The 72,089-nt window shown below is 40.3% G+C and overlaps 2 pseudogenes; one reads left to right on the forward strand and one right to left on the reverse strand.

The window, feature by feature from the left end:
- Nucleotides 1-3,912: 3,912 nt before the first annotated feature.
- On the reverse strand, nucleotides 3,913-8,236 carry LOC145096272 (scarecrow-like protein 6 pseudogene; annotated as a pseudogene).
- A 6,124-nt stretch (nucleotides 8,237-14,360) lies between these two features.
- On the forward strand, nucleotides 14,361-27,645 carry LOC145096273 (protein EARLY-RESPONSIVE TO DEHYDRATION 7, chloroplastic-like; annotated as a pseudogene).
- Nucleotides 27,646-72,089: the final 44,444 nt, after the last annotated feature.

Raw genomic sequence — 72,089 nt, forward strand, 5'->3', positions numbered from 1 at the left:
ATCCAGGCACATCGACAGAAAATACCACTTCATTAGACATCGAATAGAAGAAGGACTCCTCATGGCAAAGAGGGTATCATCAGATGAGAATCCAGCAGATCCCCTCACGAAGGGTCTGAGTAGGGTTAAGCATTTACAGCATGCGAGGCGCATCGGGATGAAGGATGATATTAGTTTTAATGATTAAATATCTTTCGAAACTTGTAATAGTTGAAATGTAATTGACATTTGATGCTTAAATAAAAGGTGATTTTTATTTACTAGTATGGTATTGTCTTCTGTCAATCATTTACTATTGTTTCATTTTGCATGTTTTGACTTCCAGAATAATTATATTATTCAAACTATCCACAGTCGATCATACATTGGAAGTAGGTATTGAATCAAGACTGTCATGATTTGGCTTGTAGATATGTCTGAATTATATTAGACATAGCAATGGTTGCTGCAACATTCATGAGTGCTCATAAGGTCTAAGTATTGGATCCAACCCGCGCTCACTTGTATCACTTCATGGAATTTATCTCGGGTGATCGTGAGACGATAATATCATATAAGTCTTGAAACCAAGAGATATGAGTTGTTGACTATGAGTTGGTTGTTCATTGATAGTACGTAACCGTTTCAGTAACTTGATGTTATAAAACGTGTTGTTGTGTACAATTTGATGAGTAGTTAGTACAAGCATATGAGTCGAAGTTTATCTGTTCCTTTTAATCCTTGGAGGATTAAAAGCGATATCTTGGGCCCCTCAATGATTTTTTTTGACCTATGTATCGGGCCCGGACAGAACTAAATTGATGTGTTCGATTAAGTTCTATGTCAAACAAATCGGAAATCGGGAAACAAACTGATGGACAATAAGTATGACGTTGTTCCATGTATTTGTCCGGCTGATATCTTAAGAATAGGGGATTATATGACCACTTATCTAAAATGGAGTGTCTCATTTCGACAGAGACTTTTAAGAGCTACGATTGCTAGTCGGTGTTTTAGGTCGTACTTGCAGTTATAGTTAATAGACTTATCCAAGTGGGAGACTGTTGGTTTTAGTGTCTAAGCCCATAACTATAATGGGTATGTACTTGACCCGATAGTAGCATGGTTCATTTGGGTTGCATGGCACCGGAACAATTTGTAAGGATGGACTTATGAGGAAAGGATATTTATGATTTATTAATATATTATAAGTTCTCATATATTAATATGAAATCATATTATTTAATTAGTATTGATCAAGAATTAATTTGGAATTAATTTTGTGATCAAAAGAGACTAATTAAATATATGGAGATTGATTGTGTAAATCATTCATTCTTATAAAGTGGGCTTATGATCCATAGTTCCTTTATGTTGGGCTAAACCCATGTGGTGACCCATGGATACTCCATTGAGGTTAAAACCCATGGAGCCTAAGGAATGTGGAAAGTCATGCACATTAGGGTTTACATGGTGTAACCCTAGTTGTGTCACACTATATAAGGAACCTCATGGCTACCAAAATCGATACCTAAGTGAGCTTAGATGAGTGCTAGCCGATTTTTGTGAAGCAAGGAACCCTCTCTAAAGTCCTCCATTGTTGGTGGTGTTGTGTGAAGCATTTGAGGCATCACACTTGGGGTCCTAGGCTCTTAAAGGTCCAAGGAATCAAGCTACAAGAAAAGGTATGTCATTCAACTAGATTTTTGTATTGTATATACTCCATAATATGCTAGTTAGGATGATGCCTTGGAAAATTGACTGTTTGCATGTATAATAAAGAAAACATAGATCCAAGGTATCTAGGGTTACATGTACACCATAGGAGTGTTAGAATGCTCAAAACCCTTCAGGAGGCTGGAATGGGGTGGGGAAATAGGACTTAATGTTCAATGTATAGGGTCCAAACCCTCAAGATTAGGGTTTTCGTCCAGACTGTGTACGAGCAGCGTATGCATTGTATGCCCAGTATACTCCCAAAACGATGTTGTTCCTCTTTAATGCTCCAACGCCCAGCGTACCATGCTGTACGCCTAGCATACGCGAGTCCGCCCCAAAATTACAGCAATGCCACTATGGGCCATTTTGTACTCTTTGTCACACTTAGGGACCAAAATGCAATATTTAATCATACAAAGGATTATGATTGAAAATACATCAACATCGGGATGTTACAATGTCTTATCCTAGACACTACAGTTTAAACGCTGCCCTCTTAGTAGATTGATCATCCTTCACAGTCAATATCAAATCAGTATACCCAATTACAACACCAATCATATCTATAAAACTATACACCATATATCTCATAAATCCTCGGACATACATTTAGAGATGCACACAAAAACCGGTTTCACTATTCAAAACCGGATCCAATCCGAAACCGGATTGGGTCAAAACCGGTTTTGACCAAACCGGATCGGATCGGATTTAAAACCGGATTTTCAATCGGATCCTAATCCTATATCCCAAATCGGATTTGATATCGGATAGTAAACCGGATTCGCTAAAAACCGGATCCAAATCCGCCCCAAAATCTGATTAAAACCCACTAAAATCGGTTTAAACTGGTTTCAAATCGGATTAGAATCGGATTTGGATTTTGGTTGGAACCGGATCGGATTTTGACCAGATTCGGATTGGATTTTGACCGGATCGGATTTTTGATGACGTAAGAGAAACTAGATCGGATTCGGATCCGGATCGGATCGGATCGGATTCGGGTTTTGTGCATCTTTAATCAAAATGACAAGAGGAAGTGTGTCATCGATAACAATCGCTACTTACCTATTGCAGACTTCTCCTAACATCACCAAAATTGATGTCTTGAAACTTTGTAAAACCAAACGAACTCAAAGTATATGGGAAGCTAGCTACCATATCCTTCACGGACGTGTTTTTTGTGAAAATTTAGTTTAAGCATGTTGTTTGCCATTTTTCAAACGACAAGATTATCATCGATAAAGAAATTCGAAAAAATATATGTATTCTCCTCCTTCAACAATCCATCAAACTTCCGAATAAGATTTTTTTATAGTAGCTAAGATATAGCTTCCCTAACATTATCATATAAACAGACGAACGATAAAAAACTATATAGCAAAACTTTGCTATAACATGTTGATACCTTCTCGTCCATTAAAATTAAATACATGTTGTTCAATTCAGATGACCTTAAATAAAATGATATTGTTAATCCATCAAAGTTACTGTCACAGTTCCAACAATTATATCTACAATTGAGAAACTACATGCCTCATTTATATCTACAACTGAGAAACTACATGCCTCATTTATATGGACAACAAACAACACAGGTTACATAGGAAAATAATAAGGAAGCAATTGAACAACTCAACCAACAACAATTCGGCTTGTAGACACAATGAATTCGACAACATGTGAACAACTAAAAACGCCAACCAAAAGATCAAACACTGCCATTTAACAACCAAATATAACCCGTAACCGTAGCCAACCGAAGAGCCGACCCCAATTGAACACCACATTAGAAAACAAAGGCATCACATAGGCTATTATTCCCATTCAAACTCAATTAGGCATGCCAGATGGCCTAGAAATCCTCTCATTGCGACATATAAGTATAAGTACTCTTAAGTTATACTATATGATACATATAACAAATTATCAAAAATCAAAGAAATTGATCATCCAATCGTTATAAATTCAAACAACACTAACACAGCATTAGCTCATACAACAATCTTTTATTACAATTTACAACTTGTTATCATAATATCATCGCCCAAGAGGCCAAGATACACATCTAAATACCCATGGATGGTTTAACCTAAAATTCAAGCAACATAACTTCGAGAAAGCAAACCAATCCTAGAACCGCTATTACAAGCCCAATTTTTAAGATTTTGCAATATTTTTAGAATGCTTGTCAGATTGATGAAAGCTGCTATAAAAAACAGCAAAAAAGACACCATCAACGATAATACATTCATTCACATACTAACATCGTCATCATGCCTAAAATGTCTTGTCCATTTTCTTTCTCAACTTACAACCAAAACTTAAACATTACAAAATGAAGTAAAATGACAAAAAAAAGACTATATACATCTTCAACTAGTCCCTTCGAAGGGTAGTTTCATCAACCTCAGCATCTCCAAGCCGAAACCGAAACGATCTCCCGACGTTGCCAACAAAGAACGAGCTCCGAGTGCCGCTTCTCAATGTGAAATCCCGAAAACGCCCTTTTGATCACATACATCGCTTGATTTTCGGTAAAATTACTAAAACTTATCGGTAAAAATCCAACCGATAAAAATTGCCCCCGCCAATTCTGAGTCTTTTCCGGGAAAGAATAACGACGCGTTACAATTTTTTCGATGCTCGGTTGGATCATGAATAGTTCGATCTTTTGTAACGTGTCTAGATTCATATTGACTGCATCAAGAGACTCAATTAGGTTTGAAAACGATTGAAGGGCGTAGATTAGATGGTTTGGAAAGGGTAAATCCGTCCTTTCACACCCTCGATCGACAGAAACAACGATTTTTGGAGAAAGATTTTTTACAAAACGAAGAACTAACGGAAACGGGATTTGGGAACTTGGAGAAAGATTCACGGCGATTGCTTCTTTATCAGATATACGAAAAGGTAAAAAAAGAACATCAAGGTTGACTATTTCAAATTCAAAATCGATGTTGATTTCTTTAGCGAAATTGACCAAATTGTCCCTGGTTAAGCTGAGTTCAAAATGATCATTCATGGGTGATGTGAAAGCGGTGATTTTTAACGAGGGGACAAGATTGTTATTGGGTTTGAGCGCGAGTTCTTGCATGAATGATGCACATTGATCACCATACCCAATATCGAAATCGACGATATGTATCTGATTGAATCCGTCTAGGGCTTCGAGAATTGATTGGTTGCACGTGAAATTGGTGAATTGAACGAATGGGGAAATTTCCGAGAATGCTTTGTAAGCACCAATTTTGAGAATGAAACTAAATGGTGACGAAATTGGGTTCATATTGTTGATGATTGAATGGAGTAGTAATTGAAGAGCTTCCTTGAAATAAAAGGCAGCCCGTTCGAAAGGCTTACCGATTGGAGAAAGCTGATGATTGAGCCGCGCCAATATCGATTGAGCGAGTATTGGATTGTTCCCGGATTGGATCATGTCTGCCGCTTTGAAAAGCTGATCGATGATCCCTTGATGATGATGGTTATCTGGTTCATCAATGGCGAATATTTTCTTGATTGACGAAGGTTTATGTTGAAGGAATTGAAGAGGGTTTGGTGTTGTGAAGTTCGACAGTGTGCTTCCTGGGTTGTACCTTTTGGGTTGTGATGGGATTAGGGTTTGATGTGCTAATGGTAGAAAAGGAGTTGAATTTTGATGGGATTGAGATGGGTTGATTAAAATTTGAGGTTTTACATCCAATGAGGGTATTTGGGACGGGGTTAATTGCGAAAAAAATGCGAATTGAGGGTCTGAAAGCTTCTTATGAAGGTGGTGGTCGGCGAACATGGCGGGTGCCGCCGGTGGCGGCGTTTGAGGGTTTGCAGATAATTCAATTTTCTCATGAGCGAATTTTTGAAACTGGTGGAAATTACCAACTTGACCAATTGGGTTGTTCGAATCAAACCCTCTATAAGCTTGATCAACAACACCAAACTCGCCGGTGACGGTGAGTTCACCATCCGCCGTACCACCATCACCGTTTAGCATTTTGTTTAGACCCATTGATGGTTCTTCAACATCATCCATGATCCACCGGAGAATAGACTGTTCTTGGCCGGATTCCGACAGCACGCTCTCCCAATCCTCCATTTCACCACATTTTACGCCGTTGATATCCAGAGACTGTTCCGATAACAGGTGATGGTTCTCAAAAACTCCCACATTTGAGCTGCTAGTTTCTTGATTTTCCGGCGGCGACCATTTTATACATGGATTCCCGGAAACCGCCGCCAATTCACCGCCGCCGCCGCCACCCAGTGAAGAAGACAGCGTTGAAGTAGAAGTTGTTGAGCTTGGACTACCGTTTACGTTATCCAGCTCAGATTTCGGTTGCTCGATGTACTTCCTTTTCTTGTTCACCAAATACTGAAAATTTTCAACTTGATTAACACACGGTAGAACAACCAGCTCCGCCGAATTGCCGCCGCTGCAACACCACCAGCCGCTTCCTCTCAAATTTAAAGGGTAAGGGCATCCCCTCCACCCAAAATGAAACCACCCACCGCTTACCGACGGCCGGCACTATTAACTACCGCCTACCGGATATTCAAGAACATGTAACTCCCATTTGAAATTTATGAAAATTAAAAAAAAAACAGATTTTGGAACGAAAATTCCTAAAATCTCGATAAATGTATGGGAAAACGAAAAACCCTTTTCAGCAAATCAAATAAGAAAACAAGTCGTTGATTTCCTTTTGAGGATTTTTGTTCTTGTGGTTTGGTTTCTCTCTGTGATTGTAAATTGTGTTCCTTCTATTTTCTGCAATGGATGCGTGCAACATAAAAAAGTGGTAAAAGTTACCCTTCGACACTCGGGCCCCTCTCTTGCTTCGTTTATTTTTTTACTAAAATTACAAAATGGTCCTCGGACTATAGATCAATACTCGTTTTTTAGTATCTCTACTTCTAGTTTTATATCACAAGAGTCCCTCTAAAAATTACTTTGGAATGTGTCATCCATCCACTGATGTTGTATTTTTATATACCAATTAGATTATGATCTGCGTTAAACATGGGGAACACATAAATAAAATACAAATTTATATAGATATTACAGAATAATTATAAAAAAAACAGGGTTATTGGTATTATTGAAATATGTAAAAATTACACTAAAATAGGTATATATATATATATATATATATATATATATATATATATATATATATATATATATATATATATATATATATAGTGATGAAGGACCTATTTATAGACCATATTTTTTTGTTTTATTAGTTCAATGACCTTGCTTGTCACATATAAGTGTCTTCAAACATTTTTTACTTGTGACACGGAAGACAACTATATACAACCAACCATGCGTGAAAATGGGTCTACACAAGTATAATCCAACATTTGACAATGTATTTTCAAAATATATTGTTATTTTATAGCTATATTGCGAAATATAACTGTTTATTTCAAAAAAATAACAATTTATTTATGTTCTTTCAAAATGAACCACATAAAAACCCCCCCACAAAGAAACTATAACCAATACATCTGCAACGAAGCTAATCATCCCCCTCCACTTCATCTCTAATATCAGGGCTTTTTTTCCTTAATCTGAGTTGTTGTCACAATCATCGACAATGTTAAGATTCATTGATGACTTCTTTTTTATTTTAGGGATAACTATGAGAGAAATCATTTATCAGGTCCATCATTTATGTTTATATCTTCGTTTTTTTTTTTTGTTGATTTTGATATGCCTTCTTCGGTTTACCACCATTTTTTTTTTCAGACTCCTTTTTTTATGAAATAACATTTTTTTTATAAAATTCGTTCTACGGTTTTTAGTATGTGCAGGTACGTTGATTTTTTTGAAGTTGTGACAACCCGAAATTTATTCCGTCATTCTTAACCCCTCCTTCCGTTAATAAGTCTCATTTTATTAAACTGTCCGTTAACTTTTTTGATTGGTTAACATGGAGTTTACGGCCCATGGGCTTATTAACGGACAGTTTAATAAAACGGGGCTTATTAACGGAAGGAGAGGTTAAAAATGACGGAATAAATTTCAGGTTTTCACAACTTCAAAAAAATCAACGTACCTGCACATACCAAAACCGTAGAATGAATTTTACAAAAAAAATGTTATTTCATAAAAAAAGGAGTCTGAAAAAAAAGATGGTGGTAAACCGAAGAAGGCATATCAAAATCAACAAAAAAAAATAAAGATATAAACATAAATGATGGACCTGATAAATGATTTCTCTCATAGTTATCCCTAAAATAAAATAAAAAGTCATCAATGAATCTTAACATTGTCGATGATAGTGACAACAACTCAGATTAAGGAAAAAAAGCCCTGATATTATAGATGAAGTGGAGGGGGATGATTAGCTTCATTGCAGATTTATTGGTTATAGTTTCTTTGTGTGGGGTTTTTATGTGGTTCATTTTGAAGGAACATAAATAAGTTGCTATTTTTTGAAATAAACAGTTATATTTCGCAATATAGCTATAAAATAACAATATATTTTGAAAGTACATTGTCAAATGTTGGATTATATTTGTGTAGACCCATTTTCACGCATGGTTGGTTGTATATAGTTGTTTTCCGTGTCACAAGTAAAAAATGTATGAAGATACTTATATGTGACAAACAAAGTCATTGAACTAATAAAACAAAAAAATATTGTCTATAATTAGGTTCTTCATCACTATATATATATATATATATATATATATATATATATATATATATATATATATATATATATACTTATTTTAATGTAATTTCTACATATTTCAATAATACCAATAATCCTGCTTTTTTATAATTATTCTGTAATATCTATATAAATTTATATTTTATTTATGTGTTCTCCGTATTTAACACGGATGATAAACTAGTATTTTAAAAAGAAAAAATTAAAATTGATTTATTTTTGGTGGCAAAGACCACGGGAGCAACCTAGCTAACCAAAGTTGGTGCCCACTTTCCATATCAATTATTTTTGACATGTGTTCATCTTTGAAGTGGTTATTTAATATATTTTTTTTAGATAAAACATATTATTTTTAAACAAACAAATATTATCTTAATAAAAAATATATAAAAAAAATTAATAAAATATGTAGCCATGTAAACGTATTTCATATCCCATTTCAATTCTTTATATCTAAATCCTTATTATTTAATTTTATATTTAAATTAATTATTTATTTGTTTTGAAATAAAATATTTAGATTTAATATTTCTATTAGTTTTTCGTAAAATAAAAACAAACATAGAGTATATTTATTAAATAAAAAATAGGTTTGGGTTAAGTTGTTTTGACAATGAGTATGAATAGTTGGATTGGATTGGGTTGCATAAATAGAATAGAAAGAAATTAGTTTTTTATAGAAAAATTGGGTTGGATTGTTGTTAATGAGTATAGCCGTAACAACCAAATTGAAATCATTTTTTATTAAATAAATATAAGTTATATTTTTTATTCAAATAAAACTTATTAATATCCTCATTCACAATCCAACACAATGTAATAATTCATTAAAAAACTAATTTCTCTTTCTTCCACTTACACAACCCAACCAAATATAAACTTTCACTCATATTAACAAGTAACAACTTAATGGAAATCATTTTTTTATTAAATAAATATAACGTATATTCCTTTTATATTAAAAAGAACCTTATTATTATCATCATTCACAATCAAATCCGTTATTTCCTTGACTACACCTCCTCGGCTTTGTTACCCAGACATTCATCCTGAGCAACATACCTATTCATTAAAAACTAATTTTTGTTCCCTCCACTTACACAACTCAACCAAATCCAAACTTTCACTCGTATTAACAACCAAACGGAAATCATTTTTTTATTAAATAAATATAACTTATATTTCTTTTTTATTCAAATAAAACTTATTAATATCCTCATTCACAATCCAACCCAACGTAAAAATTCATTAAAAACTAATTTCTCTTTCCTTCACTTACACAACCCAACCAAATCCAAGTTTTCACTCGTATTAACAACCAAAAGGAAATTATTTTTTTATTAAATAAATATAACTAATCCTCCATAACATCATTCAGTACCGCAAAATGCTAAAAATCTAACTAAGTCTCCAGCAGCTGCGGAGCAAGGGATAAAGGAATAACAGGATTACAACATTGCACAGGATCAGAATGTGGGAGCGTAGAGTCTTTAAGAGATAGGGGGTGCGTGAGCATAATGCTTAATACTAAGGACTTATATTTATTTTTTATTCAAATAAACTTTATTGTTATCCTCATTCACAACCCAACTCAACCTAATTATTTGTTAAATAACTAATTTCTTTTCCTTCGTTTACATAACCCAACCAAATCCAAAATTTCACTCCTATTAACAACCATATGAAAATCATTTTTTTATTAATTAAATATAACTTATATTTCTTTTTTATTCAAATAAAACTTATTAAAAGTATTATTATTTTTAGAAACATATAATTTATTTATTTAAGATATAAAAGTATTAAAAAGTAAAAATAAAAATATATAACATTTATCAAACATTCTTAATAAAAATGATCAATCAAATTACAAATATAACATGATAAATAAAATTACATATTTGGAAGGTAGATAATACTATTATTAGTTACTTCCAAATTTTCTCCATATATATTCAGGTAAATCATTTTTTAGAACGATATTGGGTGTGTTTAAAATCCCTTTTTTCTACAAACGGGTCAAGTAAAATAATATCATTCATAGAGTGGTATCATAGTATCATAGTTCCATAGTACTGTTTGCTAGTTCTATAGGGTGCAGAGATGCATCATGGCGATAGAGACTCATGCATCATCTCTGTTTTCACACTTTGCAACACGGTAGTATTATATACCATAAATCCTAGTATTCGAAATAATAAATTCTAAGAGTTATTTAAAATTTTGTTTTATTACATAGTTATGTTGAACTTCTTGTCCATAAGAATGGTTATAAACTAATTTATAAACAACATATAAATTAATTTTTTGATTTTAACAAAACTAAATTCATAATAATCCAATTTAATTTTTTTTTGCCAAACATAACCTTAACAATTGGTTTGTTCTATTTGGCTTTTATATTTAATAACCATTTATTTTATAAGATAGTAATATTTATGTATTAGTTTTTCTATCTTTTCTTTTATTAAATGTTCAGTTTGATTAAACCCTAACTAAACGATCAGACTAACGATAATTAAAAATTGAACATTCATTAAGCTCAAAACAGAAACACATAATAAAAACCAAATTTAATAACTGATCATATGAAAAATATTAGTCTAATACAAAACTGAAAACTAAGATTTTAAACTAATTGATTAATCTTGCCAAATTAAATGTATGAGATGATTCATAACCTTCAGATCTTTAGACGGTGATTAAAAATATTAAAAAAAAAAATGACTTCCGGAGGGTTTTTCATTATGTGGAATCATCTCTACTTCAACTGAGATAGCATCTGGTATTTATATAGCAGTCTAGGCAACAAACAAGAGTTTTGGCAAAAAGCACAACCTGTGCTTGTGGGGCACAACCCGTGCTAGGTCATCGCAACATGAAAATCCAAAAGAAATCAGGAAAAAAAAAGTTGGGGAAGCATAACCCGTGCTTCGGAAGCACGATCCGTGCTTGGGCTTTGCATGTTAAAATACCCAAAATAATGGCACATGGAGGTAGGCACGGCCCCTGCTTCAGGATCAAAGTTTTAAATGCCTAAAAAATCAGAAATCTTCTGGTTATGTTTTGTAAGTGAAAAACAACCAGTTTTTGGTCGGACATAACTAGTATTTGGCATTTTTTAGTGTTTTGGCTGCAGATAAGCTCTGATTATTTTGTAGTTATGCTCCAAAAGACTTTCAAACTACCACTCCATTTCAAAATACCTGAAGCAGACACCAAGACATAAGCAGTACGGGAATTCTTACGGAATACATGAGTTGAACATTATTCAAGCTAATGAACATAAAAAAGCATAAAATATAATGCAAAATACTAATAAAAACTATTATAAAAGATGTATAAAATGGCATCTATCAATGCCACGATCACAGTAGGGAAGGGAATTATGCAAGGGATTGTCGTTATCAGGGTCCACCACCGAGCACCAAGATTTGTTACCACTATAATCAGGTTGGCCACACGAAGGCTAGTTGTCCATTGCTTGTTGCGATGCCGGTGCAGGCACCGGATCCGATCACTCTTCGGATCACAAATGGGCGACAGGGGAGGGATGAGACCCCAAAGTTCAGGGGTTATTCTTTTCAGCTCACAACAGCGACAACGGAGGCCAAGGCAACCACTTGATGTCGTTACCGGTATGTTTTCATTAATTATTCTTTCATGTTATTTCCTGTATGCTTATGATTATATTTTTGCTAGGCACCTTCTTAGTAAATTCCTTTCATGCTCTAGTGCTTTTTAACTTGGGTGCAAGTCAGTCCTCTGTGTCTCAGTCTTTCAGTAGGGATTTCAGTATGATTCTTGGAGAATTGGAGTGTGCGTTACGAGTCTCCATCGCCAACGAACACATGATTTCTTCTTCGAGTATTTTTTTTTGGGTTGTACTTTGGAGATATTCAATATGTGTAACATCCGGATTTCCAGGTATGACAATTTGAGTATTTATTTTTTAGATATGAGGAGTGACTCGACGAGTTGACGGCTCAACTCGTCGAGTAAGGTCGCGACTGATGACTCGGATTAATGAATGGACTCAACGAGTCCGTGTTGTGGACAAAAACCCTAAATATTTGGGCATGTGCCCTATATAAAGGACCTTATCACCTTCATTAGCAGCCACACACACACTTGGGAAACCCTAGCGAGCCAAAGAGCATAGAGAGTGAGAGAGAGAGAGAGAGAGCTATCTTGAGCTTTTTCGTGTGATTTTTGCAAGGAAGGAGAAGAGCTCCAGTAAGAAGGGCCAGAGGAGGTTGTTGTTCTGAGTTATTCAAGCAAGGATCTTCATTATGAGGTACCAAATCGAACCCATTTTCTTCCCTATTGTGTGGATTCCATTTTTGGGATTAGGGCTTGAATCACTTCATTTTTGGGGTTTGGAATGCCTCAAACCCCTCTTGAAAGTTTGTGTTATAGATCTGGACCCTTCTAGGTCCAGAGAGCTCGAAAGTATGAAGTCTTAGTAGAGTAAACCTTGGGGTTTGAAGCTATAAAGCAATAATGGGGTTTCTATGGTATATAATGCAAGATACACCATGCATGAACACCAAGTTCAGACCTTTACGTGATTTTTGGGTGTTAGAAGGCCATATTTATAAGTTAGAGAAACAGATATGACCTCATAAGGTCAAATGATTAATGCCATGGAGGAAACTTGTCGAGTCTATGAGAGAACTCGACGAGTTGGACCGGGTTACCCCGTGATTCGTGACCAGTGGTAGCCCGTTGAGTTGAGAGGTTAACTCGACGAGTTGAGTGAGGCCTTAGGAGGAGTCAGAGCACACGTATGGACTCGCCGAGTCACCCAAGTGAGCTTGGCAAGTCTGGTCAAAGTTGGACCGTTGACTGAGTTGACTCCAGATGACCTTAGGGTTGGTCAAACTGATTTAAGAGAGGTCAGGGAGGGGTAGAATAGTATTCTACCTATTCTTAGAGAGGAAGGATGTAAGGAGTGTATTGATTAGAGATGTTATCATTTTGATAGGCGGAGGCTAGATCGGGGATTCGAGCATGAGATTTTTCTAGACATCTTGTGAGGTGAGTCTTCTCACTATACATTACCTTGAATGGTATCTATGTATAGACCGGAGGGTCTTATGTGTATGTGTATGTTTGAGAATTATGTGCATTGTGTAATATGTATGATATATGTTATATAGACCAGAACAGAGGGTCCAACGACTCATGAGGCTAGAGGGTCCTCGATCAGACCGGACCGAAGGGTCCAACGAGCTAGACCGGACCGGAAGGTCCAAAGAGCTACGGGACTAGAGGGTCCCGCCGAGACACATTGACCGGAGGGTCATACCGTGTTATAGCCTCGAGTGGCTTATGTGTTGTATGTGTATTTTGGGGAACTCACTAAGCATTTATGCATACCGTGTTATGTGATATGTGTTTTAGGTACTAGCAAGGATCGCGGGAAGGCACTAGCATGATTTGTACACACTGACAGAGGATTTTGTATTTGAGATAATGGGATATGTTTTACCGTGATAACATTTAATACACTTGAGTTTTGAGATGATTTGTATGAGACATGTTATGTTTAAAAAATGAAAAATTGTTTTGAAAATTTACGTTATTCCAAGATGTCTTACCAAATCGACTTGATTCGCATCCCTGTGGGGGGATGTGTGTGTGATTGTTGGTATGAATTGGTTAAGCAAATTTAGAGCCATGATCAACTATGAGAGGCAGTTACTGGTAGTTCGAAACCCAAGTAGGGAAGAACTGACCATTTATAGAGAGGGTACCAGGGTTGGTTCTACCATTTGTTCAACTACCAAGGCTCAATAATATCTTCAACATGGGTGTTTGGGTTATGTTGCGTATGTGGTCGATACTCGGGAAGAAGGGAGAGTTTTGGTTACAAATGTGTCTGTGGTCAGAAAGATTCTAGATGTATTTCCGGAGGATTTACCCGGTATGCCTCTTGTGAGGAAGATGGAGTTCAGGATCAATCTGATCACCAGTATGGCCCCGATTGCTAAGGCGTCATATCGCCTTGTACAACCAAAGTTGCAGGAGTTGTCGTCTCAACATCAGGAGCTATTGGGAAAGCAATTTATTAGACCTAGCAGTTTGCCTTGGGTAGGACTGATTCTATTTGTGAAGAAGAATGATGGGTCTCATTGTATGTGCATAGACTACCGCGAGTTTAACAAGTTGATACTAAAGAATCATTACCCACTCCTTAGGATTAATGACCACTTTGATCAGTTGCAGGATGCATCTTGGTTCTCCAAGATTGATATGAGGTCAGGTTACCACCAGATGAGAGTCATGGAGGAGAGTGTGGAGAAGATAGCATTTCCAACTCGTTATGCTCATTAGGAGTTCGTGGTGATGTAGTTCAATCTCACCAACGCACTTGCAATGTTCATGGATTTGATTAAACGGGTATGCAAACCGATGCTTGATCGGCCAACTATTGTTTTCATTGATGATATTCTGGTCTACTCCAAGATATGGAGCAGCATGAGAAGCATCTTAGAGAGATACATGGGGCTCTGAGATAAGAGTGGATTTATGCTAAGTTCTCCAAGTGCGAGTTCTGGTTACGAGAGGTCTAGTTTCTGGGACACCTTGTCAATCAGGACGAGATTTTGGTTGATCTAACAAAGATTATGGCATGTAACATCCTAAATTTTCAATAAAATTTTTCATTTTTAAATTAAGAAATCATTCTCATAAGAGATAATATTTCAACTACATTTGTTTTTCCAAAATCCATAACATTAAATTATGTAACACCGTAAATTTCAAAACAATTTTTCGCATTTTATACAAAACACAATTCATTCATTGTTCATAAAAACATCATTGTTTTAAACTCCAATTCATAGCATATAAAAATCCCAAGATCTCATAACATAAAATCCCGTGTGTGTACTGATCAGGCCGGCGCCTTCCCGTGATCCTCACTAGTACCTGAAACAAATAACACCAAACACTGTAAGCACAAAGCTTAGTGAGTTCCCCAAAATACCACACATAACACATATTAGCCACTTGAGGCTATAACTCTGTGGGTCCGTGGACCCTACTCTGTGAACCCTCTGGTTCTAACTCTGTGAACCTTCCGGTTCTAACTCTATAAACATGCACGACATAAATCACATAGAAATAATACAGTACAACACATATCATATATATAGCATACAAATACTCTGTGACATAACTCTGGTTACCTACTCAAGGTAAAGTATAGTGAGAAGACTCACCTCGCGTATCTCGATAACTTGTAAATCCCTAAAATCACTAGTGCTCGATCTCCCGAGCTATAGTCCTCCTATAACACAATACATCTCTAATTAACACTTTCCCAACTAAGGTTGACTAACCCTATCAAGTCAACACCGGTCAACTCTGGTCAATGGTCAACGGTCAACCCAACTCGCCGAGTCTGGCGTGGACTCGCCGAGTCTCTACGGGGACCCGATTCCTCTGAGTCCCTTCCGACTCATCGAGTCACTCACCCAACTCGGTTACTCAACCCCTGGTTTGAAATCCCTGAACAACCCGCACCAACTCGTCGAGTCTGCCAATGGACTCGGCGAGTGCATTCCATACACAACCCTAAACAACCTTCTGAGGTCAGATATGTTCCACTAACTCATAGATCCAGTCCTTCCAAGCTTATTTATCACGTAAAGTTCATGTCTTGGTGCTCATATCACACCTAATGACTCATAAATGGTGTTTTACCCTCAAGCACAAAGATCCCAAACCAAAACCTCCATGGATTCATAAAAAGCTTGGACAAAGGGACACTCTGGACCTCCAAGGGTCCAGATCCAGAACCTAACTCGCTTAAGGGACCAAGGGAGCACTAGATCTAGCCACAAAAGGACTCAATGTAACACCGTGAATTTCAAAATAATTTTTCACAATTTATAAAAACATTTCTCATTAACTTTTCATAAAACATCAAGTTTAAATCTCAATTCGCATTATACAAAATCCCAAGATCAATGTATATCAAAAATCCCATGCGTGTGTACAGATCAAGCCGGTGCCTTCCCACGGTCATCGCTAGTACCTGAAACAACAACACTAACACTGTAAGCACAAAGCTTAGTGAGTTCCCCAAAATACCACATAAACACATATATATGTTAGCCACTCGAGGCTATAACTCTGTGGGTCCGTGCACCCAAGCTCTGTGAACCCTCAGGTTCTAACTCTGGGAACCTTCCGGTTCCAACTCTACAAACATGCACAGCATAAGTCACATAGACATCATGCAGTACAACACATAGCATACACATAACATACACATACTCTAACACATAACTCTGATTACCTACTCGAGGTAAAGTATAGTGAGAAGACTCACCTTGTGAATATCGATAGCTAGCAAATCCCGAAATCACACGTGCTCGATCCTCCAAGCTACAATCTCCCTATAACATCATATGTCTCTAGTTAACACTTTTAACACTAAGGTTGACTATCCCTCAAAAGTCAACACTGGTCAACTCTGGTCAATGGTCAACGGTCAACGGTCAACTTTGACCGGACTCGGCGAGTGCACTAAGGCGACTCGGCGAGTCTAGACGTTTTCACCAACTCTCTAGGATTCCTTTTTTACACGTCGAGTACCCCCCCTGACTCGACGAGTTCCTCCTGGCAGAATCGCGGGGCCACCCCGACTCAACTCGCCGAATCTCAAGAACCACTCGGCGAGTCCCAGCTCGACTCAGTCCACCTGACCACCCTCTCTAACTCGCCCTAACTCACTAAGTCAACCTATGACTCGACTGGACCACTCACTGGCCGATCTCAGGGCAATCTTCAAGCTACTCGCTGAGTCTGCTCATCGGACTCGGCGAGTCCATGCCATGCAATCACTCAAACTCGCTTCTAAGGTCAGATCTGCTCCAACAATTCATAGATCTGGCCTTCCTAGACTGATTCATCACGTAAAGCCCTTATCTTGGTGTTCACAACACACCCCATGGCTCATAAATAGCATTTTGACCCAAGGCATAAGGATTCCAATCCAAAACCTCCATTGATTCACAAAAAGCTTGGGCAAAGGGACACTCTGGACCTCCAAAGGTCCAGATCTACAACTTGACTCACTCAAGGGACCAAGGAAGCACTAGATCTTATCATAAAAGGGCTCAATAAGCCCTAAATCAACATAAATCTCAACATAGCAGAAATAGCTCGAAGAATATACCTCAAATGCGATGTTCTGGACCTCAAGCCTTCAGGAAGTGGTTCCCCCTTGCTTTCCCTTAGCTAATGCTTCTCTTTCCTTGCAAAAAGATACCTCCAAGGTCAATAATGGCTTCCTACTTTGCTCCAAACGCTCACACTTGCTAGGGTTTCGCTCAAGGGACTGGTGAGCACAAATGACGACCATAAGGCCCTTTAAATAGGTCCCAAACCCGAGAAATTAGGGTTTCATTAAACAGCGCAGACTCGCCGAGTCCATACCCTGGACTCGTCGAGTCCAAGCGCGAACCCGTGCCCAAATCGCGATCCTACTCGGCGAGTCTGAGCTCCAACTCGCCGAGTACCCTCACAAAACAACAAAAAATTGAAAGCATAAAAGATACTTGGAAATCCGGGCTATTACAACTCTCCCCCACTAGAACTAGACTTCGCCCTCGAAGTCTCGCTCTATAAATAGCTCCGGATGCTGCTCACGCATCTCACGCTCCGGCTCCCAGGTCATCTCTGATCCCTTCCGATGTTGCCACCGAACCAACACCAAGGGTACCTCCTTGTTCCTCAGAACCTTGATCTTCCGATCTCTGATGGCCACCGGCCTCTCGGCATAATTCAGGCTCGCATCCACCTGAATATTCTCTAATGGAACCACTGCCGACTCATCGGCTATACACTTTCTCAGCTGCGACACATGAAAAGTGTCGTGAATCTGCCCCAACTCTGCTGGTAAATCCAAACGATAGGCTACCCGGCCTACCTTCGCAACCACACGGAATGGACCAATATACCGGGGCCCCAACTTGCCCTTCTTCCTGAATCGAATCACTCCTTTCCAAGGAGAGACCTTCAGGAGAACGAAGTCGCCGACCTGAAACTCAAGCTCGGACCGGCGTCTATCTGCATAACTCTTCTGTCGGCTCTGAGCGGTCAACAACCTCTGTCTGACCTGCTGAATCTGCTCTGTCGTCTGAAGCACGATCTCTGTACTGCCCATCACTCGCTGCCCAACTTCTCCCCAACAAATGGGGGTACGACACCTCCTCCCATACAACAGCTCAAAGGGTGGCATACCAATGCTCGAATGATGGCTGTTGTTGTAGGAAAACTCTGCCAAGGGTAAATACGCATCCCAGCTACCCCCGAAATCCAACACACATGCCCAGAGCATGTCCTCAAGCGTCTGAATCGTCCACTCACTCTGACCGTCTGTCTGGGGATGATATGCGGTACTAAAATGAAGTCTAGTACCCAACTCCTCATGAAATTTCTTCCAGAACCTGGAAGTGAAACGCACATCACGGTCCGAAACAATCGAGATCGGCACCCCATGCCGAGATACCACTTCCCTCACATACACCTCCGCCAATTTCTCTGCTGAAGAACTCTCACTAATGGCAAGGAAGTGAGCACTCTTCATCAACCTGTCCACAATCACCCAAATCGCATCAACTCCTATGGCAGTCCTCGGCAATTTGGTGATGAAATCCATAGTGATCTGTTCCCACTTCCACTCGGGAACCTCCAATGGCTGCAACTTGCCATGCGGCCTCTGGTGCTCGGCCTTAACCCTACGGCAGGTCAAGCACCTCTCTACAAACCATGCGACGTCCCTCTTCATACAGGGCCACCAATACTCCTTTCTCAAATCCAAATACATCTTAGTGGCCCCCGGATGGATCGAAAATTTCGACCGATGAGCCTCCTCCATCAAAGTGGTACGCGTTCCTCCCACAAACGGTACCCAGATACGCCCCTGAAATGTTATAAGACCCCGACCATCGGTCACGAACTCAGAAACCAAACCAACAACCCGTTCCCTCTTCTGCATCTTAGGTTGCACAGCCTCGGCCTATGCCCCGCGAATGGCGTCCAATACCGGAGCTATCACGGTCAATCTCAAACACACATCCCGCAGTGGAGTGCTCTCCGCCCTGCGGCTCAACACATCGGCTACCACATTAGCCTTGCCTGGGTGGTACAGGATCTCACAATCATAATCCTTGACCACATCCAACCACCTTCTCTGACGCATATTTAGGTTGGGCTGATCCATCAAATACTTCAAACTCTTATGGTCCGTGTATATCGTACACTGAACCCCATACAAGTAGTGACGCCAAATCTTGAGGGCGAACACCACTGCTCCCAACTCTAGATCATGGGTGGGATATCTCGTCTCATGAGGCTTCAGCTGCCTCGATGCATATGCTATCACTTGCCCTCTTTGCATCAGCACCGCTCCCAATCCCACAATCGATGCATCACAGAATACCACAAAGTCCTCCATTCCTTCCGGAAGAGCTAACACCGGGGCTTCGCACAACCTCTGCCGAAGTGTCTCAAAGGAGGCCTGCTGCTCGGGGCCCCCATGAAAAAGCAACACCCTTCCGGGTCAATCTGGTGAGTGGCACTGCGATCTTGGAGAAATCCTTGATAAATCTCCGATAATACCCTGCCAACCCTAGGAAACTCTTGATCTCGGAGGGTGACTTCGGCACCTCCCAACTCATCACTGCCTCCACCTTGGCCGGATCGACCAAAATCCCTTCCTGGTTAACGAGATGTCCTAAGAACTGAACCTCCCGCAACCAGAAATCACACTTGGAGAATTTGGCATAGAGCCTCTCCGATCTCAGAACTCCTAGAACCTCTCTAAGATGCTCCTCATGTTGCTCTCTAGATCTCGAATATACCAGAATGTCGTCGAAAAACACAATCACCGACCGATCCAGCATCGGCCTACACACTCGGTTCATAAGATCCATGAACACTGCCGGGGCATTGGTGAGCCCAAAAGGCATCACCACAAACTCATAATGCCCATAACGCGTCCTGAACGTTGTCTTCTGGACGTCCTCATCCCGCACTCTCACCTGATGATATCCCGACCTCAAATCAATCTTGGAGAACCAAGATGCTCCCTGCAACTGGTCGAATAAATCGTCGATCCTCGGTAACGGGTAACGGTTCTTGATCGTCAGCTTGTTCAACTCCCGGTAGTCAATGCACATCCGGTGTGAACCATCCTTCTTCTTGACAAACAAAATAGGTGCTCCCCACGGCGAGCTGCTCGGCCGAATAAATCCCTTCCCCAGCAACTCCTGGAGCTGCGAGGATAACTCTTGCATCTCTGGAGGTACAAGGCGATAAGGCACCTTAGCGATAGGCGCAGCCCCCGGAACCAAATCGATACTGAACTCCACTTGCCTCACAGGAGGCACACCCGACAACTCCTCGGGAAATACATTCGGGAACTCGCGCACTACCGGAACCTCCTCCACTGAACTCGGCCTCTCGGAAATCACCCGCGTATCCACCACATACGCCACAAAACCCTTACAACCCTGCTGTAGACACTGCCTCGCCCTAGCGGCCGAACAAAACGCTGATCCTGAACATGTACCCTCGCCGTACACCGAAAGAACTCCCCCACTAGGGTCTCGTATCGTCACCAGCTGTCGCTCATAGTCGATGACCGCACCGAATCTGCTCAACCAATCCATGCCCACAATGACACAGATATGACCCATAGCAATAGGAATCAGATCAATCGGGAACTCAACACCGAATATCTCAACTACGCAACCTCGGAGAACCTCCGTGGCATATATCACCCTCTCATCAGCTATGGAAACTCTCAGAGGCCGACTCAACGCCTCACGACTAACACTGATATGCTGACTAAAAGCCAAAGATACAAAAGACCGACTCGCACCCGAGTCAAATAACACCAAGGCAGGTACAGAATTCACAAGAAAAGTACCTACGCATAACATAACATAAGCATAATATCTCAACATCAAAATAAATACATGAAGGAATACATACCAGCCACGACATCGGGCGTTGCGCGGACCTCCTCCGCGGTCAGCTGAAAAGCTCTCCCTCGTGCCCTCGGCGCCTTGGCCTTCACTGGCCGACTCTCTATAGCTCTGATGGCGGCAGGGGCATATCCCTGAGGTGCTCCTTGAGATGACCCTCGCAGCTGCAGACACTCTGCCTTCCGGTGTCCGGTCTGATTGCAGTGGAAGCACACTGCAAACCCCTTGGGGCAATCCTTGGCCATATGCCCTTCCTTGCCACATTTGTAGCAAGATCCCGCTCGGCAGACTCCATCATGACCCTTGCCACACTTCCCACTAGTGCGGCCCTTCAGGCTCCCTGGTTTGGGATCAGCGGGCTTGGCCCGCTTGGCTGCCGGCTGAGACTGTGCCGGTCGCCGATCCCTCCCCTGAGACTCCGTATCCTCCCTAGCCTGAGTCTCCAGCTCAATCTCCCTCTTCCGGGCATTTTCCTGAAGCTTAGCAAATGTCCGGTACGAGGTGTTCGCCGCGAACTCCCGAATATCCCGCCTCAAAACGCTCAAATAACGGCTCATACGTGCCTGCTCAGTGGACACGTGCTCAGGGCAGAACATCGCCCTCTCATGAAACATCCTCGTGATCGCTGTAACCGACTCAGTACCCTGTTTGAGGGTCAGAAACTCCTGTGCCAAACGCTCCCTCTCCACCTGGGGAACGTACTCATCTCGGAACATGAAAGTGAACCTCTCCCAGGTCACTGCCGCAAGCTCAGCAGGCGTATAATGCGCTGTCACAAACTTCCACCAGTCCTTCGCTCCCAAGCGAAGCTGGTTCAGCGCGAACCGGACCTTCAAATGCTCAGGAGATGAGCAAGTGAAGAAACACCCCTCAATATCAGATATCCACCTCATCGCTGCCACCGGATCCTGGGTCCCATCAAACCCTGGTGGTTTTGTGTTGCTGAACTCTCGGAACAGCAACACATCACCACCTTGCGGCCTCGCAGCAGCAATCGCTGCAGAAGCCGCTGCAACAGCAGCCTCGGAAAGAGCGGCATAACGCTCATCAAACGTCTCAATCAGCGTGGTCTTTATAGACCCAAACATCTCCTGTATCTCTGCCCTGGTGGCCGCAGCCACCTCCTCATGAATGATCCGACGGATCTCCTCATCACTGGTACCACTGCTCTCGGGCATCAAGCGTGTCCTCACCATGATCTACATCTGAAATACAACATACGATAAATTAGAACCCTTACGAGCTTACTCACACTTGTCAACTCTCTCCTCCTTGATTCTTGGTATTCCAAAGATTGTTACTTGGGCCGTACACCGCTCCGGTGCTTTCAGTAGTACGGGCCCAATACTATTGTCCACACCGTATCAGAATACACCCCAAGTCCTCCTCTTAAGATCCCAATTTCCAAGTACTCTATCATGCATAGACCTCCTTCTATTAGATCTCTCATAAACCCCTTGCTGCTACCTACTCACTCTCAAGCATCTCATAGCAGCTCACCTCTTCCTAAGCTAAGGCATCACAAATCAGGCCACTCTAGTCCTAATAGGAATACCTAGCCTACTCTAGCATGCGAATACATCATATTAATATCAATATCACATAAGATAAGGGTATTTTGGGAAATCACCGTTCGGGCGCGGACTGATCGTACACACAACTCTGCTCTGCATTTTCAAAATCTTTTATACTTCTCTTTTTTTTTTTTGAAAATATTTCTCAAATCCTCAGTTTGAGTTCAAATACGCCCGAAGGTGTACTCGAATCCCTCAAACCAAGGCTCTGATACCAACTTGTAATACCGTGAATTTCAAAATAATTTTTCACAATTTATAAAAACATTTCTCATTAACTTTTCATAAAACATCAAGTTTAAATCTCAATTCGCATTATACAAAATCCCAAGATCAATGTATATCAAAAATCCCATGCGTGTGTACAGATCAAGCCGGCGCCTTCCCACGGTCATCGCTAGTACCTGAAACAACAACACTAACACTGTAAGCACAAAGCTTAGTGAGTTCCCCAAAATACCACATAAACACATATATATGTTAGCCCTCGAGGCTATAACTTTGTGGGTCCGTGCACCCAAGCTCTGTGAACCCTCAGGTTCTAACTCTGGGAACCTTCCGGTTCCAACTCTACAAACATGCACAGCATAAGTCACATAGACATCATGCAGTACAACACATAGCATACACATAACATACACATACTCTAACACATAACTCTGATTACCTACTCGAGGTAAAGTATAGTGAGAAGACTCGCCTTGTGAATATCGATAGCTAGCAAATCCCGAAATCACACGTGCTCGATCCTCCGAGCTACAATCTCCCTATAACATCATATGTCTCTAGTTAACACTTTTAACACTAAGGTTGACTATCCCTCAAAAGTCAACACTGGTCAACTCTGGTCAATGGTCAACGGTCAACGGTCAACTTTGACCGGACTCGACGATTGCACTAAGGCGACTCGGCGAGTCTAGACGTTTTCACCAACTCTCTAGGATTCCCTTTTTACACGTCGAGTACCCCCCCTGACTCGACGAGTTCCTCCTGGCAGAATCGCGGGGCCACCCCGACTCAACTCGTCGAGTCTCAAGAACCACTCGGCGAGTCCCAGCTCGACTCAGTCCACCTGACCACCCTCTCTAACTCGCCCTGACTCACTGAGTCAACCTATGACTCGACTAGACCACTCACTGGCCAATCTCAGGGCAATCTTCAAGCTACTCGCCGAGTCTGCTCATCGGACTCGGCGAGTCCATGCCATGCAATCACTCAAACTCGCTTCTAAGGTCAGATCTGCTCCAACAATTCATAGATCTGGCCTTCCTAGACTGATTCATCATGTAAAGCCCTTATCTTGGTGTTCACAACACACCCCATGGCTCATAAATAGCATTTTGACCCAATGCATAAGGATTCCAATCCAAAACCTCCATTGATTCACAAAAAGCTTAGGCAAAGGGACACTCTGGACCTCCAAAGGTCCAGATCTACAACTTGACTCACTCAAGGGACCAAGGAAGCACTAGATCTTATCATAAAAGGGCTCAATAAGCCCTAAATCAACATAAATCTCAACATAGCAGAAATAGCTCGAAGAATATACCTCAAATGCGATGTTCTAGACCTCAAGCCTTCAGGAAGTGGTTCCCCCTTGCTTTCCCTTAGCTAATGCTTCTCTTTCCTTGCAAAAAGATACCTCCAAGGTCAATAATGGCTTCCTACTTTGCTCCAAATGCTCACACTTGCTAGGGTTTCGCTCAAGGGACTGGTGAGCACAAATGACGACCATAAGGCCCTTTAAATAGGTCCCAAACCCGAGAAATTAGGGTTTCATTAAACAGCGCAGACTCGCCGAGTCCATACCCTGGACTCGCCGAGTCCAGGTGCAAACCCGTGCCCAAATCGCGATCCTACTCGGCGAGTTTGAGCTCCAACTCGCCGAGTACCCTCACAAAACAACAAAAAATTGAAAGCATAAAAGATACCTGGAAATCCGGGCTGTTACACTCAATAAGCCCTAAATCAACATGAACACCACCTCAACAGAAAAGGGTTCGAAAATAGTACCTCAAACGTGATGTTCTGGACCTCAAATCTTTAGGAAGTTAATCCTCTTGCTTCCTCTTGGCTATAGCTTCCTTTCCGTTGCTAGACAACACCTCCAAGGTCAACAATGGCTCCTTCTCTCACTCCAAACGCTCAAGTTCACTAGGGTTTCGCTCTGGGGACTGGTGAGCACAAATGACGACCATAAGGCCCTTTAAATAGGACCCAAACCCGAGAAATTAGGTGTCATTAAACAGCGAGGACTCGCCGAGTCCACCAATGCGACTTGTCGAGTCCGGTCATTAATCCGGATGAGAAATCGCGTCTCTACTCGGCGAGTCTACGCACCAACTCGCCGAGTCTTCCACAAAACTCAAAATAAAAATGAATAAATATAATACCTGAAATTCCGGATGTTACAAATTATCCAAAAACATCGGAGTGTCCCAACTAAAACGCCAGAGAGTGCATACCGCGCCATCAAGCCAGGACCTTGCCCTTATTTCCTAAAGTACCTGAAATAATCAACGAACTGTAAGCTAACGCTTACTAAGTTCCCCATAACATACCCCCACACAATCCACATGAACATATAAACCATATCAACCATATATGCTACATAAGCCATGCATATAAACATATAAGGAAGCTATGGAAACCCTCCAAGGTCTTACACCGGGTGCCACTAGAACCCCCACGTGGTCTTAACCCACTGCCATGGGAACCCCCACATGGTCTTAACTATCTGCCATGGAAACCCCCACATGGTCTTAACTGCCTGCCATAGGAACGCCCATATGGTCTTCCCTAACACGAAAATATCATACAAACTAAACATGCAAACATACTAGGATGTCATGGAAACCTTCCAAGGTCTTACACTAAATTCCATGGGAACCCCCGCATGGTCTTAGTCAACTGCCATGGGAACCCTCCCAGGGTCTTCCATACTAGTATCACAAGGATAACTATCATATCACATATTACACAACACTACTAGAAAAACAGCCTTTTACGACACGCAAATAACGACACGCACTAATTTACGATACGCATTTTTTGGGCATCCTAAAAATACTGTCAGTTTTCTAAAATTTGAAGGATAGTGGACACGCATTTTTGCGTGCCTGAAATTTGTGTCCAACAAAAAAAACACGGAGGGCACCTCTTATAAAAAATGTGTCGTCTAAAGATGTCGCTTTATATTTTTTTTAGGAAAGCGCGTTCTTAAACGTAGAATGGCGGGAAATGAAATCCCAAAAAGATAAACGCCCCGCCTGATGCATCTCCTTCTAAAATCCTCTACCAAAGAACCCTAAGCCCGTCTTCCTGTACCTCGATCTGCGCTCTCTCTCCCTTCTCTTTTGAAGCCCTAAGCCACCACCACCAGCATCGAACCTCATCTGCTCTAAGAGTTCGGAGTGCATCTGATGACATCAACATTAACACTATTGCGTCTGATTAAACCACACATGGAACCGTTTCACAAATTGAAGATGACAACCCAGACCCGCCACCACTTCTCTCTCCTCGTCCATTTCGTTCTCACACACGTATCTTCTTCCTCTCTCTAACATCCTTTGAAGAAGATAAAGAATCCATGAAATAATCGCAGGTTTTTTTATGTGTGGCGGTGGTTCCTCTGTCCGATAATACCATATAAGAACCCTATTTCTATTTCTTAATGAGCTATATTCATTTGTTGGTGAAGAGATCCAATGGCATTTGGCGAGACACGAGGCTTGCGTTAAGTTAGACCAGTCTCATTATTTCTTCTCGTTACACACTCCAAAGGAGAAAGAACACGAAGCTATGATGTTAAATTACGGACTGACATTTGCTTCAAAAGGACAAGACAAGTTGTTGAAAGAAATGGATGAGTTATTGGAGCATTGCTGTAGTTTCTCGGTGCAAAAAGAGGAGGAGAAGAAGGGCGCTTTGGATTTAACAATGGCGGAACGAATGATTCCCTCAGATCTGAAAATGGAAGCAAATAAGGAATAGATGGAGCAGATTTGTAGAGCTTATTGGACAAAATTAGCCCCAAATGTGGAGGATTACAGTACGAAGGCTACAAAATTAATTGTTGCGGGTTCAGGGCAACTTGTTAAAGGGATTCTCTGGTGTGGAGATATTACAGTGGATAGATTGATCAAGGGTAATGAGATTTTGAAGCTAAAGATCGGACCTGCTAGCAACACAACAATTAATCCTGAACTTCTAAAGGCTATACACAGGTTTTGAAGTTCATGTTGAAACTATTTTCTTATATGCTTTCCAAGATTCTTCTGTGAATATTTGCATTTTGATTCTGTGGGTGATTCTTCTAGGGTTAATAAGGTGACGAAGATGACAGAGACAGTTGTTGGTGGACTTCTTTCTGGCGTTCTGAAGATTACTGGATTCTTTACAAGCTCTGTTGCTAGCTCTAAACTTGGCAAGAAGTTCTTCAAGTTTTTGCCTGGGGAAATTGCACTCGCGACCCTGGATGGATTTAGTAAGTTCTCTCTTACATTATTCTTAATTTGACAAAAACTAAAAACTGCAACTTTTAAATTTAAAAACTATCAACTAATTTGATATAAATGTTTGTGTATAGGTAAAATTTATGATGCTTTTGAAGTTTCTGGAAAGAATATAATGTCAACATCATCTACTGTGACAACAGAACTTGTCAGCCACAAGTAAGTCTATGAAAGGCCTTCCTAAATCTTTTCTCAATCGCTTTACAAAAGTATATGTTGATGACATTATGAATTTTATCTTTGTGTGTGGCTTTTATAAACACAATAAACATTATATCTTACCTTTTTTTCTTGTTGTTGGCCCAACAATTGAGTATACAGGACTTTGGTACTCAAGCAGATGACAATCAACAAGAACTAACTGTGGGATCTGAGTTATGAGTTATGCTTATGTGATTTTGGGAATTGACAGGAGGTTAACTCAACAAGTCAAATTCTAATATTTTTTTCTATGCCTAGGTGAAGGGCAAGTGTGTAAAGATATCAGAAAGCTAGGACAATCATACACTATATTTGCGAAATATTAGCAAAACATGGAAAAAGGAGGAAGTAAGTTTACTCTTTGAGGCATTTTATCAAATAACTTATGTGCAGAGACAAAGAGTTTACTCTTTGAGGCCTTTTATCATCCGTTCAGAGATATGATTGAAATTGTAGCTAATAGGCTGCGATCAATGGTGGTTGCAGAGGTATGTCTTCAAAAACTACTTTCTTTCAACATTATTTATCAAGGGTATATTTGTAATTAACCGAATTAATAGGTGCCAAAGCTTGCTTCAGCAGCTGAGTACTTCTTTAAAATGGGAGTTGAAGGGAAGAGGTTTCGACCCACTTTAATTTCATTTTTATTTCTTTGATTATTGATATCATATTATCATGTTGTTGTTGTAAAATATTGAAAAAAAAATCAGGTTATTTTATTAATGGCAACAACTTTAAATGTTCAAATTTCTAAGCCAGCATCAGAAGGGGTTGTGGATATGTTCTTAACAGCGTTGAGGTTGAGACAATAATCGATTGTTGAAATCATAGAGATGATTCATGTTAGGTTTGTTTTTTTTAATATTAGTTTTAATATTTCTTTTTACAATTGTATTTTATTAGAAAGAAAATATATTTTTTTCAATCTCAGGTTGCTAGTCTCCTTCATGATGATGTATTGGATGATGCTGATACAACACATGAGATTGGATGTCTTAACTTTGTGATGGGAAATAAGGTGTTATATCTTTTTTCAGAAAAAAATAAACAAGGGCAAATTGGTAAATATGAACATTGAAATTTTGACTATAATGATGATGCAGCTTGCAGTATTGGCTGGATATTTCTTGCTTTTTAGAGCTTGTATAACCCTCGCCTCTTTAAAAAACACAGAGGTATCCACCATTCCACTCCATTAATATCTTTATTTTTATTTTTTTAATTTTTAATAACCTCTCATTATATTCTACTTTTTTTTAATAACCTATGTTGCTGGAACAGTTGCTCTGATGATTGTTCCTGTCATAGGTATCTCCCCTGAATCATCATCACATGCATCAAGCATCTTTAATTATGCTCTTAGTCTTGGCATTGGAAATCAGCTCATGAATATCCTTAGAGATGTAGGAGAAGAGTAAGTTTTCCACTTTGATAGTCGATGGCCGATATGTTCATATTTAAATTTCAAATCTCTATTACCCCATGTTAGCAATGTATTGTACTTGTTAAATTAAATATTAAATAAAAACCCCATTTACAAAAAAACAAAAAAAAAATTTTTATTTTTGTGCCATTTACCTGAAAAGTCATTTTCAATTTTTTACAAAAAAAATCCATTGGTTACCTTCCATAGCCTATTAACAGGTCCACCATTTGCATAACCGAAATTTTCACAAAATGCATTAGGTTTTGATCCCCTTTTGTTATTAAAAGTATCATCATTAGTACTATTACTTTTTTATTTTTTATTTTTTGTTTTCTGGTTTTTGGTTTTTTGATTTCAGGTCAAAAACTTTAAACCGTATTAAACCTGTTCAATTAAACTGTTCTTTAAAGTTGTTGAAAATCACAAATCAACCTACTAATTTTGCATTTGTTCAATTTTTGACAGCTCTAATTGAGCATCTTGTTTATTTATTTTTTTCTAATTCAACATTTTGTTAAATTTTTTTTAAGGATATTGAATTAGGAGAATATCCAGGAGTTGATGACAGCTGGATGAACACTATCCATCGTTACAAACACTGAATCATCGCGAACCCTCTTCAGAATTGTGAAATCTGGTGCGACTGCTTTCACATCCTCCCGGTGTTTAGCTCCACTGATTGTGAACTTCTGGAGACGAATCAAGAGCATTTCATATTCTTCATAAGGTATAGTGATTCTCTCTCTCTCTCTCTCTTTCTCTCTCTCTCTCTCTTTTCTGTTTTCATTTTAAACATCATCAAGTGCCTGGAAGTGTATGGAATTCCAGTTCCAAGGTATGCATTAGTAAATAGGGACAAACCATATCAAGATTTGGAGTATTTTGTTGAGGAAGAAGATTTTGTTGAGGTTCATGGGCAGCAATTTTGGAAGCCTTTTGTAGAGAAGCCTGTTTATGGTATGCATATCTCACAATCCTTTTCATACACCTTCTCCAACTTTCCCTGTTTGCTAGTAATGTGCGTTTATTGTCCATAACTAAGTATGGTTGGAATTTGAATTTATTTATTTATTTTCTGTTTTTCCTTGTTTAAAGGTGATGATCACAGCATAATGATATATTACCCAAGTGCAGCAGGGGGTGGTATGAAAGAATTGTTTAGAAAGGTGAATTTTTATAATTGCTATGTGTATTAAGTACATTCAGTCTCTTGGAATTGCATTGGCACAAAGCTTGCATCGGGATCTGTGGATCAAATAGCTTGGGTATGGCATATTGATCCCCATGGCCATGTAAGTTTTCTTCTTCATTTCGTCTCTCGAGTCTTGTTACTCAATTCAAACACCCAATTAGTATTGTTTATATACTCTATTGTGTTGTAGAGCAAGGTTAATGATCTTGAACTAAAGGGGCATACAAATAGTGTAGATCAGTTATGTTGGGATCCTAAACACGCCCACTTGATTTCCACTGCTTCAGGTGACAAGAATGTTTGTCTACGGGATGTCTGCAGTAAGTTGAAATACAAAATAATTTTTTTTAAAAAAAATAATCTTTATTGATCTACATGCGAATAAACAGGTGGAAAATGTTCACAACAAGTAGAACTCAGTGGGGAGAACATTAACATTACCTATAAACCAGATGGGACTCATGTAGCAGTTGGGAACCGGGTACATTCTCCTTTCCTTTTTTTCATTTAACAAAATTTAGGAATCTTATGTTAATTCTACTTTATTATATATATGTTAAATAGGATGATGAACTGACAATACTAGATGTTTGAAAATTTAAACCCATCCATAAACGCAAATTCAACTATGAGGCAAGTATACTCTTATTTGTGGGTTTGAAATTGAAATGGAGTGAAGTTGAATAGATTATTATTAGATTTCTTGAAATAATAATTAATCTTGTTTTTGGCAGGTAAATGAGATTGCATGGAACATGAGTGGGGACATGTTCTTCTTGATTACACTCCCCTCTGGTGCTGGTAACCCTAGCCTTGCACCGTAGTTAAAAATTATAATTAAAACTTTGACTGTGGAGGAAAAGACATAAATGCCCTTTCCAAATGTAATCATCTGGTTCTTTAAAAAAAATGTAATCATCTGGTAATGTAATTCATACCTGTGAATAAATAGATAGTTTTAATTAATTAGTTTTTTAATGTTTATATGCATAGTATTAGTTATTAAATATTAATGCATGACAACAGTTGGCATACAAAGTTCTTTGGTCAAGCTTGCAAAGTCGTGGCCATAGGTACTGTACAGTAATGAGGAAGAAGCAAGCCACTGTATCTAGAAGTTTTGGAGGAAACGAGACTCAAGAAAAAAGTAAACACACGGAGAGTTGTTGGCAGATAGTAAGCTAGATAATGCAATTGTATATAAATTATGCTTCTCTTGAGTTCATTTTTTTATAACATTTACTCACTATTGGAATAGACATATTAGTGAAATGAATTATCTTTGTTATTTATGGTATTTTATTTGTATGACATTAAATTTTATGCAATGGATTGTATTTTTTGTATATGATATTTATATTATGAGACATTAAATACAAATTTAAATTGAAAATTAGTAAATCTATAAATAATTTTTTTTAAACATTTAAAATTATGATACGCAAAAATGTGTGTCATCTTCATTTATGATATGGTTTTTCTTGACAGGGGCTTTCTTGATACGCATTGCGTGTCATTAACACGCGCGTCGTAAGGTTATGACACGCGAATGCGTGTCGCCTTCCTTTATGATAGGGCCTTCCTTGATACGCATTGTGCGTCGTAAACGCGCGTCGTAATTGCGCGTCGTAATTGCGCGTCGTAAATGAGCGTCGTAAATGCGCGTCGTCTCTCTTTATGACATGGCCTTCCTTGACACGCATTTGCGCGTCGTCTGAGCCTTTTACGACGCGCAATGGGCGTCGTAAAAGGCTGTTTTTCTAGTAGTGCAATCAACTAGCATTCCACATAACACATAATAGACTGACCTTGGTGCCTTCGACCTATTGGTATGGTGAGGAGACTCATCTTAGTCTGCTGAAACCGAAAGCTTCTCATCTAATAATCCGAAACCACCCATGTTGAACAATAATACAATTAACCTTAAATTAGGGTTAAACACAATCTAATTATAAGACCCAGTTACATAAGCCCAAGTCCTTTCATAATGGCCCAAAAGTCTCTCCTTGCTAATGAGCCTCAAGTCCATGTCCAAAACTATCCATGGGCCATATGGCCCAATAAGGCCCAACCATATCAACCATGGCCCAAAATAGATAAATTGGTCCACCAATCCAAAACATGCCCAAGCCCAAAACTGGTTAAGGCCCAAAAAGGCTTACAAGCCCATACGAAGCCCAAAACCCATCTGAGTGCGTACGCTCAGCGTACCCCTCTAGTACGCTTAGTGTACTAGTGTCTACTCAATACGCGCTGCGTACAAGCTTCTAAACGCAACGTACTAGTATGGCATGCAAAAATTGTTGGATAAGGTGTCTAAGTCCATAACTATTTCTGGTATGTACTTGACCCGACCCGACATGGTCCATTTGGGTTGCATGGCACCATGCAATTGGATAGACTAAATGATAGAAATAACACTTATGGTTTATTAATATATTATAAGTTCTAATATATTAATAGTATTATTTAATTAGTATTGATCATTAAATTATTTGTAATTAATTAAGTGATCAAAAGATAACTAATTAAATATATGGGTTGATTATGTAAATCACCCATAACTTGTATAGTGGGCTAAGAGGCTCCATGGATTATCAAGTTAGGTTAAACCCATAGGATGCTCCATGGATGCTCCATGGGAGTTACAAACCCATGGGTCATCGAAATGAAGAGTCATGACACATTAGGGTTTACATGGTGTAACCCTAGATGTGTCACACTATATAAGGAACATACTATCCACCAAAATCGGCTACACAAAGAGAAGTGAGGGCTAGGCCGAATTTTAGAGTGTGTTCATTCTCTCTAAAGTCATTCCAAAAGCATTTGGTGTTGTGTGAATCATTTCAGGCATCACACTTGGGGTGCTAGGCTCACAAGGTTTCAAGGAATCAAAATCAACTACAAGGTATGTATTTCTAGCTATCCTTTTAGGATTAAAGTTCCCAGTATGCTAGATAGGATTATGAACCTTGGAAACCAAATTTTGCATGTATTTAGACAAACATAGATCCAAGGTTTATTAGGGTTGCATGTACACTTAGGAAGTGTTAGAATGCTCATAACCCATCAGTGGTATCAAAGCCTAGGCTTGTTTGTTGAATACTTGATGCAAACTTGTTTTTCAAAAAGCCACAAACTATCCAGACAGGAAAACTCGACGATTTCTGGCCAAAAACGTGCTGAGTTTGGTTGTTATAGCATGAACTCGACGAGTTCCCAGTTGAACTCGACAAGTTTGTCACCCAGTGAGCAGTTTTTGGAGCTTGGCTGCTGGAAATGGACTAGAAACATTACCCTAAACTGTTTTATTGTTATAAAACTTGTTTTAGATGGTGTAATGGTTGTTCTAATCAATTTACAATGGCTAATATCAAATTTTCATGATTATATGTGCTCATATGTTCTTGAAATGTTGATATGAATATTCATGTTCTTATGAGTTCTTGATAGATCATAGGAGTTACTTGTTTATATGATTAATTCATGATCTTTATTTGTTTTAATGGAGTCCATAACTTGTCCTCAAGTTATGGATAACCAAAAGTCTCTTTGTGTTAAAAGCCATTAAAAGAACACATAAGTTATAAAATGAAGAGTCTTCATTTTAATAACTCATAAGTTATGAATATGAAAGGTTTTGTACAGTTACAAAACTTGCCCTCAAGTTTTGGAACATGTAAAGTCACTTAATAAACTTTAGTTCCAACCCTTAGAATTTTAAAAGTTAAAATTCAACCCTTATACTTTATATTATAAGTTAATAATATACATATATATATATATATATATATATATATATATATATATATATATATATATATATATATATATATATGTATGTATGTATAAGATCAAATCGTCCTACCGCTAGGATGCCTCATTCACGAAGCCGGTCTATAAGGGGGGGGGGGGGGGTATAAGGTTGTTGCCTATAAAATGGCAACTTAATGGGTGTACACTCTCACCCACCGCTTCCTTGATCAGTGGAGGGTCGTTAGCCGAACGGGTAAGACAAGGACTTATAAATTCTCATTAAAAGTAAGATGAATATTATGAAGTAACTAAATGCTTTTATTAAATTCCCAATCTTAGTTACTTTAGGAAAAATGTGAATAAGGTGTTAATCCATGAAATTACACTTTACACTTTCTTTAAGTCGTTGATGGAGCGTGTGTGGTTAACCGGCACACTAACTTGGACTTAACTGTTGGATAAGGTGTCTAAGTCCATAACTTATTTGGTATATACTTGACCCGACCCGGCATGGTCCATTTGGGTTGCACTTCACCCGAACTATTTATGGATAATTTTATGAGAGTTATACACATATGTTTATTAATATATTATAAGTTATAATATATTAATATGAAGTCATGTTATTTAATTAGTCTTAAATTAATTATGAAATAATTTAGAGATTAAAAGGAAGACTAATTAGATTGTGGGCTATTGGTTTTATATAGTGTGGGCTCACACTCATTTGTTAATGGGCTAGGCTTGTATGGAAGTCCATGGATGATCCATGGAGCTTTTAACCCATGGATCCTTGGAAAAGGAAAGGTCATGGGTTATTAGGGTTTCACCCTAATCATGTACACTATATAAGCATGCTTATGTTGCATGAAATAGCCACTAGTGTGTGTGTGCTTGTGTGTGGCCGAAAATTACAAAGTGTGTGTACACTCTCTAAAGTTTTCCAAGTGTTTGTGGTGATTTGTGATTTCCATTTGAGGCATTCACACTATTGGTGCTTGGCTCTCAAACTCCAAAGGAATCAAACTCATCAAAAGGTATGTAATCTCATCTAATTCTTTTATGTTTAAAAGTACCCCATGCCATGTTAGATAGGTTATGAACCTTGGAAAATTATTATTTTGCATGTATTTAGACAAACATAGATCCAAGGTTTATTAGGGTTGCATACACACTTAGGAAGTGTTAGATTGCTCAAAACCCAACAGTGGTATCAGAGCCTAGGCTTGCTTGTTTGATACTTGATGCAGAATAGTGAAAAAGGTTGAAATTGTTGCTGTCTGGCTGATGGACTCGCCGAGTCCATGGGCCGAGTACAAGGCAAAATTCATCCTACTCGCCGAGTAGGTTCGTGCACTCGGCGAGTAGAATGATCAGAATGCAGAATTTTGACTTTTGCTGCTGGAAATGGACTAGAAACATTACCCTAAACTGTTTTGGTGTTTTAAAACTTGTTTTAGTTGGTGTAATGGTTGTTCTAATCCATTTACAATAGCATATATCAAAATTCCATGATTTTATGTGTTCATATAATTCTTGAAATTTTGATGATCATGTTCATGTTCTTATGAATTTAGAAGATGATAGGAATTATTTGCTGAATTGTTTAGAATTAATTCTTGATCATTTATGTGTTTTAATGGAGTCCATAATTTGTCCTCAAGTTATGGATATCCAAATGTCACTTTTCTTTAACACACACTTAAAACACATAAGTTACATGAAAATGAAGAGTCTTCATTTTTATGAACCTTTAATTCATAAGTTATGAAATGAAAAGTTTTGGATAGTTACAAAACTTACCCTCAAGTTTTGGAATTTGTAAAGTCTCACACAAACTTTAATTCCACATCCTAGAGTTTTAAAAGTTAAAATTCAACACTTATACTATTTATAACATTGATGGTTAATTATTATATATATATATATATATATATATATATATATATATGTGTGTGTGTATAAGAACAAGTCATTTTACCGTTAGTAGGCCTCATTCACGAAGCCGGTCTATAAGGTGGGTATAAGGTTGTTGCCTATAAAATGGCAACTTAATGGGTGTCCACTCTCACCCACCGCTTGCTTGACTGGTGGAGGGTCGTTAGCCGAACGGGTAGGACAATGACTTTAAATTCTCATTAAAAGTATAATGATTATTATAAAGTAACTAAATGTTTTATTTAATTCCCAATCTTAGTTACTTTAGGAAAAATGTGAATTTGGTGCCAGCCCATGGAATTCACACTTTGTACCTTACCAAGTCGTTGGTGGAGCGTGTGTGGTTAACCGACACACTAACTTGGACTAGTAAGGATCACGAAGGGTGACTTAATGTTTGTCATAGATCAATGGAGCGTGTGTGGTTAACCGACACATTGATTAGGTGATAATATTAAGGGTACCAAGTGAATTGGTATGGTTATTCACACCTTGTTTTGTGATCCTCGACATCCCAGTCATAAAATTTGAGAGGGCACACTCGAGATTGAAACATGCCATTGAAAAGTTCAATGAATCTCAAAAAATCTAGGAATTTCAAATCCAATTAAAACCTAATAAATTATTTCGTTTTTCATGGTGGAAATTGGTGAATCGTCATTCGCCTACCTTCAAATATTTTATAGTTTGGATTACGACATCCCTCTTCCAAATTATAAAATATTGTGTTGGGTCTTAGCCTTAATATTTCATATTGGGTGTTATATTAAGGACTTTGAATCAACTAACTTGATTTTCTCCCATTATAGATGTCTGGTTCAGACAACTATGATCTTCCCAAATCTCTTGAAGATGGTGTCCCTCAACATCATGCTTCACTTCCTCCACCTCCTCCAATTATTCTCCCTCACCCACAAGTTCTTGAAAAGTTTAAAGTCACTCAATCCCTATTGGCAAGCATAGTCTATGTGTGCTCACATCTTGGAGATAAAGTCACATATTGACAAGCCGAGAGAGTTGGGTGTCAAAGTCTCGTGAAAGTTGGATGTTCAATCACTTTCTTAGTAACATAGTGAGTCTCTTTGGGACTACTATGAGACAGACTATGACATGACCCTTAATGATGTTATCTATTTGCTTGGTGTTGTGGAATCAGCAATGATTTGGAACACCAGTAAAGCAAATTTGATTAAAAGAACGACTTCCCAAGTCTTAAATGGACATTGACAATGGTAGCATTGAATATCTAGAAAAGCATTTCTCTTCCCAATGGAAAGGGATCGGCCATAGTCAACTCGGTTGACCAAATGGTAAAGAGAAAGGATAAGTCTGAGATAGTCTCATGTGCCATTACCAAAAGGTCTATATGTTTTATTGCCAAAGGGAAGGACACTGATTGCGAAGCTGCCATATTTACCTGAAAGATCATAAGATTGATCAAGTCAAAAAGTTTGACTCTACTTCAGTTAAAGTCCACTGACTAACTCTATTAAGTTTCTATTTGGAGATTCTTATTACATAATGTGAATGGGTCACATGTTGATGTTTTTAAGAATCAAAGAAAAGATAGGAAGCTTAAAGTAAGTATATGTTGATTCTGATTGCGAAGGTGGGTTTCGATCGCATGGTTCAGTAATCAGAATTTTGAGTTGTTGCTTAAGAGTTATAATATATTGCTTATGAATAGATAACAACAAGGTTTTCATGTGGATTGTAAGGATAAGTTTTTCCGCAAAGTTTTAAAATAAAAGAAAAAGGGTTTTAATTTTATTTATTTTAAAAATATCCTTACAATGGCATCTGTGGAAAATTGTTGCTTATATGTTTCCAGTAATAGCAATATTGGAAAGTGGATTTCATTCTTTCATTTGTGGTAGTGTCTGAATTTACCAAATGAAGAAAGTTTTTCATCACCCAAGTTTCAATTAGACAGAAACTTGGAATCATACAAGTTGTATTGTATGATGAATGAGAATTTTCATCTTTGAAAATTAAGACTAATTCTTTGATCACATGTATATGTGAGTCAATTGAAGGACTAAGGAATTAGGTACACTGGGTGTGCGATGGTCAAGGTCCACCACAAAGATTGATTTTTCATGATTTAGTAAAGATTAGTAAATATGATTATACTTATGAGGTTAAGTATAATTCTGTAACATTGGAAAGGTTACAATGTATGACAAAACAAATGAGAAGAATCAAATTAGGCAGAAAGATAAAAGTTTCTCAAATTTGAAAGGATGGGAGAGTACTTTAGTATCGTATTTCATGATCATCTTAATGATTATGAAACCATATCACAAATTCATACTCTAAGGACGTCTTAGTGCATTGTTATGGCTAAGAAGAGAGGTCATGAATTGTTGGATTGGTTAAAATCAAGAAGATGAGTCATACTTCGTTCCAAAACAATTCTTAGAGTCATACTCCAAGATTGTAACTTTGAGTGACATAAAGGAAGATTTATTAACACTAGTCAAATGTAAGAGTAAAATGTTTTCTATTCTTGTACATTTGAGATTGGTAAGTTGTGATGTCTTGGATGAGACAAAGACCAACTAAGACCAATTGTGTGAAGTGTTAGTCTTGATAAGAATCCGCATTGTCCCTTGAATATTTGTTTTGTCAAGGAATGGTTCTTGACTGGGGAAACTTATATGTCAAGGGGACAGTGGGAGCCTTAAAGATCCTGAAAGAGTTTCAAGATTTAATCAAGAGTAAAACCTGTAATTTATCACTAGCACACGACTTAAGGTTTGCAACCTATCGTGTTGACATAATTCTTATTTATGTACCTACTTCAAATAAGTTGAATTTGCATGTGAGTTATCAGAGTTCAACTTGGAAGCATTGGTGGGCCTTGTGCTACCAAGGTGACAAGAAACTAAGACTGAACAAGTTTAATCCATGTAAGGATGAATTTGTCACTAAGCTTATCTTATGATTATGGTTTTGACAAATTCACATGGATAGGAACTCATACACTATAAAATCTAAGTGTCATAAGGTTTCTCTCCGATTCATGAAAATGATGGTGATGAAACGCTTTCACTAAATAGATTTTACGTAGATATCAATTGTGTTATTTGCATTTTCAAAAGTCGTTAGTGGAGCGCGTGTGGTTAACCGGCACACTAACATGGACTTGTGAGAAATGGAAAATGCCTAAGCAATTGAGACTATGATTACGGCATCCCTTTTCATAGTCCTGAAAATTGTTTAGACACACATGTGAGCTATCTAAGAAAGGGTGTATGAATCTAAATTTCAGAAGTCCAGCAGATTTCTGGAAATATGTCAGAGCTAGTGGGAGCATAAGTGTTATGCTGATAATCATCATGTTAGTGGGAGCATGATTATTACGTTTAGTGTTGCCAGTTAGCAATGTTAATTATAGAAAACAAAGTTTCAATTCGTGAAGTTGCAGGGGTTGAAAAGTTGTTTTGCTATAATTAAGGGAGAGGAAATTATACTTCGTTTCAATTCTAAAGCTTAGATTGAGATTTTAATCATCCTTAGTCAAGAATATATATATATATATATATATATATATATATATATATATATATATATATATATATATATATATATATGAATTTTATGTTGGAATGGTTCAACTTGAAGAAATTCTATATATATTGCGTTTTCAAAATTCGATTATGATTACGGCATCCCTCTTCATAGTTAAATTTTGAAAACATGGAAAATAAAAAATATTGTAGCAAAAGACTTGTCTAGTATCATGTCTTTATGTCAAACATCATGAATCGTGTCCCATATGCTTCGGATATAGGATCGATTGCATGTGCTATAATATTCATCTTTTCTAAATTTTCCAAATGCTTAAGGCATTGAGAAGGGAAAACTCTAGAATTGGATATGAATAAAGTGATTAAGCAATTGTCGAGGACAATCTGAGGTTCGCCAAAGATTGGTTGCTCAGGGAAAGTTGGAAGTATGATGTAAGTTGTCGGAAATGACCATATTGACATATTCTGAAAAGATGTAACTCTTGTTCGGAAGTGATAGTCAAAATGGGACTATGGAAATGTCTCCATAGGTGGAAGTTATTCAATCTATGTAAGATTAGAAAACCTTAATGCAAGAAGGATGTTCAAAGCAATGTACTTTGAATATGAGACTTCCGTTCCATAGAAGTTGACCTTCTTTGGAATACTCCGTAATGACTGGTGACAAGGTTTTGGTGACTTTGTGCATAATCATTACAAGAGGAACATTGCATAAAAGTTTAAAATCTAACAGATTTTTTGGTAAATGATAGGAATCGGGGATTCTCACATTTACAATAAGGATTTGGGATTGTGAAATGAGTATCATTGGAATCATGTTCAATTGATCTACATCACAATGTAAGGATCATAGACAAACATAGTGTGCATACTTGGAGTATGGCATAACTATTGTTTAGAAAAACAAAGTGTACATGCTAGGAGCATGGGACGACTGTTGTTTTTATTCGAGTCTTAAGTTGATTGTTTGAAACATTATACAATGAATAATGTGTAATCAATATGGTGATAAATAAAAGGTGGTTCTATTTATATTCAAAAATGGTTCTGAGACCATATTGGATTCGATTATTATTGTGTTTCACTTTGCATGTTTTGACTTCCAAAATAGCTAGGTTATTCTTTCCGAATGACTGAGTTATTTAAACACTGCACAGTCGTTCATATGTTGGAAGTAGGTATGAATCAAGACTGTCATGAATCGAGTTTGTAGATGGCTAAATGGGTTTAGTCATAGCAATGGTTGCTACAACATTCATGAGTGCTCATAAGTTATGAGTATTGGAATAAACCCACGCTCACTTGTATCACTTCATGGAATTTATCTCGAGTGATCGTGAGACGGTAATATCATATAAATCTTCAAACCTAGAGATATGAGTTGTTACCTATGAGTTGGTTGTGCATTGATTGCACGTAAACACATCAGTAACTTGATGTTATAAAACGTGCCTTTGTGTACAATTCAACAAGTAGTAGAACAAGCATATGAGTCGAAGTTTATCTGTTCCTTCTAGAAATAAAAGCGATATCTGGGCCCCTCGATGATTTTGTTGTGACCTATGTACCGGCCGGTCAGAACTAAATTGATGTGTTCGATTAAGTTCTTTGTCAAACAAATCAAAAATCAGGAAACAAACTGCTTGAAAATAAGTACGACGTTGTTCCATGTATTTGTCCGGCTGATATCATGAGAACAGAGGATTATATGATCACTTATCTAAAATGGCGTTTCATAGTTCAACAGAGTTTTCAAGAGCTACGATTGCTGGTTGGTTCCTGAAGTAACATACGCAAATATAGTTATTAGACTTATCCAAGTGGGAGTCTGTTGGATAAGGTGTCTAAGTCCATAACTTATTTGGTATATACTTGACCCGACCCGGCATGGTCCATTTGGGTTGCACTTCACCCGAACTATTTATGGATAATTTTATGAGAGTTATACACATATGTTTATTAATATATTATAAGTTATAATATATTAATATGAAGTCATGTTATTTAATTAGTCTTAAATTAATTATGAATTACTTTAGAGATTAAAAGGAAGACTAATTAGATTGTGGGCTATTGGTTTTATATAGTGTGGGCTCACACTCATTTGTTAATGGGCTAGGCTTGTATGGAAGTCCATGGATGATCCATGGAGCTTTTAACCCATGGATCCTTGGAAAAGGAAAGGTCATGGGTTATTAGGGTTTCACGCTAATCATGTACACTATATAAGCATGCTTATGTTGCATGAAATAGCCACTAGTGTGTGTGCTTGTGTGTGGCCGAAAATTACAAAGTGTGTGTACACTCTCTAAAGTTTTCCAAGTGTTTGTGGTGATTTGTGATTTCCATTTGAGGCATTCACACTATTGGTGCTTGGCTCTCAAACTCCAAAGGAATCAAACTCATCAAAAGGTATGTAATCTCATCTAATTCTTTTATGTTTAAAAGTACCCCATGCCATGTTAGATAGGTTATGAACCTTGGAAAATTATTATTTTGCATGTATTTAGACAAACATAGATCCAAGGTTTATTAGGGTTGCATGCACACTTAGGAAGTGTTAGATTGCTCAAAACCCAACATTAACAAGGTAGGTAAAGGGTGACTTGAGGTTTATCATAGTATCGGTGGAGCGTGTGTGGTTTACTGGCATATTGATTGAGTGATAAACTTTAAGGGTACCAAGTGATTTGCATGGTTACTTCACACCTCGTTTTGTGATCCTCGGTATCCCAGTCACAAAACTTGGAGGGCACACTCGAGATTGAAAAATGCCTTTGAAAAGTTCATTGAATCTCAAAAGAATCTAGGAATTTCTAAGAACCAATTAAAAACCTAATATCTATATTTTGTTTTTCATGGTGGAAATTGGTGAATCATTATTCACCTACCTATCAAATATGTTATAGCTTGGATTACGGCATACCTCTTCTAAGTTATAATATATTGTGATTGGATCCTAGCCTTAATATTAAATTTGGGTGTTTTATTAAGGACTCTCTTAATATCTAAACTAATCTTGTTCTCTTCTTTCAGATGTCTTCAAACGATGCTGCTTCTGGCTCTAATCCTAATGGCTCATTTACCCTTATGAACTTGTGTGGGAAAGTCACTTTTGATGGATCCAACTTCAATGAATGGATCAAAAACATCAGGATGATTACCCTCTACGAGGACAAAGAATATGTCCTTGACAAGGAGTTTAAGGAGATTGATGAGACCACTACAACTCCCCAGGAGATCTGTAACACCCCAATTCTGATCTTGAGAGAAAAAGGAAGGTAGATCAAGAGGAGAAGAAGGAGATCCTAGATCCTTGAGGAATTTTAGAAGATAGTAAGGTATATCTTGGCCCTTTTCTGTTTCTATGCTTAAATCCCCTTTTTGAAGCCATTAAAGCTATTCTTGAACAATTTCTTGGGTTAGTAGTAGCATAGAGGACTCATGGAGTTGAATAGCCTTCGGATCTAGCTACGTTTGAGTTCCAGAAGTTTAGATCCAGCACCTTTATGGAGCCATTTTGCATGAAAGCTCTAGATCTACTCTTATAGTGTGCTTTGAACCCTAAAACCTTCATTTGATGTTATTTACACGTATAGTTGGAAACTTTACGTGTTAATCAAGCCCCAAGAACCCAGATATATGAATGGAATGGACTGGTTTCAAGCAGAATCGAGTATATAGTGTTTGCATGTATACGACTCGACGAGTCGTTCTTCAGACTCGACGAGTCGAGTCGTGAGTCCCCTGTTTTCCCTTTTTTGAGTTATGCCGAGTGAAACTAGTGAGTGAGAGATGGACTCGGTGAGCTAGAGGGTTAGACTCATTCGTGGAAGAACTCGGCGAGTCAATGCCCTGACTTTGCGAGTCCAAGGCAATCTTCATGCCTCAAGAACAGACTCGACGAGTTGTTCATACAACTCGGCGAGTCACAACTAGAGTGTTCATCCGATGAAGGAGAACTCGACGAGTTGTTCATACAACTTGGCGAGTCGGATGCAGATTGTCGGGGTGTTAGTAACAAAGAGGAACTCACCGAGTTGTGCCAAAACTCGACGAGTAGTAGCAAGTAGAAGCAAGAAAGTAAGAGTAAGGACTCGACGAGTTGGTGACCCAACTCGACGAGTCAGGTCAACTGAATATTGAATTTAACGGTTAGGTTGACTTGGACCAGGGGTAAGAGAGTCATTTTAACCTCAGTATTATTATCAGTATTTGATTGATGGTACTTATGGAAATTGTAGCCAAGGTGAAACTGGTGCCGCAGCAGACAGATTCCGGAGCAGTTCTTTCAGTAGCTAGGCTACGAGGTGAGTTTCCTTCCAGTAGGAACAGGTCTACGGCCACAATGCCGGCCCGTTTAGTTAGCACTAGTTTCGGACCTCGGTCCGATGCAGTAGTTAGGGTGCTTGATGTCTTTGTGATTCAGACATGTTTTGTGTTATGTGTTCCGGACTCTATTTCGATGCAGTATGCAGTATATTTATTCAATTTAGTTGATATGTTTATGCTATGTTATGTTCGGTCAGTTCCGGACTTCGGTACGATGCAGGGGACAAGGTCCCAATCAGTTCCGGACTTTGGTCCGATGCAGTTAGTTCCGGACTTCGGTCCGATGCAGAGGGCAAGGCCCTGGTTAGTTCCGGACTCCGGTCCGATGCAGTTTCCGGACTTCGGTCTGATGCAGAGGGCAAGGCCCTGGTTAGTTTCCTGGCTTCGGTCCGATGCAGTGGGCAAGGCCCAGTAGATGTTTTATATGTTATTGTATGGTATGTGGTAGTTTGGGGGAGCTCACTAAGTTTTTTGCTTACAGTTTCAGTTTTGGTTTCAGGTACTTCCACAAGTAAAGGGTAGAGCTCGGGATGATGGCATCGCACACACCACAACTTCTCTTTTCCTGGGAGTTTGTTTTGATTCATAGTTTGATTTGGCACAAATGTTCATGACATTTTATTATGGATTGATGTATTTGACACATGGTTTTATGATGTGACGATCAGTATATGGTTTTTATTATCATTAAAACAATTTTTTTTTGGGTCGTATTTTTGGATGTTACAAGTTGCTATCTGAGCCTTGGTTTGAGGGATTCAGGCACACTTTTGGGTGTGTCTGAACTCAAACTAAGGAAGTGGTAAAATGTTTTCAAAAGAAAGGAGTTTTAGAAAAGTGAAAAGATTTTTTAGAAAGAAAAGAACTTTGAAAAAAGAAAAGGGGTGTGGTGCATGCAATCAGCCGAGCTCAAGTAAGTACTCCCAAACTACCCATACGAGTTTATGTTATGAGTTATCAGTTTCAGTTTCAGTAGAACATCATGCTAGAATAGGACTAAGGATCTAGGAGGATGCCTTATGTTCCTGCTATATGTGTTTCAGCCTTATGAGAATTGCATAATTGTTGAGTAGGCAGCAGTAGGATAGCCTATTTAGGTTATGCTTGATAGTATGAGCTTAACATTGTATGCTAGTATAGGTCCTTGTTATGAGGATAGAGTTGCTTGAGTAGTTTTCCTGTGTCTGAATGCTGCTTTCTTTGTGCTTTTTGGGGCTCTGGGTGATGGGAGTTAGCCATTAGGTGAATACATCACGTCACATGTGAACAGGGTTGAATAATCTCAGAGTGCTAGATTTGGCCCTATTGCGCAGCTCTGGTATGAGTCTGACCGTAGTAGGGACGGGTCTTTACTCGAAGGATTATCTGAGCCTTGCCACATGTGATGGTATTCAGGTAATGGCTAATTGGCATTACAAGGAGGCCTTCAGCAGTTGAGGACTGGTTTGGGTCGAGTCAGAAGTTCCCTAGGGCAAGCCTACGAAGGTAGTAGCAGAGATCAGTAGTTGTAAAGTGACTTGGTGGAGTCAAGGTAGTTCTTGAGGAAAGTACGGATAGATGTGGAAGGTAGTATGGTCCCGTACTACTGAAAGCAGCGGATTCGTACTCAAATCAAGAAAGCTGAGATGAGACTAGGAAACTTGTGATCGTAGTGATCCCTCAAGAAATATTTATGATCTTGAAGTTTATTTTTGATGTGTTTTCAGAATGGTGGTATTGCATCCTCGACCAGTAGTCGGCAGTTCAAGTGCCGAAGGGGGATCAGGATCAGACCCGGAGGCCGGGTAGATGGATGAGCAGACTAGGGAGTTTCTCTCTTCAGAGATTACTCGCACCATATTTGAGCAGACTCCTGTGATCTTTGGTTCGATCAAGGAGGGTATCTTGGAGTTGATGGATGAGAGATTGAGCACTTTTCGTGTTGAGGTAGTGGCCATGATGGGGTCGTGTACGCTTACCTTCAGGGAGTTCCGTGCATGTGGAGCTCCAGATTACCACGGGGCGCGGGACCCCATTGCGAGTACCAGATGGTTGGTGGATGTGGCCAACGCATTTTGCACGAGCAGATGTCCCGAGGGGGACAAGGTCAGATTGGCGTCCTGTCTTCTGAAGGATAGGGCACGAGATTGGTGGGAGGAGGTTGGTCATGCCATCGGGGATGACGCAACTTTGGATGCCATGACCTGGATAGACTTTTCTACCAGGTTCAGAGCTGAGTTTGCACCGGTTATTGAGGTGCAGCAGTTAGCATGCGAGTTCCAAAATTTGACTCAGACTACAGAGATAGTAGCAGAAATTACCGCCAAGTTCAAAGAGAGGGCACTTCTCGTTCCTCAGTACGCGGCTAATGATGAAATGAAGAAATCCCGTTATCATGAGATGTTGCGGAGTGATATCCGCCAGTTCGTGAGCCGGTCCAGCTGTAAGACGCTGGATGACATGATTGCTAGGGCTCGAGAGAGAGAGAGAGAGAGATTGACCTTGAGATGGAGAGAAAGAGGAAGCCGGAGGCGGCTGCAGGTTCAGGGAGTTCGGGCAAAAAGCCCAAGGGTTCAGATCACAGAGCTAGGAGTCAGCAGAGCCATGATCGGTGTGGCAAGTGTGGGAGATTGCACGATGGGGCGTGCAAGGTAGGGAGTGCCGACTGCTACAAGTGCGGCCGGACTGGGCATATGAGCAGAGATTGTACAACCACTACTACCACCGTTGCGGCATCAGATCTGATTTGTAACCAGTGCAATCAGAGGGGACATAAAAAGTCCCAGTGTCTGAGTTTAGCGGCTGCGGGGAAGGTGTCAACACCTGCTCCTGCTACTTTGAGGATTTCAGATGGCCGTCAGGGCCGAGTCGAGATGCCGGTGGCAAAGAGTAGGGCTTTCCAGCTGACAGCAGAGGAGGCGCGAGCGACTCCTGATGTGGTGGCGGGTATGTATTTTTTCCCCTTATCTCAGTATTTATTTTTGATTGTTTCTTATGGTTATATGTTTTGTATAGGGTCGTTCTCGGTGAACGGCATTTCAGCTACATTATTGTTTGATTCGGGAGCTACCCGATCATTCGTCTCTCTTGCACTTAGCAAGAGGTTTAGCAGAGCTCCAGGGGAGCTAGATTGTCCACTTGAGGTTGAGATAGCAGCTGATAGGACCGTTAAGGTTGCAAGGGTACACAGAGGGTGTTCCCAACATTTATTCGATGAGCAGTTTCCGGTGGACTTGGTCCCTATTCCCCTACGAGGGAATAAGGTCATAGTAGGCATGGATTGGCTGAGCCCCAATGGGGCGGTGATAGATTGTGAGCTACAGTTGGTGAGGGTTCGCACTCCCATTAGGGGAGAGTTAGTGATTCAAGGCGAGAAGCCACAGCACGGACCAGTTCTGTGTTCAGCAGCGAGAGCGAGGCGCTACTTTCAGCAGGGTTGCGCCGTCTATATTGCCTATGTTTTAGATGCCCGGGAGAAGGGCAAGATGACAGTTGATGATGTTCCGGTGGTGCGAGACTACCCGTATGTATTTCCGAAGGATTTGCCGGGGATACCTCCTGAGAGACAGGTTGAGTTCGGGATTGATCTAATCCCTGGTGCGGCTCCAATAGCCAAGGCACCGTATCGGTTGGCTCCCCCAGAGATGCATGAGTTGTCTATGTAGCTGCAAGAGCTGCTAGACAATGGATTGATCAGGCCGAGCAGTTCGCCCTGGGGTGCACCAATTTTATTCGTGAAGAAAAAGGACAGGTCGCACCGTATGTGTATAGATTACTGGGAGTTGAATAAGGTAACGGTGAAGAACCGTTACCCACTTCCGAGGATAGATGATTTGTTTGATTAGCTTCAGGGAGCGTCTTGATTCTCCAAGATCGATTTACGCTCCCGATATCACCAGATGCGGGTCAGAGGCGAGGATGTGCAGAAGACTGCCTTCAGGACTAGGTATGGTCATTATGAGTTTGTGGTGATGCCGTTTGGACTCACCAACGCGCTGGACGCGTTCATGGACCTCATGAACCGCGTGTGCATGTCGATGCTGGATCGGTCTGTGATAGCATTCATAGACGATATCTTGGTGTATTCCAAGACTCAGGAGCAGCATGAGGAGCACCTAAGAGAGGTGCTAGAGGTTTTGAGGAGGGAGAGACTTTTCGCGAAATTCTCCAAGTGCGAGTTCTGGTTGCGCGAGGTGTAGTTCGTTGGTCACCTCGTAAACCAGAAGGGTATTTTGGTAGATCCGGCCAAGATTGAGGCCATGATGCAGTGGGAGGTCCCGAAGTCTCCATCCGAGATTCGGATTTTCCTAGGTTTGGTTGGGTATTACAGGAGATTCATCCAGGATTTCTCCAAGATAGCCGTACCGCTCACCCGACTGACCAAGAAGTCGGTAGCGTTTTGTTGGGGGCCTGAACAACAGGTAGCGTTTGAGACCCTCAGGAAGAGATTGTGCGAGGCACCGATTTTTAGCCTGCCAGAGGGAGTAGAGGATTTCGTAGTCTACTGTGATGCCTCGATCACAGGTATGGGAGTAGTGTTGATGCAGCGAGGCCGTGTGATAGCTTACGCCTCGAGACAGTTGAAGCCTCACGAGGCTAATTATCCTACGCATGATTTAGAGTTGGGGGCAGTGGTGTTTGCCCTCAAGATTTGGAGGCATTACCTTTATGGGGTCCGTTGTACCATTTACACGGATCACAAGAGCTTGAGGTACCTCATGGATCATCCGAATCTGAACATGAGGCAGAGGCGATGGTTAGATGTGTTGAAGGATTATGACTGTGAGATCCTTTATCACCTAGGGAAGGCCAACGTAGTGGCCGACGCCTTGAGCCTCAAGGCAGTAGCGGCCCCGATCAGAGACATTTGTTTGAGGATGACGGTGATTACTCCATTATTGGAGCAAATCAAGGAGGCACAGGTAGAGGGCCTCAAGGAGGAGAGACAGAAGTGTGAGAGGATCGTGGGCCGAGTAGCTTCTTTTGACTATGATAGTAGAGGATTGTTGACCCTTCATGGGAGAGTTTGGGTGCCATACTGGGGCGGAGTACGGCAAGTGTTGATGGATGAGGCTCATAAGTCTTGATTTTCCATTCATCCAGGGGCGACAAAGATGTATAGAGATCTTCGACCCTATTATTGATGGCCCTGCATGAAGCTGGATGTCGCCTGGTATGTGGAGAGGTGCCTGACCTGCAGAAAGGTGAAGGCAGAACACCAAAGACCTCATGGAAAGATGCAGCCGTTAGACATTCCAATGTGGAAATGGGAAGACATTACCATGGATTTCATCACGAAGCTTCCTAGGAATGCACGTGGAGTGGATTCTATATGGGTTATAGTGGATCAGTTGACGAAGAGTGCTCATTTTATACCGATCCAGGAGAGTATATTAGCAGAGAAGTTAGCTGATATTTATGTGAGAGAGATGGTGGCATGTCATGGAGTGCCTGTTTCAGTGGTGTCAGACCGAGATGTCCGTTTTACTTCCAGATTCTGGAAGCGGTTTCACGACGAGATGGGCACTCGTCTCCATTTTAGCGCCGCTTTCCATCCTCAGACAGACGGACAGAGCGAGAGAACGATTCAGACTCTCAAGGACATGCTGCGGGCATGTGTTTTAGACTTCGGTGGCAATTGGGATACGTATCTTCCGTTAGCGGAATTTTCGTATAACAATAGTTACCACGCGAGTATCGATCGACCTCCTTTCGAAATGCTCTATGGGAGGAAGCGCAGGACCCCAATTTATTGGGGCGAGGTTGGTTAGCGAGTCATTGGAAGCACCGAGGTGGTGCTCAAGACGACAGAGTTGATCCAGCAGGTTCGTGGCAGACTGCAGACTGCGCAGAGTCGGCAGAAGAGTTACGCCGATAGGAGGCGTTCAGATTTGGATTTCCAGGTGGGCGATATGGTCCTCCTGAAGGTATCACCCTGGAAGGGTGTTATCAGGTTTCAGAAGAGGGGAAAGCTGGGCCCCAGGTTCATTGGTCATTTTAGGGTTTTGGCCCGGGTGGGCTGGGTTGCTTATCGATTGGATCTTCCGTCAGAGCTTAGCCAGATCCACAACACTTTCCATGTTTCTCAGTTGAGGAAGTGTTTGGTGGACGAGTCGGAAATAATTCCCATTGAGGATATTCAGGTTGATAGCAACCTGAATTCAATTAGTGAAGGTGCAGTGGCAGCACCAGAAGGATTCAGAGTGGACGTGGGAGTCCAAGGAGGTGATGCGGGGGCATTACCTAGAGTTGTTCCCAGATTCAGCGGCAACAGACTTTGAGGAAGAAGTCTGAGACAAGTGGGGGAGGGTTGTAACACCCCAATTCTCATCTTGAGAGAAAAAGGAAGGTAGATCAAGAGGAGAAGAAGGAGATCCTAGATCCTTGAGGAATTTCAGAAGATAGTAAGGTATATCTTGGCCCTCTTCTGTTTCTATGCTTAGATCCCCTTTTTGAAGCCATTAAAGCTATTCTTGAACCATTTCTTGGCTTAGTAGTAGCATAGAGGACTCATGGAGTTGATTAGCCTTTGGATCTAGCTAGGTTTAAGTTCCAAAAGTTTAGATCTAGTACCTTTATGGAGTCATTTTGCATGAAAGCTCTAGATATACTGTTATAGTGTGCTTTGAACCCTAAAACCTTCATTTGATGTTATTTACACGTAAAGATGGAAACTTTACGTGTTAATCAAGCCCCAAGAACCCAGATATATTAATGGAATGGACTGGTTTCAAGAAGAATCGAGTATATAGTGTTTGCATGTATATGACTCGGCGAGTCGTTCTTCAGACTCGGCGAGTCGAGTCCCGAGTCCCCTGTTTTGCCTTTTTCGAGTTATGCCGAGTGAAACCAGTGAGTGAGAGATGGACTCGGTGAGCTAGAGGGTTAGACTCATTCGTGGAAGAACTCGGTGAGTCAATGCCCTGACTCGGCGAGTCAAAGGCAATCTTCATGCCTCAAGAACAGACTCGACGAGTTGTTCATACAACTCGGCGAGCCGGATGCAGATTGTCGGGGTGTTAGTAACAAAGAGGAACTCGCCGAGTTGTGCCAAAACTCGACGAGTAGTAGCAAGTAGAAGCAAGAAAGTAAGAGTAAGGACTCGACGAGTTGGTGACCCAACTCGACGAGTCAGGTCAACTGAATATTGAATTTGACGGTTAGGTTGACTTGGACCAGGGGTAAGAGAGTCATTTTAACCTCAGTATTATTATCAGTATTTGATTGATGGTACTTATGGAAATTGTAGCCAAGGTGAAACCGGTGCCGCAGCAGACAGATTCCGGAGCAGTTCTTTCAGTAGCTAGGCTACGAGGTGAGTTTCCTTCCAGTAGGAACGGGTCTACGGCCACAATGCCGGCCCGTTTAGTTAGCAGTAGTTTCGGACCTCGGTCCGATGCAGTAGTTAGGGTGCTTGATGTCTTTGTGATTCAGACATGTTTTGTGTTATGTGTTCCGGACTCTGTTTCGATGCAGTATGCAATATATTTATTCAATTTAGTTGATATGTTTATGCTATGTTATGTTCGGTCAGTTCCGGACTTCGGTACGATGCAGGGGACAAGGTCCCAATCAGTTCCGGACTTTGGTCCGATGCAGTTAGTTCCGGACTTCGGTCCGATGCAGAGGGAAAGGCCCTGGTTAGTTCCGGACTCCGGTCCGATGCAGTTTCCGGACTTCGGTCTGATGCAGAGGGCAAGGCCCTGGTTAGTTTCCTGGCTTCGGTCCGATGCAGTGGGCAAGGCCCAGTAGATGCTTTATATGTTATTGTATGGTATGTGGTAGTTTGGGGGAGCTCACTAAGCTTTGTGCTTACAGTTTCAGTTTTGGTTTCAGGTACTTCCGCAAGTACAGGGAAGAGCTCGGGATGATGGCATCGCACACACCATAACTTCAGTCTTTTCCTGGGAGTTTGTTTTGATTCATAGTTTGATTTGGCACAAATGTTCATGACATTTTATTATGGATTGAGATATTTGACACATGGTTTTATGATGTGACGATCAGTATATGGTTTTTATTATCATTAAAACAATTTTTTTGGGGTCGTATTTTTGGATGTTACAAGATTGCTGACTTTTGGACACATGAAAAGGATGCTACCAAAGTAGCATGCATCATGTTGGCCAGTATGATAGTGGAACTCCAAAATTCCTATGAGGACTTCTACCCTTTTGAAATGCACCAAGATTTGATGGAAAGATACCATCAAAGTGGACGACAAGAGAGGTATAAAATCATTTGCTCCATGATAACAACTATGATGAAGGACGGAGACTCCGTCACGAGCCAAATGCAGAAAATGCAAAGGTATGTGGACCGTTTGCTGAAGCTTAATGTCAACTTCCCTGAGGAGCTTGCAATAGATATCATTTTGCACTCCTTACCCTCGTGCTATGATCTATTCCGCATGACATATCACATGAATACGGAAGACATCACACTTAGAAAACTTCAGGGACTCCTCAAGACCGCAGAAACAGGTCTTAAAGGTAAGTCGGTTGTTAACACTCCTACTCCAAACTCTGCCCCCGTTTTGGTAATCGAGAAAGGTCAAGGGAAGAAGAGGAAGAGCTCTTCGAAGGTTACCAGGGCTAGGACCCTTGATGGCTCTTCTTCAAGTGGAACCAAGAAAGGTTTCGTCACTCCTTCTTCTGACCCAAAAGAGGCTGAATGCTTCTATTACAATGAAAAATCAAATTGGAAGCAGAACAGCCCAAAGTACCAGCAAGATGTGAAGGATGGGAAAGTTAAACCCAACCATGCAGGTACTTACACTATCTTATCTAATAACTCACCCCATTCTAACTCTTGGGTCCTTGATACTGGTTGTGGTATTCATATCTGTTCTGATTTGCATGGACTAAGAAGAAGTGAGAATGTGGAGCATGGAAGAATAAACTTAATCATGGGGAATATGAAAGCTTTACGTGTCACCAAGATTGGAGTTTATACTTTATCGCTAAGTAGTGGGTTTATTTTAGATTTGAATAAATGTTGTTATTCACCAGAAATGGCAAGAAATATTATTTCCTTTCATGCATTGTATAAATAAGGTTTCACCTTTTCCTTTGATAATGAAGTTGGTTCGATTAATGCTTTCTTTAATAATGTTCTTTATTTTAAAACATTACCTTGTGATGGTGTGTATGAAACTGTATCTGTGGTTGATAACTTACGAAATAATGTATTGTGTATTGATTCTGTTAATGATAATAACTTGGATAAAGGATCATTATGACATTGTCGTCTTGGACATATAAGCAAGAAACGCATAGGCCAACTCCAAAAGGATGGAGTCTTGGAGTCATTTGACCTAAAGTCAGATGATAGTTGCAAATCATGCTTACTTGGAAAAATGACAAAGTCACCCTTCATAGGTTCTTGTGAGAGGGGTGAAGGTTTGTTGGATCTTGTACACACAGATGTGTGTGGACCCTTCAAACATGCCACATGGGATGCTAATCGTTATTATTTGACTTTTACTGATGATTACAGTAGATATGGATATGTCTTCTTAATCAAGCATAAGTCAGAGACTTTTGAAAGGTATAAAGAATTTAAACAAGAAGTCGAGAATCAATTGGGAAGGAACATTAAGATGCTTCGATCCGATCGAGGTGGTGAGTATCTTAGTTCAAAGTTCCTCGACTATCTTAGGGAATGTGGGATTGTCTCACAATTGACTCCTCCCAGGACACCGTGGTTGATGTTGGATAAGGTGTCTAAGTCCATAACTATTTATGGTCAGTACTTGACCCGACCCGGCATGGTCCATTTGGGTTGCATGGTACCATGCAATTGGATAGACTAAATGAGAGAAATAACACTTGGAGATTATTAATATATTATAAGTTATAATATATTAATAATATTATTTGATTAGTTTGATCAAAGAATTAATTTAGAATTAATTAAGTGATCAAAGATAACTAATTAAATATATGGGTTGATTATGTAAATCATTCATATCTTGTATAGTGGGCTAAGAGGCTCCATGGATTATCAAGTTGGGTTCCACCCATAGGATGCTCCATGGATGCTCCATGGGAGTTACAAACCCATGGGTCATGGAAATGAAAAGTCATGACACATTAGGGTTTACATGGTGTAACCCTAGATGTGTCAACACTATATAAGAATCCCATTCTCCACCAAAATCAGCTACACATATGAAACAAGAGGGCTAGGCCGATTTCAATAAGTGTGTATTCTCTCAAAAGTCTTTCCAAGAGCATTTGGTGTTGTGTGAAGCATTTGAGGCATCACACTTGGGGTGCTAGGCTCACAAGGTTTCAAGGAACATAAGCAACAACAAGGTAAGTTATTCTATCTTTCATTCAAGTTAAAAATTGTTCTCCATGTATGCTAGATAGGAATATAACCTTGGAATTCAACTTTGCATGATAATTAGACAAACATAGATCCAAGGTTATTAGGGTTGCATGTACACTTAGGAAGTGTTAGAATGCTCAAAACCCATCAGTGGTATCAGAGCCCAGGTTTGTTTGTTTGTTATTTGTGCTTAAAAGTTGAAAAAAGTCGAAAAACTTGCTGTCTGCCTGATGAACTCGCCGAGTCCATGGGGGGACTCGCCGAGTTCACTTGTATCTTCAACCTACTCGCCTAGTAGGTTCATGCACTCGGCGAGTAGGTGTCACAGAGTGCAGATTTTCGACTTTAGTTGCTGGAAATGGAATAGAAACATTACCCTAAACTGTTTTGGTACTAGAAAACTTGTTTTAGATGGTGTAATGTCTTTGCTAATCCATTTACAACAACTAGTTATCAAAATTACAAAGTTTTAAGTGTAATTTTGATTCATGAAAGTGTTCATGTTCATGTTCTTGATCTTATGATGTTTAGATGATCATAGGAATTATTTGTAACCTATGTGGTAGTTTAATTCTTGATCATTATACATTTTTAATGGAGTCCATAACTTGTCCTCAAGTTATGGAAAACCAAAAGTCACTTGAATTAAAACCATTAAAAGAACACAACAGTTAGAAAAATGAAGAGTCTTCATTTTGATTACTCTAATAAACTCATAAGTTACAAGAAATGAAAAGTTTTGGAAGTTTACAAAACTTGCCCTCAAGTTTTGGAACAAGTAAAGTCATGCTAAAACTTTAGTTCCAACCCTTAGAATTTTAAAAGTTGAAATTCTACCCTTATACTTATAATTTTATAAGTTAATAATATATATATATATATATATATATATATATATATATATATATATATATATATATATATATATATATATATATATATGTATAAGATTAAAGTCGTCTTACCGCTAGTACGCCTCATTCACGAAGCCGGTCTATAAGGTGGGTATAAGGTTGTTGCCTATAAAATGGAAACTTAATGGGTGTCTACTCTCACCCACCGCTTCCTTGATCGGTGGAGGGTCGTTAGCCGAACGGGTAGGACAAGGACTTATAAATTCTCATTAAAAGTATGATGAATATTATAAAGTAACTAAATGTTTTATTAAATTCCCAATCTTAGTTACTTTAGGAATAAAGTGAATAAGATGCTAATCCATGAAATTACACTTTACACTTTGTTTAAGTCGTTGGTGGAGCGTGTGTGGTTAACCGGCACACTAACTTGGACTTAACAAGGTAGGTAAAGGGTGACTTAAGGTTTATTATAGTATCGGTGGAGCGTGTATGGTTTACCGGAACATCGATTGAGTGATAAACTTTAAGGGTACCAAGTGATTTGCATGGTTACTTCACACCTCGTTTTGTGATCCTCGGTATCCCAGTCACAAAACTTGGAAGGCACACTTGAGATTGAAACATGCCTTTGAAAAGTTCATTGAATCTCAAAAGAATCTAGGAATTTCTAAGAACCAATCAAAAACCTAATATTTAATATTTCGTTTTTCGTGGTGGAAATTGGTGAATCGTCATTCACCTACCTTTCAAATATGTTATAGCTTGGATTACGGCATACCTCTTCTAAGTTATAATATATTGTGATTGGATCCTAGCCTTAATATTACATTTGGGTGTTTTATTAAGGACTCTCTTAATATCTAAACTAATCTTGTCCTCTTCCTTCAGATGTCTTCAAACAATGCTGCTTCTGGCTCTAATCCTAATGGCTCCTTTACCCTTATGAACTTGTGTGGGAAAGTCACTTTTGATGGATCCAACTTCAATGAGTGGATCAGAAAGAATATGTCCTTGACAAGGAGCTTAAGGAGATTGATGAGACCACTGCAACTCCCCAGGAGATCGCTGATTTTCAGGCACATGAAAGGGATGCTACCAAAGTGGCATGCATCATGATGGCCACGATGACAGCGGAACTCCAAAAGTCCTATGAGGATTTGTACCCTTATGAAATGCACCAAGATCTGATCGAAAGATACCATCAAAGTGCACGACAAGATAGGTATGAAATCATCTGCTCCATGATAACAACCATGATGAAGGACGGGGAAACCGTCACGAGCCTCATGTAGAAAATGCAAAGGTATGTGGATCGATTGCTGAAGCTTAATGTGAACTTCCCTGAGGAGCTAGCAATAGATATCATTTTTCACTCCTTACCATCGTGCTATGATCAATTCCGCATGACATATCACATGAATAAGGAAGAGGTCACACTCAGCAAACTTCAGGGACTTCTCAAGACCGCAGAAACAGGTCTTGAGGGGAAGTCGGTTGTTAACACTCCTACTCCAACCTCTACTCCGGTTTTGGCAATCGGGAAAAGTCGAGGGAAGAAGAGAAAGAGCTATTCAAAGGGTACCAAGGCTCGGACCCTTGATGGCTCTTCTTCAAGTGGAACCAAGAAAAGTTTCGTCACTCCTTCTTCTGACCCAAAAGAGGCTGAATGCTTCTATTGCCATGAAAAATCACATTGGAAGCGGAACTGCCCAAAATACCAGCAAGATGTGAAGGATGGGAAAGTTAAACCCAACCATACATGTATTTACACTATCATTTCTAATAACTCACCCCATTCTAAATCTTGGGTCCTTGATACCGGTTGTGGTATTCATATTTGTTGTGACTTGCAGGGACTAAGAAGAAGTGAGAATGTGGAGCAAGGAAGAATAAACTTAATCATGGGGAATAGGATAGCTTTACTTGTCACCAAGATTGGATTTTATACTTTATCACTAAGTAGTGGGTTTATTTTAGATTTGAATAAGTGTTGTTATTTGCCAGAAATGGCAAGAAATATTATTTCCTTTCATGCATTGTATAAACAAGGTTTCACCTTTTCATTTGATAATGAAGTTGGTTCGATTAATGCTTTCTTTAATAATGTTCTTTATTTTAAATCGTTACCTTGTGATGGCGTGTATGAAACAGTATCTGTGGTTGATAACTTAGGAAATAATGTATTGTGTATTGATTCTGTGAATAATAATAACTTGGATAAAGCATCACTATGGCACTGTCGTCTTGGACATATAAGCAAGAAACGCATAGGCCAACTCCAAAAGGATAGGGTCTTGGAGTCATTTGACCTAAAGTCAGATGATAGTTGCGAATCAAGCTTACTTGGAAAAATGACAGAGTCACCCTTCACAGGTTCTTGTGAGAGGGGTGAAGGTTTGTTGGACCATGTACACACGGATGTGTGTGGACCATTCAAACATGCCACAAGGGATGCTAATCGTTATTATTTGACTTTTACTGATGATTACAGTAGATATGGATATGTCTACTTGATCAAGAATAAGTCAGAGACTTTCGAAAGGTTTAAGGAATTTAAACAGGAAGTCGAGAATCAATTGGGCAGGAACATTAAGATGCTTCGATCCAATCGTGGTGGTGAGTATCTTAGTTCAGAGTTCCTTGACTATTTAAGGGAATGTGGGATAGTCTCACAATTGACACGTCCTAGGACACCACAGTTGAATGGTGTGGCTGAGAGGCGTAATCGAACCTTGTTGGATATGGTTCGTTCCATGATGAGTCGAGCTTCGTTACCAATCTCATTTTGGGGGTATGCCTTAGAGACTGCCGCCCATATCCTTAATCTAGTCCCTACAAAGAAAGTTGCCAAAACTCCTCACGAGATGTGGACTGTTAAAGTACCTAAACTAGACCACATCAAGATTTGGGGTTGCGAGGCTTTTGTGAGACACGAGAATCATGATAAGCTCGAACCTCGAAGCGAGAGGTGTATTTTCATCGGCTACCCACAGCAATCCTTTGGTTACCTCTTCTACAGACCTAGTGAAAATGTGGTCTTTGTAGCTAGGAGGGCTTTCTTTAGGGAGAGAGACTTCATAATCCAAGGAAACAGTGGGAGGAAAGTTGATCTTGAAGAAATTCAAGAGTCAAGCGGTGAAGGAACTTCAAACCCTAGCACTCAAATTGAGGAGGAAACTCCTGTTGAGCCAATTGACAAGTCTGTACCTCTGAGGCGGTCCACAAGGGTTAGGAATGCCCCTGAGCATTACTATGGATTCCACATTACTGCAGAAGGTGATACGCTTATCAGTGATGAGACACTGATAGGTCTGGATGAACCTAACAGTTACGCGGAAGCCATGGCAGGCCCTGAGTCAGCCAAGTGGAAAGAGGCAATGGACAACGAAATACAGTCCATGTATGACAATCAAGTTTGAAACTTGGTTGAGAATGTACCAGGTCGTAAGACAGTAGGGTGCAAATGGATCTTCAAGAAGAAGACCGACATGGATGGTAAAGTACACACTTATAAGGCTCGACTGGTTGCAAAGGGATTCTCTCAAATTCCTGGAGTGGACTATGATGAGACCTTTTCTCCAGTAGCCAAGATTAAGTCTATTCGGGTTCTGTTAGCCATAGCTGCATTTCATGACTATGAAATATGGCAAATGGATGTCAAAACCGCTTTCCTTAATGGAAGGTTGGCTGAAGATGTTTACATGATTCAGCCAGAGGGTTTTGTCAGCAACGAGTACCCTAATAGAGCGTGTAAGCTTGAGAAATCCATTTATGGATTAAAGTAAGCACCTCGCAGATGGAATCTTTGCTTTGATGAAAGGTCAAGGAATTTGGCTTTTCTAGGAGTGAAGATGAGTCTTGCGTGTATGTCAAGGCTAGTGGGAGTATAGTTAGCTTTTTGGTATTGTATGTGGATGACATACTACTCATAGGAAATGACATCCCAACTCTGCAGGACGTTAAGTCCTGGCTTGGGAAGTGTTTCTCTATGAAGGACCTAGGAGAAGTTGCCTATATTCTAGGGATAAGGATCTTGAGAGATCGGAGTAAAAGACTAATTGGACTTAGTCAGGGTACCTACTTGGATAAGGTGCTGAAGAGATTCAGCATGCAGGACTCCAAGAAAGGAGAGTTACCCATCCAGAGTAACGCCAGATTGAGTAAGACACAAAGCCCTAGCACTGAGGCTGAGATAGCAGAAATGAGTCGAATACCTTATGCTTTAGATGTAGGATCGATCATGTATGCTATGACGTGTACTCGACCTGATGTAGCTTTATCCCTAGGATATAGGCAGCTTCCCCAAGGTCCTTCATAGCAAAACACTTCCCAAGCCAGGCCTTAACCTCTTGCAAAGTTGGGATGTCGTTTCCTATGAGAAGTATGTCATCCACATACAACACCAAGAAGCTAACTATGCTCCCACTAGCCCTGACATACACACAAGACTCATCCTCACTCCTAGAAAAGCCAAACTCTTTGACTTTCTCATCAAAGCAAAGATTCCACCTGCGAGATGCTTGTTTTAATCCATAAATGGATTTTTCAAGCTTACACACTCTATTAGGGTATTTTGGATCAACAAAACCCTCTGGCTGAGCCATGTAAACATCCTCAGCCAACTTCCCATTAAGGAAAGCGGTTTTGACATCTATTTGCCATATTTCATAATCATGAAATGCAGCTATGGATAACAACACTCTAATAGACTTAATCTTAGCTACTGGTGAGAAGGTCTCATCATAGTCAGCTCCTGGAGTTTGAGTAAAGCTCTTCACAACCAGTCGCGCTTTATAAGTGTGTACTTTCCCATCCATGTCGGTCTTCTTCTTGAAAATCCATTTGCACCCAACTGTCTTACGACCTGGTACATTGTCAACCAATTTCCAAACTTGATTGTCATACATGGACTGAATCTCGCTGTCCATAGCCTCCTTCCATTTCGCAAACTCAGGGCCTGTCATGGCTTCCTTATAATTATTAGGTTCATCCAAATCTATCAGTGTACTATCACTGATAAATGTATCACCTTTAGTGGTGATGTGATAGCCATAATAAAAATCAGGTGTGCTCCTCACCCTAGTGGAACGTCTTGGAGGTACAGACCATCTATCAGCTCAACAAGAGTTTCCTCCTCAGGTTGGCTGACAGCATTTGAGGTTCCTTCACCACTTGACTCTTGAATCTCTTCAAGGTCAATTTACCTCCCACTGTCCCCTTGGCTTATATATTCTCTCTCACGAAAGACTCCTCTTCTTGCTACAAAGACCACATTATCACTGGGTCTGTAGAAGAGGTAACCAAAGGATCTCTGTGGGTAGTCGATGAAAATACACCTCTCGCTTCGGAGTTCAAGCTTGTCATGAGTCTCACGCCTCACAAAAGCTTCACAACCCCAAATCTTGATGTGGTCCAAATTGGGCACTTTCCCAGTCCACATCTCGTGAGGTGTTTTGGCAACCTTTTAGTAGGGACTAGATTAAGGATTTGGGCCGTAGTCTCTAAGGCATACCCCCAGAAAGAGATTGGTAATGAAGCTCGACTCATCATGGAACGAACCATATCCAACAGGGTTCGATTGCGCCTCTCAGGTAGACCATTCAACTGTGGTGTCCTGGGAGGTGTCAATTGTGAGACAATCCCACATTCCTTAAGATAGTAAAGGAACTCAATGCTAAGATACTCTCCTCCCCGATCGGATCGGAGCATCTTGATGTTCCTGCCCAATTGATTCTCAACTTCCTGCTTAAATTCTTTGAACTTTTCAAAGGTTTCTGACTTATGCTTGATTAAGTAAACATATCCATATCTACTGTAATCATCAGTAAAAGCCACATAATAATGATTAGCATCCCTTGTAGCAACTCTGAAGGGCCCACACACATCCGTGTGTACAAGGTCCAACAAACCTTCACCCCTATCACAAGTACCTGTGAAGGGTGACTTTGTCATTTTTCCAAGTAAACAAGACTCGCAACTATCATCTGACTTGAGGTCAAATGATTCCAAGACTCCAGCCTTTTGGAGTTGGCCTATGTGCTTCTTGTTAACATGTCCAAGACGACAATGCCACAAGGATGCTTTATCCAAGCTATTAGAAGAATCAATATACAACACATTATTTCCTAAATTTTCTACAACATTCACAGCTTCATATACACCATCACAAGGTATTGCTTTAAAGTAAAATACATCATTGTAATAAACATTAATAGCACCATTTTTATTATCAAATGAAAATGTAAAACCTTGTTTCTACAAGCCATGAAAAGAAATAATATTTCTCGCCATTTCGGGTGAGTAACAACACTTATTCAAATCTAACATTAACCCATTATTTAGCAATAAAGAATAAACTCCTATCTTGGTAATAGGTGATGCTTTCCTGTTGCCCATGACTAATTTTATCTTCCCATGCTCCACTTGCTCACTTCTTCTTAGTGCCTGCAAATCAGTACAAATGTGAATACCACACCCTGTATCAAGCACCCAAGAATTAGCATTAGATAAGTTGTTAGACAATATTGTGTAAATACCTGCATGGGTGGGTTTAACCTTCCCATCCTTTACATCTTGCAGATATTTGGCGCAGCTTCGCTTGATGTGTCCCTTATCCTGGCAATAGAAGCATTGTGCTTCCTTTGGGTTTGAAGAAGGAGTAATGGGACCTTTCTTTGTCCCACTTGAAGAGGAACCATAAAGAGTCTTACCCTTGGTACCCTTCAAAGGGCTTTTCATCTTCTTACCCTTTCCCTGCCCAATAGCCAGAACAGGGGCTGTTAAAGGAGTAGAAGTAGCAACCGCTTTACCTTTAAGGCCATTTTCAGCTATCCTTACGAGTCCTTGAAGCTTGCTAAGTGTGACTTCCTCCTTGTTCATATGATAAGTCATACGAAATTGATCATAACTTGGAGGTAAGGAATGGAGAATGATGTCAATCACCAATTCCTCAGGGAAGTCAACATTGAGCTTTAGCAACCGGTCAGCAAACCTCTGCATCTTCTGCAAGTGACCGGTGATAGCTTCACCATCCTTCATCCTTGCGGTTATCATGGAGGAAATGATTTCATACCTCTCTTGACGCGCGCTCTGATGGTACCTTTCCATCAGATCTAGGTGCATCTCATAGGGGTAGAAATCTTCATAATATTTTTGGAGTTCCGGAGTCATTGTGGCCATCATGATGCAGGACACCTTGGTGGCATCCTTATCATGTGCAATAAACTCCGCAAGCTCTTCTGGAGTAGCAGTGGCTTCATTAACAACCTTAAGCTCCCTGTCAAGGACATATTCTTTGTCCTCATAGCGGGTAATCATCCTGATGTTTCTGATCCACTCATTAAAGTTGGATCCATCAAAGATGACCTTACCACACAAGTTCATTAGGGAAAAGGAGCCTGTAGGGTTTGAGCCAGCAGCGTTATTGGAAGACATCTGGAATAAAAGGAAGATAAGTTTCATTAGATTAAGAGTCCTTAATAAGTCACCCAAATGAAATATTAAGGCTAGGATCCAACAAACTATTTATAGGTGGAAGAGGGATGCCGTAATCCACACTATAAAATATTTGAAGGTAGGTAAATGACGATTTACCAATTTCCACCATAAGAACGAAATATTTTATTATTAGGTTGTATTGGTTTTAAAACTCCTAGATCTTTTGAGATACATTGAACTTTTCAATTGCATGTTTGAATCTCGAATGTGCCCTCTCAAGTTTGTGACTGGGATGCCGATGATCACAAAAAAGGTGTGAATAACCATATAAATTGACTTGGTACCCTTAACAATATTACCTAATCGATGTGCCGGTTAACCACACATGCTCCACCGATCTATAATAAAGTCAAGTTACCCTTTGCCACTCTTACTAGTCCATGTTAGTGTGCCGGCTAACCACACACGCTCTAGTAACGACTTGGTAAGGTACAAAGTGTAATTTTATGGGCTAGCACCAATTTCACATTTTCCTAAAGTAACTAAGATTGAGAATTTATAATGTATAGTTACTTTATAATTCATTATACTTTTAATGAGAATTTAAAGTCGTATCCTACCCGTTCGGCTAACGACCCTCCACCGATCAAGGAAGCGGTGGGTAAGAGTGGACACCCATTAAGTCACCATTTTATAGGCAACAACCTTATACCCCTTATAGAACGGCTTCGTGAAGGAGGCCTACTAACGGTAAGAATGACATATTCTTATACATATCTATATAATAAAATTATAATAATAGTATAAGTGTTGATTTTTAAACCTTTTAAAAATCTAAGGTTTAATTTGGAATTAAAGTATTAGAGTGTAAGACTTTTCAAATTCCAAAACTTGAGGGCAAGAATTGAAACTATTCCAAGTCTCTTTAATTTGTAACTTATGAGTTTTAATGGTTCATAAAAATGAAGACTCTTCATTTTATGAAACCTCTTTAGTTCTTTAATTACAATTTAAAGAAGTGACTTATGGTTATCCATAACTTGAGGACATGTTATGGATACCATCATTGCCATTAAGATCATGAATTAAACACACATGGAGGTTACACCTAATTCCTGTGATCTTCTAAAAACTCATAAGAACACAAATTCATGTCAAGCAATTTCAAGAATCATATTAACATATACAATACTTGAAAATTGATAAACGTCATGCAAAAATGGGTTTACATAATCATTATCATTTTAAAAAATAGATTTTACAAGTCCAAAACAGATTGGGATAATGATTTTAATCCATTTCTAGCAACAAAACACGAAAAGCTGCCCATCATGCTCCTACTCGTCGAGTGCAAGATCCTACTCGATGAGTAGGATGAATTTGTTCATGGACTCGGCGAGTCCTCCCCATGAACTCGGCGAGTCCAGTCGTCAGTGAGCAGTATTTTCGATTTTCAAGTAGTTTGCATCAAGTATACAGAAAACAATCCTAGGCTCTGATACCACTGATGGGTTTTGGGCATTCTAACACTTCCTAAGTGTACATGCAACCCTAATAACCTTGAATCTGTGTTTTCTCTATATACATGCAAATTTCTTTTTCAAGGTTATTTCCTAACTAGCATGGCATGGGGAATATATGAAACATAAAAACTAGTAGAAATACATACCTTGTTGTTGCTTGGATTCCTTCAAAACTTTGTGAGCCTAGCACCCCAAATGTTGTGCCTCAAATGCTTCACACAACACCACAAAACTTGGAATAACTTGAGAGAATACTTTTTATACTCAAAAATCGGTTATGCCCTCTCTAGTAACACTAGGTACCGATTTTGCTAGCCAAAGGGTCCCTTTTATAGTGGTGTCACAATTAGGGTTTCATTAAGAGGACCCATAATTGTCATGACTCTTCATTTCTCATGACCCATGGGTTTGTAACTCCCACGGACTATCCATGGAGCTCCAAATGGTTACATCCATTACCCATAAACCATGGATCATTAATCCACCATAAAATAATTGATGATTGTCATAATCAACCCTATATATTTAATTAGTCTCACTTTGATCACCAAATTAATACTAGATTAATACTTGATCAATACTAATTAAGTAATACTATTATTAATATATTAGAACTTATAATATATTAATAACCATAAGTGCCTTATTCTCTCATTTAGTATATCCAAGTATTGCAATGCCATGCAACCCAAATGGACCATGCCGGGTCGGGTCAAGTACGTACCAAATAAAGTTATGGACTTAGACACTATATCCAACAGTATCAAAGTGCCATTCTTACTTCCCTTTTTCCCTTTTGTTGAGTTTCTAGGGCTTTTATGGATTTTTAAGTTGGTATGATGAGCTATGGGATAAATCTGAAGTTGTAACTTTAGATCTGGACCCTCCTTGGATTCTAGAAGCATAAAGTCATAGTCTTGGTTGTGATTAAGGTCCCTCTTGAGTATGAAGCTCCATTAAGACTTAGAATAGACATTTAGAGCCTTTATAGTCATGCATGCACATAAAGTTTTCAACTTTACGTGATAAGCATGTCATAGAAGCTTGGATCTATGAGTTGGAGCCGTTGCATGGCTCAAAATATGTTTGTATGGAGGAAAAGGACTGAATGGACTCGACGAGTTGCAAAGTTACTCGGCAAGTTACATGAAGATGGTCGTGAACTCGACGAGTTGGATGAACAACTCAGCGAGTCCGATGAAGATCCCCATAAGACTCGACGAGTTGAAGAACAACTCGGCGAGTCGAATGATTTTCCTCTGGGATACATATGAGTGTGTATCTGTTGAGTTGCAAGGAGGGAACTCGACGGGTGACCTTAAGTTTGATCGAGAATCAAAGGAACTCGATGAGTCACTCCGGTGACTCGGCGAGTTGGATTGTACTTCAGGGAACTCGACGAGTAGCCAAGGGTACTCGGTGAGTTAAGGTCAACATGGACTGTTGACCTTGACTGAGGACTTTGACTTTGACCAGGGATTGACTAATGGGTTGTGATGTAACTTATAAGGTTAAGGACTTATGAGTATGATGTAATATGATGATATTGGTAGAACCTGTGCCAAGTGATTCGGGAGTTGGAGTTTACCTTTCGTGTCGAGATATGCGAGGTGAGTTATCCTCATTATATCGATAGGGTCTACGGCACCAAGGTCGGCCCTTTAGTTGTTATTGTTATGGTATGCTACATGTGGTTATGATCTGTTAGATCAGAATCGGGGTAGAAAGTATGTTATGCTCTTATGATCCGTAAGGATTAGTATGTTAGTGACCTGCTAGGTCGGTACTCTAGTTACAGGAGAATTCTATGATTGATGATCAGTGTGATAGATATGTTTGATGTTTGTATATGCCTGTATGTGATAGTATGCGCACATGGTTATTTGATGGTGGTTGGGTTGAGGTGGTCCTGCTTTGTGCTAAAGGCCAATATACCCTATGAGCGGTTCGGGGAGACTGTAGGCCCACGTGGCGGACCAGTCATGGCGAAGGCTTGGGATAGATTAGACAGACTGTAGGCCCGGTAGGGCGGTCCAGTCAGGCCGATGGCCCAATATGATGTTGATTGATTGATTATTACTGATATGGTATTATCAGTGTGGTATTGGTATTTTGGGGGTAGCTCACTAAGCCCTCGGGCTTACAGTTTTCAGTTTATTGTTTCAGGTACATCAGGAGATCATGGAAAGGCAAAGGCATGACCGTACCACTCCTCATCCTTATGTTATGATTTTTGGGACACTCTGATGGAAAATGATTTGAAAACATTTTGTAAACAATACTATCTGGTTTTTATTTATGATTGAAAAAGTTTAAATTTGCTGTAAAATTTATGGATGTTACAAGTTGGTATCAGAGCTTTGGTTTGAGTGAATTGGAGGAACAATCGTGTGAATCCAGTCTCAATTTGAGGAGATTTTCGGAACATAAGTTTTAAAATGGTTTTCAAAATAAGGATGGAGGATGCAGAGGGTACGATCAGCCGGAGCCTGTAAGTGAACCCCAAAATACCATACAATTATTTGATATTCTGATATGTTAGAACAGCATGCTAGTGCTAGGCTAGGGATCTTCAGGAATCGCATGATAGACTTTCTTGATTATATAATGCCTATTAGCCTAGTGTTTCTTGTATATGGAATTGACATCATAACTGTAGATGTTTGGTGTATGCATCACGGCTGTGTATAATCAAGATCTTATAGCATGAGAATGTCTGATTCGACCTTAGTGTAGGATTAGATATTCAAATTCTATGGGGTCCAGCGTTACGTGCAGCTAGCTTGCACAGTCGCTGCAGGGGATGATGGAAGTTTCATGGATGTGTGAGTTTTGATAAGTGGTGAGACTAGATGCGAGATATTGGTATTCCCCTAGAAGTGAGGGTTGGGCGCATTTCTATGTTGATGATATTGTTAGGGTGTTGTGGTGATACTTGAGACAAATATGGGTTGGTGTGGAAGGTAGTATGGGCCCGCACTACTGAAAGCACAGGACCCATACGCGTAGCAAGGAAATCACAACCCCTGGGGTTTTTGGGGTTTTGGTCTCCCGACATTATGTTATTTATCTGATGACTCGTATATATATATATATATATATATATATATATATATATATATATATATATATATATATATATATATATATTCCAGTATGGTGGTGATGAGACGTGTTGCTTCGGGATCCGGATCAGGATCAGGATCGGGGTCGAGAGACGGAGGGTTGGAGGTGCCGGTAGCACCTGAGCCTGTGGTTCAGATAGGGACACAGGAGTTGGATGCTAGGATCAGGGAGATCATGCAAGATGAGAATGCTGCTGCATTCCGAGCGCAGCTGCCACAGATGTTTGGGTCGATTAAGACCGCGATGGCCGAGTATTTTAATGAGCGATATGTACCTCTAGCAGAGACAGTTGCCGTTGCGGCCACTTCGGCTGTAACTACGGCAGGGGTTAGAGGAGGAGCTGGCAGGGCTTTCCAGTACCGGGACTTCGATAACACGAAGCCCCCGACATTTGATGGTACACTGGATTCGATTAGGGCTATGAGGTGGTTATTTGACGTGGAGGGTTGCTTCTTCATGTGTTCATGTCCTGCTGACCAAAAGGTTAGGTGTGCCCTGAACCTGCTGAGGCTTGGGGCAAAGGACTAGTGGAGGCTGATGACTGGGTCGTATACTGATGATCAGCGGGCTGCTGTTACTTGGGAGCAGTTTAGATATATGTTATGCACCCTCTACATTCCACGCATTGAGCGGGAGCGGCTTGCGCATGAGTTTTTGACATTGAGATAGGATTGGGAGTCAGTGATGGACGAGGCTCATCAGTCTCGTTTTTCGATTCACCCGGGAGCCACCAAGATGTACCGTGATTTGAGTCCGAGTTATTGGTGGCCTGGCATGAAGCGAGATATCGCTTGGTTTGTTGAGAGGTGCTTGACCTGTAGGATGGTCAAGGCCGAGCATCAGAGCCTGCATGGTAAGTTGCATCCTCTGGAGATTCCCATGTGGAAATGGGAACTGATCGTGATGGATTTCATCACGAAGTTGCCAAAGACGGCAAGGGGGTTCGATGCTATATGGGTCATCGTGGATCGATTAACCAAGAGTTCCCATTTCCTAGCCATACGGGAGAGTTCGTCGGCAGAGAAGTTGGCTAACCTGTACGTCAGAGAGGTTGTCTCTCGTCATGGGGTTCCATTTCTATCGTTTCCGATCGAGATGTCAGGTTCACTTCCCGTTTTTGGGAGAAGTTCCATGAGGAACTGGGTACACGAATGCATTTTAGTATGGCGTTCCATCCGCAGACTGATGGGCAAAGTGAGCGGACCATTCAGACCCTCGAGGATATATTGAGGGCATGCGTTATTGATTTGGGTGGGAGTTGGGATTCCCAACTACCGCTTGCAGAATTCGCCTACAACAATAGCTGTCATTCCAGTATTGGCGCCCCGCCTTTCGAGCTATTGTATGGGCGGAAGTGTAGGACCCCAGTCTGCTGGGGCGAGGTTTGGCACATAGTGATGGGTCGGACAGAGGTAGTCCTGCAAACTACCGAGATGATACAGCAAACTAGACAGCGACTGCAGACTGCTCAGAGTCAGCAGAAAAGTTATGCCGATCGACGCCGATCTGAGCTGGAAGTTCAAGTGGGTGACATGGTCCTCCTGAAGGTCACACCCTGGAAGGGTGTGATCCGCTTCAGGAAGAGGGGAAAATTGGGTCCCCATTATATTAGGCCTTTCCGTATTATTGCCAGGGTTGGCAGGGTGGCTTATAGGCTAGAGCTTCCAGAGGAGCATAGCCGGATCCACAGCACATTTCACGTTTCGTAATTGCGAAAATGCATTATGGACCAGGAGGCAGTGGTATCGTTGGATGACATTCAGGTCGATGAGCGCCTGAACTATGTGGAGAGGCCTGTGGCTATTTTGGAAAGGAAGAAGAAGATTCTGCGGAACAAGGAAATACCTTTAGTAAGGGTACATTGGGAACATCAGAAGGGATCCGAGTGGACATCGGAGCCAGAGGCGGAGATGCGCGAGCATTACCCGACATTGTTTACTACAGTGGACTTCGAGGACGAAATTTAGTTCAAGTGGGGGAGAGTTGTAATGCCCCGATTCTCAGGTATTGCTTAAATAAGATCTATTGGGTTAAGTTGTACTCGACGAGTTGGTTGACCTACTCGTCGAGTAACAGCGGGGTGGGATCGCGTGTTAAGTGACCTACTCGACGAGTCCATGCTAGACTCAGCGAGTAGGAGCTGGAAGTGGAAACCCTAAATCCCAGGGTTTGCACCTCTATTTAAAGGAGCCTTAGCCTCCTTTGGCCTCTTTACAGTCTTTGAGAGCCCCTTAAAACCCTAATTTGTGTGTGTGTTCCTTGGTGTGGTGTTTGAAGCTTGGAATAGAGGACCTTGGAGGAAGAAAGCTAAGAGTGCAAAGGAAACTGAAGCAAGGAAGGAGTGGGAAGCATGATTTACCTCAGATAGCATCCTTTGGAGGTATCAAAGTGCCATTCTTACTTCCCTTTTTTCCCTTTTGTTGAGTTTCTAGGGCTTTTATGGATTTTTAAGTTGGTATGATGAGCTATGGGCTAGATCTGAATTTGTAACTTCAGATCTGGATCCTCCTTGGATTCTAGAAGCATAAAGTCACAGTCTTGGTTGTGATTAAGTTCCCTCTTGAGCATGAAGTTCCATTAAGAACTTAGAATAGACATTTAGAGCCTTTATAGTCATACATGCACGTAAAGTTTGCAACTTTACGTGATAAGCATTCCCTAGAAGCTTGGATCTATGAGTTGGAGCCGTTTCATGGCTCAAAATATGTCTATATGGAGGAAACGGGCTGAATGGAATTGGCGAGTCACAAAGTGACTCGGCGAGTCACATGAAGATGGCCGTGAACTCGACAAGTTGGATGAAAAACTCAGCGAGTCCGATGAAGATCACCATAAGACTCGACGAGTTGAAGAACAACTCAGCGAGTCGGATGAGTTTCCTGTGGGATATGTATGAGTGTGTATCCGTCGAGTTGCAAGGAGGGAACTCGATGGGTGATCTTAAGTTTGATCGAGAATCAAAGGAACTCGACGAGTCACTCCGATGACTCGGCGAGTTGGAATGTACTTCAGGGAACTCGACGAGTAGCCAAGGGTACTCGGCAAGTTAAGGTCAACATGGATTGTTGACCATGACTGAGGACTTTGACTTTGACCAGGGGTTGACTAGTGGGTTATAGAGTACCTTATAAGGTTAAGGACTTATGAGTATGATGTACTATGATGATAGGTGGTAGAACCTGTGCCAAGTGATCCGGGAGTTGGAGTTTACCTTTCGTGTCAACATCTGCGAGGCGAGTTATCTTCATTATATCGAGAGGGTCTACGGCACCAAGGTTGGCCCTTTAGTTGTTATTGTTATGGTATGCTACATGTGGTTATGATCTGTTAGATCAGAATCGGGGTAGATAGTATGTTATGCTCTTATGATCCTTAGGGATTGGTATGTTAGTGACCTGCTAGGTCGGTACTCTAGTTACAGGAGAATTCTATGATTGATGATCAGTGTGATAGATATGTTTGATGTTTGTAAATGCCTGTATGTGATAGTATGTGCACATGGTTATTTGCTGGTGGATGGGTTGACGCGGTCCTGCTTTGTGCTGAAGGCCAATATACCCTATGAGCGGTCCGGGGAGACTGTAGGCCCACGTGTCGGACGATTCAAGCCGAAGGCTCGGGATAGATTAGACAGACTGTAGGCCCGGTAGGGCGGTCCAGTCAGGCCGATGGCCCAGTATGCATGTTGATTGATTGATTATTACTGATATGGTATTGTTAGTGTGGTATTAGTATTTTGGGGGTAGCTCACTAAGCCCTCGGGCTTACAGTCTTCAGTGTATTGTTTCAGGTACTTCAGGAGATCATGGAAAGGCGAAGGCGTGACCATTCCGCTCCTCATCCTTATGTTATGATTTTTGGGACACTCTGATGGAAAATGATTTGAAAACATTTTGTAAACAATACTATCTGGTTTTTATTTATGATTGAAAAAGTTTAAATTTGGCGTAAAATTTATGGATGTTACAAAGCTGCATTTGAGACTTTGAGGAGGAAGTTATGTGAGGCCCCGATATTGATCCTCCATGAGAGTGTTGAGGATTTTATAGTATTTTTTGATGCATCGATCACAAGTTTAGGGGCGAGTCTCATACAGCGAGGTAGAGTCATTGCTTATGCATCCAAGTAGTTAAAGCCTCACGAGGTTAGATATCCGACTCATGATTTAGCGTTGAGGGCAGTGTTATTGGCCTTCATGATTTGGCGACATTATCTCTATGGGGTCTGATGTACCATCTATGTAGATCACAAAAGTTTGAGATATCTTATGGATCAGCCAAATATGAACATGAGGGAGTACAGATGGCTTTTCTTGGTTAAGCATTATGATTGTGAGATTCTTATTATATGAGGAAGGCCAATGTGGTCGCTGACGCTTTGGGCTGCTAGATAGTTACTACCTCTATCCGAGAGTATAGTTTGAGGATGGCCATTGACTCCCTACTTCTGGATTGATCGGGGAGGCTCCGGCCGAGGGATTCGAGAAGGAAAATTGGAAGCAGGATAGGATTAAAGCTGAGACTGGCTGATTTTTATATCGATAGTTACAGACTATTGACCAGGTGTGGTCAGGTATAGGGGCCATTTTTTGGCGGGGTCCGACAAATAGTATTGGATTCACTCTAGAGCCACAAATATGCATCAAGACTTGAGGATTAATTATTGGTGGCCCTACATGAAGCGGGAGATAGCATGGTATGTGGAGAGATGCTTGACCTGTCGAATGGTTAAGAAAGAGCACAAAAGTCCACATGGAAAGCATTAGCCTTAGGAGGTCCCCATGTGGAAATGGGAGCATATCACTATGGATTTCATCACCAAGTTATCGAGGACGCCCAAGGTATTTGATGCGATGTGGGTTATCGTCGACCGTTTCACGAACAATGTCCATTTCTTGCCATTTGGGAGAGTTCTTTGGCCGACGTGTATGTGTACGAGATTGTCGCTCTCCACGGTGTACCATACACTA

This window comes from Lactuca serriola, chromosome 3 (assembly GCF_051521515.1).
Source record: "Lactuca serriola cultivar US96UC23 chromosome 3, Lser_US96UC23_V15, whole genome shotgun sequence".
In the NCBI taxonomy this organism is placed as follows: Eukaryota; Viridiplantae; Streptophyta; class Magnoliopsida; order Asterales; family Asteraceae; genus Lactuca; species Lactuca serriola.